Source organism: Leptinotarsa decemlineata, unplaced genomic scaffold (genome assembly GCF_025532065.1).
Source record: "Leptinotarsa decemlineata unplaced genomic scaffold, Ldec_3_MD MMD2_tig00078346_RagTag_RagTag, whole genome shotgun sequence".
NCBI lineage: Eukaryota > Metazoa > Arthropoda > Insecta > Coleoptera > Chrysomelidae > Leptinotarsa > Leptinotarsa decemlineata.
Window position 1 is genome coordinate 5,789,868 of NW_027412724.1, and position 68,280 is coordinate 5,858,147.

Sequence of the window (68,280 nt, forward strand, 5' to 3'; positions counted from 1 at the left end):
AAACATTTTGTGTGTAAATTTTTTCACAATTATTCATTATGATACCCAAGACGTCTAATTCCCTAAGGTTGAACAACAATTATTAGGAAGCAGCATTTCCCATTATCCACCATACTATGTCAAATTCTTGGATGTATCAAAAATCACTACCATATATTCCTCATATTTTTTGATAAAACCAATCATTTGTATGGCATTAGCTAGAAGATCTTCTGCTTCATCGTTAAATTTTACAGTTTCATCGTACAATTTTTCATTTATTTGCTTTTTGTTTTTCAGTCGTTTTGTAGCCAACGCCAAGATCATTGTCTCGAGGCATAAGTTTTTGAACAACTTTTTCCAAATCAAATGTATGAGAAGACTTTCTGAAATCATTTATCTCCCAATATAGTGTTGAATAACTATCAGTACCAAATTTGAGTGTCGTCACAAATAATTTAAAATAGTTATTCATTACTATCAATACTAATATGAAATCGTTGCATATGTGGATGCCTTAACGATTGAGCTATTCGTGATGGGCTTGATATGACTCACTAAATACGATGATATTGAAATGGACTATGTTTCTATATGCAGTTTTGATTGTAAAATGAATTTTACATTCAATATAGGTATAATTGGAAAAGCTATTCAATATAAATGGTTAAAACTAGTTCGAATCAAAGAAAATGAAAAATATTAATAGACATTTTAAAATATATTTGAATTATTCAGTTCACAATTGATAATAAAAACATGTAAATTGAGAAATTAAACTTTCTTTTCGAACGTAAACAATATTCGTTTGAAAATGTCCATACAGGACGATACTGCAGTAATGTTAGTTACAAATTCAAGTGGTATAAAACATAAGAAGTTTTATTTCTCAATTTTCATGATGATCTCCTACAACTTAGTAACGGCTACATCAATCAACTTGATAATGAAAACCTTTATCGATATCTGTTTTTTTGTTATTCAGCTATTGCTCCATTCCAAACTACAACCCTCAGAAGTCGAAACTTACGAGAGTCTACAAAAAATTACAGAAATATCACTTCAGAAGATCAGCGTGTACTTACATATGTTATTGGTATATATTCCTAGATACTTCCATCCTTCTTCATAACATATCGTCGGAAACACCTCGATCATATAATCTCCTTGCAGATTTATCACATATTCCACAGATACTGAACCAGCCTCTCTGGTGGCAGTATAACAAAAACAGTATGGCAGGGATGGCTATTAAGACACCTAAAAAATACGTTATTATCGACGTCGAATTAATTGAGTTTTTAGAAATTTTATTGGAAAACCAGTATAAGGTTATTTCTGTTTTTAGACATTCCATTGATTTTCAATTTCATTCCGCATTTAATGATTTATTACAGCCTCCAATCAAATATACACAAATTGTATAAGTGTATGTAATCATGTATGTTTATTTATGTATATATATTATATATTGTATATATGTATGTATGTATATATATATATATATATATATATATATATATATATATATATATATATATATTCACACAAATTTCTCCTGAAGTATAAGTAGGATTGCGACCATAATCAATAAAAAAAAACAGTTTCAACAAAGAAAAATCAATAAACGCTCATAACGAAATCTTCAAATATTCACAACAATATTATCACTACCTATAACAAAAACATTCCAAAAATTGTGGAAAACTTCCAAAAACGAATCTCTCTTAAAAAAACCCCTTACAATTCAAACAAGATTCCTATGGTTTTATTATATCAAATGAGCGCATGAATATATTTACGTACTGTCAGGTTTTCTAACACGTACTCAGTAGATTTTTCTCATCCGTAAAATAAAGTCGTAAGTCGTAATGCTATGAACGAAATGAGTACTTCATATAAATGAAATTTTATATCGTAACTCTTTTATATACTGTATTTGTGTAGCGTTCCTATCTGACTCAATTCCGTAACACATGTTTGGAGTTTGAACTGAATGGAAAAAAGTGATTTTCGTATAACTCAATGTTGAAGCATCTCACAATTTTTTTAATGAAGATGGAAAAAAGGATTCTGAAATTTTTTTATCCAAAAACTAATCTCTCTTGAAAATACCCCTTTCATTTTTTTTATTTACATTAACACATACACACAAATGGATCCACGTTACGACTTCAAAAGTCGTGTCCAATACTTAGAAAGAGTAGGTATCTACTTTTCTACATCAAATATATTTGAATCAGATATATCGATGCTAATGGCACCGCTCATAAATGAATTGTGAGTCCTCAATTTCTTTCAAAAACGATATAAAAATAAAATTAATAAATTGTGTGGGAAAATATGGAAACATCTTGACAATGGTTTTCTGGTGAAATCAAGTCTATTTATGGGGATCTCGTAAACAGTGACAATTAGAGAGACACTGGGTAGTTTCAACTATATAATTTGCCTTGCAGCGATAGAATATGCATATGAAACTATTATTTATTAAATCTGTTCATAAATCTGTTTTTCCGTTAACCAGTTGTCGCATCCCTACGAATGAGAACCCTCAGAAGTCGAAATTTGTGCGAGCTAAGGACTGCAAGTGTGCCCGTTCCAAAATTGAAGGTCGACTTTTTCAGTTGTATTGCCCATTGCATATGCAGGAAATTTTCTGTGGAGATTCCTGCACTGACGCCTGTCGGATATAATCCAACGCCCTTCGTGGTATTAGCCAAAGGAGTAGTTGTTTTCTGATAGGCGTCATTCCATTCAACCTATGTGACTGGTAAAAACGTTCATTTCTTTACATTTGTTTACTTGTTTACAGTCTTCAAGCATAACCCACTGACTAATAAGATGAGAAAGATAAATACATTTACAGCTTTGGGGCAACGTTAACTATTTTTTCTCAAAATTTGGTTTTTCAATTATTATCCAATAATACCCGAAGGAAACAACTTTGCTACAATTACACCTACCCCCTATTCCTTATCGCTTACGATATCCCCATTCATTGATTCGAATTTGAATAGCCCATTTGCTTTCCGTTTTGTTTTTCAAAAGTGCTGTAAGTAAAGATATGAAATGAATTGCCTTAAGTTTTATACAACTAAATCAAATATATGATATTATTAGTATCTGATTTCAGTGTCGATAAAAATAATTTCAAATAGTCAACGATTATTATTAGTATAAATTTGAGTGTCAGAAAAAATTAATTTACTTATTCAGTAGTTCGTTTATTATAGATTGGAAATGACACTCAAATTGTAGATCTTCGCTTAGATTTTATTGAAATGAAGTATAATAAAATATGTATGTGGTTTCGATTGTACAATCAATTTGAATTAAGTTTAATTTCACACTTGATCTATGTGTTATTCAAGAAGCCATCTATAATGAATGATTGAAACTACAGGTTGATAAATTCAGATCGAGAAAAATAAAAAAAAATTACAACAAAAATTTTAAATATATATTAAAATTATTTAGCTTACAAAAAATAATATAAATATTATTTCAAACGATTAGTGTATACCTAATGGGTATAAACACCTAAGTAACTAGTCTTTCCTCATTTACAACTTATCATCGGAAGCACCTTGTTCATAAAATCTCCTCGAATACGCAGCAGGCGAGTTATCACATATTCCACAGATACTGAACCAACGTTTGTGATAGGCATAAAATACAAACAATATGGCAGGAATAGCTATTAATACACCTAAAATAAATACATTATTATTCAGTTCGATTATTTTTGTCAATACTCAATTGAGAGTTTAATAGAGATTATATTGAAAAAACACTGTAGAAGTATTTTTGATTCGATTTAATTTTTGTATTGTTTTTTGTTGATAACCTGCATGTGTGTGTATGCGTGAATATTTTGTGAATGTGTGTGTGTGTGTGTCATTAGTTTAAGTTTCAAATGCGTTGGTTAATAGTAGAAGTCACATAAAATTTCAATACAATTTGGGATAAACAGTGATTGTACTTATTTGAAATAATCTTCAACTGGCGATCAGAGGATATTCTAAAGCACAACACAAGATTCAAGGAAGCTAACCTATACTAGAAGATCTCAGATTTGTATTTATAATGACGGAAGCTATTCTAATGATCATTCAATATCTCTGAAGATTCACCGGTGAGATTTCTTTTTTGCAATATAATGTTTTGTTCTTTTTTTGCTAAATTTGTAATGTTGCAGGAGGTATACTCAGCCTGTATGAAAAGTTAAATAAACCGTAGAAACCCGGTGTTGCTTCTAGGCTAGGGACAACATTTCGAGTTCAGTAAGAGCTCATATTTTTTCACTAAATTATTTTTGAGCCAAAGACTTCAGTGTGCTTATAATAATAAAATCTCGAATACATTGCATAGTGTCACAAGATCTTATTTTCTACACTTGCTGCCCGAATGAAAGTTTGTATTATTTTTCAAGGAAATGAGGAGATTTGTCATCTCTTCCTCTCCAAGGTTATTCTTGTCAGAAGGGTTCAGATGATCAATTCATGACCCGACCAGCGCTCTGTGGTTTAGAATCGTTAATGCTACTCTTTTAGGATGTGGAATCATCCCATAATACAAACCAGGTACCTACCTGCCAATATTCCAACAAGCATAGGACCGTCTCTTTCTGGCCTGGCACCATATAAATCTAAACACCTCAAATGACTTTTTTTCTCATACAAATTATAGAAACTGAAGGATTTCATTTCAATTGGTGCAGCACACCTAGAAAAAAGAGCATATAATATCATTAAACTACATTCCAAAAGGGTTGAAGTTGAAAAATGTTTAACAACAACAGCATTTTCAGTTATTTATGTTGATTCCCTACAAAATATATAGCATATTGAAATATTATGACTTTTTTATTATGGATATCCACGTAACTAGTATATCTACTTTGAATCACAACTTATTCATTATCTGAACGTGCTCGACAATATTTTTTATCAATTAATGGAGGTTCTCACTCCATTGTCAAAAAGGAGCGGGGAAACAGACAACGGTACACTACACTGGAAAAGCGGGAAATTTGGAAAAAGATTGGGAAAAGCACGTCCAGTTGATTCGCAAATAACTCTTGAGGTAACAGCACTGAGCCAGTCAACACCCGACAATTTTTGTTAACAACAATTGAAATGTCGTGCAGTAGCTTGGTTTGATGTTTTTGTAGTTTTTTCTCATTTTCAGTATCAATTCACTTCATTCCTTGACATTTTCCTAATATTGACTTTTTGCTTATGTCATTTTTTTTCTTATGACTTCATTCATTTCAGATCACAAAAATTTGTTTATTTTCACCAATTAGTGTTCTTATTCTTTTCCATTGCATATTCATTGTCTGTCTATTTTCTTATATTTCTTTATTGTCAGATTTTCAATAACCAGTTTTACTAACACGTGTTTCGCTATACTTTACGAGTAAAGACACGTGTGAAGAAGCTAATATATAGCGGAATGCGTGTTGCGTTTTTGTAAAACTATGTAGTGAAAATCTCACAATGAAGTCTTCCTTGAATACAATTAATACTTTTATTTCAAATTTTTCAAATAGCTTTTGTAGGCAAGAGAAGTTAGAACTCTAAAAAACTCGCTGAGACGAGATTCATTCAGCAATGTCTAATGTGTATTCAGCGGTGAATTTACTCGTTGGTTCATATGAACCATAATTGATTATAAAAGGTCATCAAACTTTGCTGAGTAAATTCGAGTATCGAAAAATACTACAAGGTTTAGGTTAATGGAAATGGAAAATGTTGAAATTGGAAAGATAAAAAGCAGTTTCGTTGGAAGTAGGAAAGTATCAGAAATGCTTGGGATTTGGACATAAACAAGCATCAGAGGACCTCTTGTCCCAGAGTCACCAGACCGAATGAAGTAATGAGTAGTCAAAAGCTAGTTTGGAATTGGAACCCTTTCATAGATTTCATAGATTTTTCAGGACATAGAACAAATTTCACAGAATACTTTATGTCTCGCCATGAGGAAGAATGTTCATTCAGAGTCAGAGGAGAAGCTATAGATACTTCGAGAAACCAACGGAGGTGGTCATTTTCTTCCAAATTAAATTCACAATCAGAGTAATACAGTCCTGCTTGAATAAATCAATATAGTCACTCAAGACGTGGAACACAAAGTTGCCACGAGGAAAGGAAAAAACTATAGTTTTTAGGGAAATACATAGAAGCAATGAATGAATAGCAGATAATAGAGACGGTATTCCTCTCTTCTTCAGCACTTCTTCAGCAATTAATACAGTACAAGTGTCTGCAAAATGAAGAGAGATTGAGTAAGTTGAGGTCGACTACTTTGTTGAAAAGCTACAAGAGTGGCCATAGTTGTAGTCGGCTTCAATAATACAGCGTTGTCGTCAGATTTATACATTCTATATAATCTGAATAATGACTTCTAGTAGGTCTACAAAATTAGTCGAATAACCCTACAGGACTATCTGTATTTATAGTTGGAACTGTTTGCCGAACACGAAGACTTTATATGAGCTGAGCAACAATAGAAGAGGGGAGAAATAATGAAGATGGCTCTTTACGAATAATAGATACAGGGTAATGTGATTCTGGATATCAGAGACGGATAGAGTAGTAACGGACTGAGAAAACGTGACAACTTTAGTTAGGATATACTAGATTTTTCTCTAGCGGCCATCTTTTCATATTCCATAAATACTATTCCAATGCTGTAAGGAGAGGAAAACAGTACATTGATAAGAAGATCTCAAAATAGTTATCAAGGAAGAAGTAGGTCACCTCGAGTTTCGGCAGAAACTCAGTAAAGCGCTCAAATTATCAAAAGAGCAGGAAAATAAAGGATTGAAGTCAGTACATGATTATGGTAGAACAGAACTGAGGCGTCAAGAGACGGAGAGGTAATGTGAGGAACGCTAGACGAGGAGCATATCAAAAAGAAGAAATTGAACAACTGAAATATAAGGTTAACAATGAAGAGAAAAGCTGAAAAGGATGTGAAACTCAAAAACAGTAAAGCGACATTTTCTAGGATCACGAATGAAATAATAGATACAAAATTGTCAAAAAGCAGCTAACAAATATGAGTCTACCATTCACTATCACATCCGAAAAAGAGAGGGAAAGAAATCGTTAAGCATTTCTCTTCCCAAAGACAAGAACTTCAGCCATTTGGAACCATAGATAGGGTTATTCCCCCTCTAAAGAAGAGCTGAAATTTGCGACGGATATTTCCCAGCGACTCCCCAGGACAGAGTAACGGTGGTGGAAGTCATCCCAAAAATCTTTATCACTATCATGAATGCGTTATTTTATAAATATAAAATTTTCTGAGACATATACGCCAATTTGCCTGCTATTCGTGAATTGTATGAAATAATGGTCAGCAAAAGAATCTTAACGCAGTGGTAAAATGAATCGAGAAAAAAATTACGTTTCCCCGTCACTCTGGATATTGAAAACTCCAGTCCTAACTTGGTGATTTAATCAGAATAATATCTAGTGATCTGAACAATGGGAGACTAATTTTTGAAAATAGGGTACATAGGATATCACAGGAACTCATCTAGAATTGGTCATTGGACCACTCACTAATGGAGGAAAGTGATGGTAATGAAAGGAATTAAATAACAATAGTAGTGGTTCAGAAAGGAAACAGAAAAAGAATGTAACGATATTTCTATTATCAGAGAGTTGTAATAAAGCCAAACCATCAAACTATATAGAAGTAGTGACAGGCAGCCATTAAAAACAGAAACCAAACAGAAATTTAAGTCAAGGATAACTATGACGCGACATTCACCTAATTTTGCTGAATGCGGTGTAATGTTTGAAAGGGTAAAAAGAAAATTGGATTTTGAGCGGCCGGTGCATGTAGTACAACATCAACAAACGAATTCAATGTAATCGCTCGAGTATATATCGAAGTCTTATTCAAAGAGAGAAGATGGTAACATAGTTGATGAAAAAAAGATCCTGCCGGGTGTGGCAAGACATGTGGGATGCAGCAGTATCTATAGCTCGTCCCATCCTGAGACCCTGAGTAGTTTGTGAACATGAAAATCTTGATTAATTGTCCATTTGAAAACATTTTCGGTATTGGCATATATGATCTTCAAATAACAACCTCTTTCATTCTTCTTATAGTTTGGTTAGCGTTTGGTATGTTTCGAAAAATTCAAGAAGTTCATTTCTTGAGTTCGAACATTCCCTGATATGGATAAACATCATAAGATGCACTTGTGATGCAATGTTTGGAACCTTTGGTGTAGTATTGAATAATACTGGAGTTTTTTCCTAACACCAAACCGTTATTTTAACATTTCGGCACATGTTTCGATCACCTAGTGATCATCTTCAAGAGAAAGATTGAACTAAATTTACTTACAATGTTATCCTTAAGTATACCATAGATACCTCTTCTAGGTACATGCGTCTCGAGTGTCTTGAGTTAATTTCACAATATTGCCTTATCTACTAGTCTTAAATTAATTTTACTATGTGTCCTTATGTTCTAGTCAGGTGAATCTAATTATTGAAATATTATTTTAACAAGCTATGTAGTATAGGTACTATCATAGGTATTGGTGCATCGTTATTCATAATATTTTCATGTTTACTCTTTTCTAAACTCTCATAGGCATCTAGATGCCTGTTGCTGTTAACTTGTCTAACTAATCTTAATGAACTAAAGTCTATGGAATGGTTTTGTTGCAAAATATGATGGGCGACTGCTGATTTTCCTGGTCTTCCATATTTTAGGTGTACTAAGTGTTACTTATATCTTATTTTAATATATCTTCTTGTCTATCCATAATATTTTGCATCGCAGTCCTTATTTAATTTCATAAATTGCAGACTTTTCCGAATTCTCGACTTTGTCTTTTGGATTTCCTAAAAGGCTCCGTAGTGTATGACTTCTTTTAAAAACTTCGTGTATTGGTGGTATGGAACTGAGATATATTTATCTTGTTTTTCGCCGTTTTTAAAAATCGAGATTTCGTTCATTCTTAACCTAAACTTTTTCTTCCTTATTATGTCATCTACAAAACTCCTCGAGAAACCGTTACTGGCTGCTATTTCCTGTATTGTTCGTTTTTCTTTTTGTAAATATCTCGTATGTGAGGGGAAAAGTCAAAAGACAATGCATAAACGTGCTGGCCTGAATTTTCTATTGCTTCGTCTTTTAACTTTTCCTCTCACACATAAAAGGTTCACAAAAGAAAAACGTACAATACAGGAAATAGCCGCCAGTAACAAAAGTATCCATAAGATATGAGGAACACTTAGCACACCTATAATATGGAAGACCAGAAAAAGCAGCAGTCGCCCATCATATTTTGCAACAAAACCATTCCATAGACTTTCATTCATTAATAATAATAATATTAGACAAAACAACAATAGGCATCTAGATGTCTATGAGAGTGTAGAAATAAGTAAACATTATAATATCATGAGTAACGATGGTGGACCAATACCTATAATATAATACTAATACTATATGTATAGCTTTACCTGACTATTATACAAGTACACTTTGTAAAATTAATTTAAGAATAGTCGATGAGGCAATATTGTGAAATTATTTTGAGACACTTAAGACGCAGGTACCTAAAAGAGATATCTATGGTATAAATAAGGATAACATTGTAAGGATATTTAGTTCAACCTTCTTATTGAAGATGATCTCTTAGTGATCGAAACATGTGTCGAGGTGTCGAAATAATGGTTTGCTGTTGGGAAAAAACTCCAGTAATAATGATGAGATGCAATTTTTCCACAAATTTAGTACTAGATTGGGACTTCTGTTTTATATCTGACTCAACACATTAATTTTCCGTCATTTGTAAACCAAATAATGGAATTATTTCACAACATTATGACCTGTGAAATCATTCTCATATCTTTAGTTCAATATATACTCACATAACTTTCTTTGCTCCTTCCTCATCAATTTTCAAATAATATTCTAACAGGTCCTCTATCAACCATCTATTTTCGCATTCACATGTCCACGGATTTTCTCTTATATCTAGACCACTCAAAGTATCCCATCTGGATAATATATCGCTATCTAAATAGGCAATTTTGTTGTACTCAATATAGAACTGAAAATAACTTTCAAAAATCAGTCTAAATAATTTCAATGCTAACTTTCATGTGTGAAGGAACCAAAATACTCTAGTAACATTTCAATTTGACTGACCAAACTCCATATGTGCAATTGAATGAACCATTATCAATTGAAAAATTAGTGCAGGATATGTCATGAAATTGGCCGATACTTTATCTAAATCTATAAAGTATTCAAATAACACTTCATTATGACAATTTCACTGGACAGTTCACAAAACCGAGTATGAAAACACTTGAAGCTAGCTATATATCGATGGTGAAACACGTGATGCGGGTTGAGGTTTTGTGAACTCTTGTGAAAATCTCACAATAAAGTAATATAATACTTGAATTTGAAGAAAACGCAATGTATTGATTAGTATTTCAAAAAAAATCATTGAGGCGAAGAGCGGAGTTCTCAGTTAGTAAAATGAATCTAAACTAAAATAGTTATTGGTTGGTCTGATATCTAAACTCAACATTGAAAATTTAAATTATAACCCTAGTTTCGAAAAGGTTAAAATTTACGCTTTTCGTTAACAGGACTTTCAGATTTCATTCTGGCTATGCCTATCTATTATATTAATATATGTTGATAGTGATGTTTATTCGTGAAATCGATTTATCAAAGTGTTTCTCAAGAGGTGTTTCCAGAGTCCGGAGCATTCCTAGAAGGTAGTAGATTATATAGATGAAAAATCAATATTTCAATTTCTATACGACATTGAAACATATATCATTCATTGAATAACTCGACACAAGATTACATAAAAGAGCATCGATATCAATACCCCATTCACATTACTCTAGTTCAATTAAACTAAATTCATGATTTCATGTGAAAACTAATGAAATCCGAACTATCAAGATGATTATGTCGAGAAGAATTAAAAACATCAAAAAATCTAATTTTTTTAATGAAATTCAGAGATAATCTTCATCAGCTAACATACACAATGTGATTGAGTGAATCCCCGTCATAAAATAACTACTTTCCTAGCCGATAAACATTGGAGTAAAGTACTTCTTAGAGACCATCATTGTTGATGGTTCTCGTCGTCTCAATGGTTCTCGTCTCGTCTCAATTAGTAGATTAACTAAGTCAAATCATGAATCTATGAAAATGTTATTTATAGAAAATTACAGGCTGATTCCTATATTACATGCTCCTGTTAAATAATATAAGAAGATAATAGTAACGCGCGGAAAAATGAAAAAACTGTCAACATCCAAACAAATCAACTCCTCCAAAACTATTCTCAGGTCGATAACATGAATCATAATGTTTTGTTGAAATAGCGTTCATAATCTAGTTCTAGTAGAGGGACTGAAAAATGAACTTGAATGGTGACACTACAAACAACTCAGATTAGTAGCAGTTGAAATCGGGACTAAATGTAGTTCCTTATTTTCATCGAAGGCTTTCCTTCAGAAACTATATATTCTATAAATAAATCATATTGAAGATTGCAGCAGTATGGGAAAACTGAGAGAAATCATTATTTTGAATTTTATTTGAAAAGTTAATTTTATAACTGATGAACATTTGATTTTTACATACCTCATCAGCAGTTTTATGAATATTTTGAACTACTACTTGGAAATGATATGTGGAAAATATTTGACAGACAATATTCAGAAATCTTGTAAAGTAATGTCTCCTGTCACAAAGTCACAAGATAGGTTTATGAAGAAGAATGCATTTTTCATAATTGATTATTTTGTATACAACTCGAATTTTTCACTTCATAGTATGATAAAAGTTCCTTATGGTTTCTTATATGAATATACTATAAAATTATCGAACTCCAAAATGGAGTGGAAGGTTTCATACATTCAAAAGGTGACAGAGTTCATTGTTAAACTCGGTTCTATGAGAGAATTATGGAGTTTGATATTCGACTGAAAATATATTCTTTCAGTCTTCCGATCCAAATAACCTATATTTTCACTGGCCTAACTATCGAAAATTATGAACAAAAATTCATTCCTTAAAAATGTTCATTATTGCTTAGCTTTCAATATGGAAAAGAATGTTATTAAGCGTTTTCCCACACATTTTGACGGATTCATCAAGTACAAAGGTTGCTTGCATATCTTCAGTATATATAGGGCAGAAATTCAGATCCAGCATATAGATAAGAGAAGAAACGTTTTCTTTACCGAACCATTTAATGACTGGACTATAAGCGTTTCGAAGAGAATGTTTCACATATTTCGCTTCATAGGTTTGAGAAATATTATTTCTTTTTCAACTTGCGTTGGAGAATAGACACATAATAAATAAGAAATGCTGGGAAATTTCGAGATAGCAACAAAGAGAGGTCCCTTCCAAACAGCTATCTTGTACTCTCTTTCATAATAATAATATAAGTAGCAACTAGGCAAATAGAAGTTATCATAATGACATGTCATCAACATGAGGATCAAATCAGCACATTAATAAGTAGTAAGAATAATTTCATGAGCCTCATTACTAAAATCAAAATCATCCAAATGAACAAAAAATACAGTACGGTAGTTTCAATTATCTGATCATGCTAACTTGCTCAGCAAAACTCGTGTGGTGGGATATGAAATATTTCAATAGATACACTTAACACCAGACAATCCAATTTTACTTATCAAAATACAAGTTTTTACCATGAAAAATGATTATTGAACAAACCTACCTTTTTGATTGGTGGCCATACTGCGCCACCATTAAGTGATCTGGCTAACGCCTTTGGATGGATACTGCTCAAATCAATGTTGTAACTGAGACGCAATTCTTCCAAACCAGTCAACTTGCTCAAGGAGTGTTGGCCTATAACACTCAAATGTTGATTACGGCACAAGTGCAGAGTTTTCAGAGATGGAATTTCTGGAAATCCGCTGAAAATTGTGCCCAACATTAAGTTACATAGTATTAGTAACAGTTGCATACATTATCAAAGTACACTAGATTTCATGATTTTTATCATATTTATCATCGTTTGAGAATCCTTATTCGAATATATTACATAACTATCATAGCATATCATGAAACGAAGTCTGTCTGACGGTCTGTCTGTCTGAACGCGAAAAACTCAAAACCTATCAAACGGATTTTCATTTGTTTTTCAGTGTACGGACGGAGTGATTCAAGAGGGAGATTAAGGTTCATATGCAATATATTTTGTGTGAATTGATTTGTAACGATGCTACTCGTGCGAAGCAGAGGCGGATGGCCAGTAAATGATGAAAATGCTCTTGACTATAACACGACCCTGTTAAGATTGAAAATCAAAATTATACTCTCGAAAAACTTACAATTCAGCATATTCCCACATACTATACTAGAGCTATAAAAATTAAACAGGAACAGTGTTGAAACACGCCAGAATGTCTCTGTGACATAATCTTTGAAATTGTTGTAACCATTGCAATTTTCAAGAAACCACACTAAACTTTGTTTTTTTTAATGGCACTCCCAGAAATTCCACTTTGAGTCTAAATGTGACTGTAAATACATATACCGGGTGTTTCAGAATTTAGTGAACATGTGATTTTTTGGTATGAGAAGAGTTACAGAAATGGAGCAGTCTGCTTGTAGAGATATTTGAATGGCCTTAAGAGACCATATTCGACATCATGCTAATCATATTTCAAGAAACTGTCCCCTAATTTAGTTTTTGAAATAGCATCCTATATAATGAGCCCGCAAATCCTGCGGGTTTCCTCTGCAAACGTCTTGATGACTCCTTGTTTTTGACTGAAAAGATTATTGAAAAGAGCTGTTTCCAATGAAAGTAGTTCTGAAGAAGATACTGATATAAACAGTGACAGATATCCAGAGAGAGTATTTTTTTACAATATCAATTCAAAAACTAAATTGAGGTATGATTTTTTTGAATTATGGTTACAGTTACAAACATTATTAGCCCCAATCAACACGGTTTCATGAAAGAACGTTCAACCGTCACCAATCTTGTAACAGTCACTCAATTTATTGCAGTGAGTATATTTGTTGAATAAATAGTTATTATAAAATATTGAGGTTTTTTCAAAATATTTCGAGGTTATGGTCATTAATTTTAATATTTAATCAACTAGTAGTAATAAGTTTCATCTAGTTCATATTTCAAAATATATTTTTATAAAACTATTATATAGAATTCAAAAATTCAAAAACTAATGTTGGCGCAGTTCGTGATAACGGAAATTGTTATGGTTTCGTTGTCATGTTTATTGCGTATGGTACGTATTCTACACATCAAATCATTTAATACTCACTTATCCTCAGTTAAATTAACAAAACCAGTATTATTCAAATAAAATTTTTCCAAACTACGTGCTTGAATTAAGGTGTTTGGAATTTTATCTATTCGTGTGTTTCCAGATAAATCTAGAATCCTGAGATATTTGGGGGTGTGCAGCATATTTTCTGGCAACGTGTTGATTTCAGTATATTGCAGATATAACTCCTATAAAACAAATTCGATATTTTTGAAATAGATATGGAAAAACAAAAATATTTGTAAATTCAATTAAACTATCGTATGCAAAGAAAATATTGTGAAGTATCATTACATTATTTTTATTAGTAAAATGTCAGCAATATTCCACGACGTTTATAAACCTCAAAATATAAATAAAATACGTTTGCTTTTCATTTTGTGAGTATTTTCCAAATGAATGAATATACAGATTGTCAAAAATCTGAAATTTTAAAGAAAAACATCCGAAATGCCAATACATTTCAGATATGTCAACAATTTTGAGAATTGTACAAGGTATTTCCATGCAATCATGACAATCTACATCAATATATAATGCATTATTACCGTAATGCTTAATGTATATAATTTTCAAATAAAGTACATATAGAAATTTTGCAGAATAAAATCTGTTTCAATTGGAAAACTTTGAGAATTCAATATCCTGTATTTTCCATCAAAGTTCAGTTTTAAATATCGTGAGCAATCTTCATTCAATTGGTGACACAGTAACAAACACTCCGTATATCATATACTGTAACATGAATATTTGGTTATAAAATAGTATGAAGTAACTGTACTTGGGTACAAATGGGTATAAATGTGCAAGACCATTATCATTAGACCAAAGAACAGTTCAAGACTCATAAATATAGCAACATATGTATTCTGCATCTACACTTTTCGATGAATTTATCCAAATTCGAATCAGTTTTTTAAAATGATGACTTACTAAAAACGAATAGGACGTGAAACGCTACTTATAAATGAATAAAAGAATATACAATATCTTACTTTCCCCAAATCAAAATGAACGTATGTCACTTACTCTCAAGTTGGGCAAACTGTCTATGGCTAATAAGGTGTGATGATCGATGGTTTCGATTGGATTATGACTAAGATCCAATATTTCAATGTCGGTGCAATGTTCAAACAGATCCTGATTCAAAGTATGAAGTTTATTGTGATCCAATCGAATTTCTTTTAGACTTCGGAGAGGCATCAGCATCCCTTCCATATAAACTCCCTGAAAATGAACGAAATTACAGTTCATTTTTATTAACACAAGGTATTCGATAACTTTTTGAATCTATCCCAAAATTATCTTAAAACATGAACATGAAAAGAATTTTATCACTTCGGACTTCCATTGTCTAATATGATTCAAGTTTAATTCGAAATCTATGAAAGAACACATAAAATGAGAATGAATAGCTAAAATATCAATTACATCAAGCAATAAAACGTGAAATTAAAATACAATAAAACGAATATAATAATCAAGATGCAAAATGAAAATTACTACAAAGTGAAAAAAATAAAAAAGACTAAAAATAAAAATAAGCAGGAAATTAATAATAATAATACCGAGTTCATCAGCTGTTTTCGACTATGAACGAGGTGATCACAACTCTGTCACCGAGTTGGAACCCATTCAGCAAAAAGCTCAGATAAAAGCCGCAAAAATCACCTTACTTCTGCGGAGACACAAGAATAAGCCAATGTATGGGGTGTTATTCAATAACATTGGAGACCTTGGTTTATCAAAGCGCCTAACGTTCGCTTTTCTCAGGCCGAGTGGGCTGAAGTCGGAAACTGAAGGGTTCATCATGGCTTGCCAGGATGGTGTCTTCAACACCTTAGTCTACCGCAGTCGCGTGATGGGTTTAGAGGTTACTGACACAAGGTGCAGAGCCTGCCGCGAGGCGTCCGAGACCCTAATGCACTTGCTATCAGCATGTCCAGCATATGCGGTCTCGGCTTATATTCATCGACATAACGCGGCCCTAAGAGTGCTATATTACCATATACGGCACTCTTACGGTATTGACGAGACACCGGTGTTACCCTACGCTTCGGGGCATATTGAATCCGTTGTGGGGAACGAGAAGTGCCGAATTTATTGGAACTTTTCGTTTCCCACCCTCAGGCTTATACAAGCTAATACGTCTGATGTGGTCCTTCTCGACCACTAGAGCAAAACGATATTTGTCCTGGAGTTTTCAGTTCCTGGCGAGACGAATATCGTCAGAAAAGAGGAGGAAAAACGGATAAAATATCGAGATTTTCTCTTCGAACTCCGCAGACTCTATCCAGATCACTCTGTCAAGATGGTTGTTCTGATTATTGGAGTTCTTGATGGAATGATGTCCTCTCTACTCTCGAATCTTAAAATCATAACGGCTTGCCGCACTAAGGCAGAAATTTTAGCCGGACAGATGCAGAAGGCTGTCATTCTTGGCTCACTTGGCTCACTTGGGCACATGATTCTAGACTCAATTCAGATATCGACTAGTTAAGAACTTTATTAGTAGTATAAAATCTAATAAGAAGTATATTCAGAGCATTCATTACATCCAAATTACATCTTGGACTGAAACAACGTATTCAAATCATTGTTGGAAAAACTACTGTGTTAGCGAAACATGTCGTGATATATTTCTTAAATTATGTTTGTGGAGATCAAATCGCAATTACTATGGATCTTTATCGAGTAACGGCCGAATCAATCAGAAAAAAAACAACTGATTTTGATTTTTTTCACTTTTTTCTAAAGATTAGACCCACTATAACACAACTTAACCTTTGACTAGTCTGACAATAAATATTGAGCAACTTAAAAGAAAAAGAATACCTGTCAATATGCAATACTAAGTAGGTACATATTTACCTTACCTTAAAAGCATCAGGATGAATCATTTCCAAACCATTGTAACTCAGTATCAAGGTGATCATCTTTTGTAGATTTTGAAAAACACCATCACTTATTCGATAGATGGCATTATTAGATAAATCTAAATAGGTCAGATTTGATTTGGGAAAAACGTAAGACAAATTCAAAAACTGATTATTCTGAAAATTCAAAGCATTGTAGGCGTACGATTCATTAGTGCTCTGATTAAACCAGAAGCTATTTTCAAAGATATAATTTCTTTGATCCGTAGTACAAGTAACATTAGCAGATACGTCGTCATCCGTTTCACATTTGCATAATTTACAAAATGGAAATTTGGTATTGTTCGACTGTCCAACTGCTAGACAAACAAAGGCTGCCAAAATTACTACACGTAACATCCTAAAATGACAAAAATATGATTAGTATACAAGGCATTGAGTATGAGAACTGAGGCATAAAAAAGAAAGAACAGTGCATCATAAATAAAAAAGAAGTCAATTTTTTTGTCAAAAAGCCATTTCTTACATTATACAATGTGCAAATTTGTTATTCAATTTCATCTTTTTCCCTAGAGTTTTTAAATTTTTCTCTTATAGGATTCTGTGAGTTTTACTAGTTCGGGTTCCATTGTCTGTTATAATATAATATGATTTGAAGTCTCTAGAAGAACCAATAAATTGAAAATTAAAATGGATAGCTAAAAGTAACAATTATATTAAGCAATAAAACGTGAAATGAAGTTATGAAAAAATGAAAATAAGCGAAAAAATTCGAAATTGAAATGTGTCCAAATGAACAACAAAAACAGGACAACCACGATGCCGCCAACGTCATCAACAGAGGTTGTTACGGAAAAGTCTCAACTTTGCCGTTGCACCAACATCTGTGCTCACTTTGCAGTGAAATCCACTAGTTTTCTTATTGGTCAGACCGAGGCGGAAGAATTTAGATGGAAAATTAGAGAACAGCTGGTTTGAGAACCAGTTTCAACATCTAATATCAGCGATGGATAACAAAGAGTTCTGAACGGCTTACGGAGAGATAACACCATCAAAGTCCTATCTGCAGATAAAGAAAACGCTACTGTTGTGATAGATACCAATCTTTACGAGCAGAAGATCTAAGATGTTTTTCAGAAGAGACAATACACGAAGATTGTACGGGACCCTACTGCATCGATTGACAGGAAGTTGTACCAGCCTTTGAAGAAACATCAAGTCTATCCCTCACCCGTATGGACTACCCAAAATCCACAAGAAGGGTATTTCACTCAGACTGATCATTAGTTCCAGAAATTCAGCTACTCAAACAGATTTTTACTTTCAACTATACAATCGCTACAAGGAAAAACTTCATCTTTCGCGAAGAGTTCGATGAATTTTTTCGAATTACTAGAGGCAATTGAAGTCACGGATCAAGATTAATTGATTGATTTCGACGTAAAAAACCTTTACACCAACATTCCTGCAGAAGAAGTGGAATGCTTCTTCTTCATACAGAGGAAACTAACCGAAGACGAGGACTTGGAAGAAAGAACGAACTCACCTATAGAAGCAATCATAGACTTACTAGGATGGTGTGTACGGAACTGAAGAACGAATTCTTTACGCGAGATGAGGGACTGCCAATGAGATCGTCACTATCACCAGTTATGGCAACATATATATGGAGTGGTTTGAAACTGTATACATTGAAGCCCCAAATCTGATTGAGATACGTTGATGACACCTTCATAGTATGAAACCATGGAAAACATTACTAGACACCTTTCTGAAGCACATCAACAGCGTAAAACTCTTCTTCACCTTCACAATAAAGAAGAAAATCCACAACGAATTGCCATTCTTGGACGTATTGGTGAAGAGAGCCAACATTAAATGGGAAATATCGTACACCGAATATCCACTCACACGACAGTATCTAAATCACGAATCACCATCAATCCACCAAAAGAGGATTCATCAAGACTCTATTGGATCGTGCCTTCGGGCTCTGTGATAGGTTTCGAGGTTCAACTCAGTACACTTCAAACTTCACTATCCAAAAACTCTTTCATTTAGAGAATGTTCTTTCAGCGATTCAAATCCAACATTAATCGCTACTTTTACACAGGCACCGCTCTTGAAGCGTCTTGAGAAAGGAAGGTCTCAAGAAGAAACTAGGGATCATCAAAAAATATCTTCAACGGAATGGTTACTCCAAAGTGATGTAGAAGACAGCAAGAGCCTCACAAGGAAGAGAAGCCATCACAACCAGTGCTTGCTCTTCCCTACATCGGAGCAGCCTCTCAAAATCCTGTGAGTGAGCAAATCCTATATCGATGAAACTAAGGGGACATTGAAAGTCCGCATTGCACAAGAGAAACACACAGCGCGGAGAAACTAGCAAATCGGGAATATCAGAGCATGATTGGACTTATTAACATACCATCAAGTGGTCTCAAGATGTGATCATCCACAGGGACGTGAACCGGTTTGAGAGGAAGTTCAATAAAACTGCGTATATGTTGTCCAACGACGCATTCAGCCAAGCTACCGTGGGGATACGCAACATATGGAAACCTTTAATCAAGCGAAAAAACGTTCATCTCCCGCTGAACCAGTAAAGCGGAGAGGAGAAAGAGGGGATAGGAGAGAGCCTTCGAATGGCCTATGAATAGTCATCTCTTGGAGGAATAGTCCAGTTACCACCCGAAGACAATTGTCGATACTAACATTTTTAATTGTTCAATTTTCAATTATTTCATTTTCATTTCACGCTTTATTGCTTGATATAATTGTTAATTTTAGCTTTTCATTTTAATTTTCAATTTATTTGTTCTTTCAGAGAGTTCAAATCATATTAGACATGGAGGTAGTATTATGTGTGATTGTTGACATGTTTATTTTATGGTAATTCATGATCACTCTAATGAAATGAATAAAAACACTTTCGTCTAATTACCACTGGTAGATTTTATTTATACGACCGGTTTCATATTTGACCCAATGATAAGGTATAAAACTGATAATGGGGTCAAACCCGAAACCGGTCGTATAAATAAAATCTACCAGTGGTAATTAGACGAAGGTTTTTTTATTCATTTCATTAAAGTGATGGAGGTAGTAACTAGTAAAATTCACCATGAAACATTATCAACCACTTTCAAACAAACATTGTGCGAGTTGTTTACATTGAAATAAAGAAAATCAGGAATTCAGTTGAATCATATGAACGAAAAAACCAGCAAAAGTTCTCATTATAAAGGTACCTTTACCCAATGAATTTGCTTCCGAATATTGAATATCAAATTATATTGATCAAAAACATACTAATCAACCAAATTAGTCAAATAAGAATGAATCACAGAAAATGGATACTTCCATTGTCAAAAATTATCCGAAAATCTGGTAGATGCAGTGCAAACGATTACAATAAGTGCAATAACTGCCATAAATATGAAGAGAAAATTATATTAACCATAAAAAAAACAACTCATCTGAGCATTAAAATAGTCATAAAGAAATAAGTAATGCAAATTTCACAGATAAGAGGGATAAAATGGGGTTTTTCATTTTAAATGAAATCAAAACTTCAATTGAAAAGAATTGAATTAGGAAAAGAGGTTATAAACATCTACAACCGATGTACGAACCATTTTTCCACAGCATTAAATTTTCTGAGAGGAATTGGATAAACGAGTTTTTTATTTTTGATTATTTCTATTACAAAAATTCTTGGATTTAACAATGTTTGGTGAAAACCTTTTCGTGTTCTGAATATGATCTAGTTTTTCAATATAAAATATTCGATATAAAATTTTAGTTCAACATTGAACTTGAAAAATTCCTCGTTTTCAGCCCTGAATATCTGTGCAAAAAGAAGTTATTCTTACTTTTTGATTGAAATATCTACTTTTAGATGGTGTGGAATAAACTAACATTGATATCGAGAAATTCGTCAGAAAATGCGAATTAGTAACTGAAAGCTTGATACAGGTGTTGAGAGAGCAAACTTCTAGTTTACCCCGATAAGGTACTGCAATATATTGTCCTCAAAGAAAAATGTACTCTTCATCAGTCACTAATGGTATTCAATAATACTCTCCTCATAAAAAAAATGTGAATTTTAAAGGGGACTTATTTTGTCATTTTGGATACCTGAATTTGGCTCCATCTTCAGAATTGAAATCAACTATTTTGAATTTTTCGTCTCGAAAGTGGCTACATTATTCACATTTGAAAAATGAACAGAATAGGTGATTTTACATTCTGAAGACACAGGCAGATTTAGGTCTCTGAAAAGTCAAGATAAGTACCTAGTACCTACCCTATAAAAGTATCAGCTCTTTTTGTTGATAAACAAAATTACTGAATAAAACAACATTTTTCTTTTAGAAAAATATATTGATTTTACGTTTGATGTCGGTTTCCTTTTCTAAAGATGTTTTTTATATGTAAGTACTCTGCATTAGACGATTCTTTATATAATGAAAGTTGAATATAGAAAGAGATAAAATTTTCTGAATATAGAAATATGCTAAACTGATATTTTATTTGAATATTCGAAAGTAAATTAAAAATACAAACAATCACTATCGAAGTTTCATTTTGTTTGCTCGGCGAAACACTCCCTTGTCACCGATCGAAACAGTGTGTTTGTTTGAAATATGTGTCACAATTGGCAATTCCTCTGAATATAGCTCAAGCATAATATATTTTATTAGCTGCGAGTAAATCTACCTCCATCATATATGTCTTTTTGAATATAAGCAGAGAAACAAGCGAATATATTAGTACACACCTTATTTTTTCCAAACAACTCAGAACATTACTTTCTTTTCTCCAACAATTTCAACACAAATGGGTTGTCTATTCTCTCTATTATGACGAACTATGTTTAGTCTTTACTGACTAATGTTTTATCTTATCTCGTACAAATATTGGGAAAGATAATCCGAGGAACATCGAATCTGATAAAAAGTAACGTAAAATAAATAAAGTAGAAACTTTTACTGAAATAAAGTTAACATTTCTACTTGAATATTTTCTTATTAATATATTTCCGCCCATCAGTGTGCTCCTAGATCTGTTTTAACAAAATCAGCATAAAATATATTTACAATCTGTTCCAGAGTTTTCACACTGATTCGAATTTAAGTATCAGTCGAAATAGTGAAAGTTGGGTAGGCCGAGGATAAAAGTACCAGGGGTAAAAAGTGCAAGTAGCTACTATTTTTTTAAACTGAAATTCACTGGATGTCGTTTTAGGTCATAAACGTCTCCACTTGAAATCAATTGAGATATTGTAGATGTAGAGTAAAGATGACCATTTTGATATTTTGACAGCCACAAAGTAGTTGTGAACAGAAGCAGAAACACAAAACATTTATGATTCAACACAAGAGAGCACTGTTTAGACCCGCCATAGGTCTCGCTAATGGTGCTAGGCTGTACCACGAATTCATTGCTGGACGACTCATCTGTCCTTAGATGACAAGCCTAAGTTAGTCAAAAGCGATGATAGTTTCCCTTACGAAGACGCCATCCATGGGTTCAACAGGGGACTCAATCCTCGAATAAAGGACAGTTAAGTACAGCAATGCATGTGTGGTTCGTGAGACCATCACCGACTTATTGAAACTGCGCTGTATGGTGTTGAATTATGTATACATTTGTTGTGTTTGAGCTCTAATTTATAACTAGTTTGCCTTGCAGTAAAAGCTGCATCGAAAAACAGAGAGCAAATATCGTCAGTTGCCGATGTCGAAGCTTGGCTTTGCAACTGACCACCTTACGCTAGTTGCACACACTCCGATTTTGGACGGCCGACTTTGTACTGGTCGTCCAAATTCCAATAGTGAACCACATGTGGGAACGGAACCTTGCACACACGCCGACCGGTGATCGTCGCCGGTAAACTACCATTCCAGTCTCGAATGCTCGGTGAAATTGTAGTTACTACGCATTAACTTCATTTTGGTAGTGGGTGCTAATTACGACAACAAAGCAACTGATTGTTTGACCGCGTAACGCTAGTTGCACACACACAGATTTTGGACGGCCAGTATAAAATCGGCCGATATTTTATTGGTAGCGGGTGCTTGCACACTCACCAGATTTTTATCGGTCAAACAATCAGTTGCTTTGTTGTTGAAATTAGCACGCACTACCAAAACGAAGTTTATCCGTAGTAACTACAATTTCACCGAGCATTCGAGACTGGAATGGTCGGTAAAAAACCGGTGAGTATGCAAGAGTGTATTTAGTCATGTACGCCACTACTTCCCGTTACTGCGGTACTGCGATACAGTGGCAGTGGACGGCTGCTCACCGGTATTTTACCGGCGACGATCACCGGTAGGCATGTGTGCAAGGTCCCGTTCCCACATGTGGTTCACTATTGGAATTTGGACGACCGGTACAAAGTCGGCCGTCCAAAATCGGTGTGTGTGCAATTAGCGTTACGGAGCCTCGTTTTTATTTTCTCTGTCGATCCAATATATTGCATCTGCGTAAAAGGAGATGTCATCACCCTCACTTAGCTACAAAGTAGCTAAGTAGCATTACTCCTTTACAAGAGTCAGGTATTCCAATTATGACGAATTTAGATCAAAAGCCTGTGGGGTTAAAACTGATAAATACTAAGGGGGATAGTGCTGATTGTATTTTTCACTGCACATTCAGATTTTCAACAGAGAAGTATACTGATTTTATTTATAAACGAAAAGAGGGAAAACGCCAATAGAAATAATGAAGCGAGCTGCAGTAGCTGTTATTCCAGAAGGTGGATCAATTAAGAGAGGCTATATGGGATATTTTTCATTTTCAGTCTGCATATCCAGATTTGAGAGGTTGTCAACGGAAGTACTTTTTGAAGTTGACAATTGATTTTTGTACATTTTTATTTATCCTGATTGTTATTTTTGCAACATTAAAAATTTACAAACGATTTTGGAAACCGTGTTCGAGTTGAGACCGAAGAATTTTTGATTTGTAGGTGAGCGGGTAGCTTATTATATAGTGTGCTTTTCTTTAATGTCCCCCTCTATTATTTTTCGAACGGGTCAACACAAAAAATTGAAATTTGGAATAATGAAATGAATGCATGAATACTTTATTTTGAAGTGAAGTTGACAGATGAAACTTTCAAGATGGCGACTGGGCGCCATCTAGGACAAAGATTAAACGGAAAGGGGGGTACTGTGACACATCTTTTTAAAGCTCCTGACAAATGCTTTACAACCCTACAATAAAATGTCAATATCTTCAACTACTACAAAATTTCGGCACTTTAAATAATTGCCTGAATACATTGACATTTAACTACATAATATGAGGTAATAAGCTTAAGGTCAGTTCAGAAGATGCTAGAATAGCACAGAAACGTCAATATCTCTACAAATATTTATTATTGCCGTATATCCAATATTAAAACAGGTTCAGTTTCGTACATCTTTTGCTTCAAATAACCCCATAAAAAAGTTCAAATGTGTCAAATCTGGCGAGCGGGCTGGCCATTCTGTAGGTCCTCGACGGCCAATCCAACGACTGGGAAAAGTAGTTTCGAAATAGTTTCTTACTTGTCTGGAGTAATGTAGTGGTGCTCCATCTTGTTGGAATACAATGTCCATATCGAATTCATTAGGATTTTCTTCGATGATTTCAGTGACGAGAGGGTCAACAGTAGTTTCCAGCATATTCAAATTCAGTTCCCCTTTTGACTTTCAATCAATAAATAGAGGTCCTACACTATGGTTTCCCAATATTCCTGCCCAAACGTTAATTTTTTCTGGATATTGGCTATGTGTTTACTGGGAAACGTGAGGGTTGGTGTCACTTCAATAACGGCAATTTTGTCATTCGTCACTGAAACAAATATTGTGAAGATAGGTAGGATGCCTTGCAATGGTTTCCGTCATGATTTCGCAGAATTATGTTCTTCGATCTGGGTCATTTTCAATTAATTGGTGTACCATTTTAATTTTGTATGGATGATACCTATTCCTCTTCAAAAGTCTCCACACAGTAGAAGGAGACACCTCACAAACATTCGCGATGGAATAAGTAGACTGTTCAGGATTTACTACCATTTCACCAATTATTTGCACTTGATGTTCTTCCGGAATGGACGGATGACCTGGAAGCTTTTTGTTATGTACGCTACCGGTAGTTTTGAATTTGGATACAATTTACCTCAAATATTTTCTGCAGATAGGACGATTCGGAAAACGTCCATTTCGGTCTCGTGAATGTTACGCGTCGCATCGTAAATAAAAAACGCTTCAAGTTTTTCTTCCAATGGACGAGAATTGACAATTTTAGAGATTGTTGACGTGGTACCTTTCTACTACGTGGTACTACCGAAAACTAAATGGGAATATTCTAACTGAACAATGATGTTCATTGGCGTACTGATATTTTTTGTCTTTTTTATAAACAAAAAATAACTTAACAAACCTTATCGGGTCGTTGGAATTACCATATGGCAGATAAAACGGAATATTTTTAGAAATATCAATATTAATGTGTTTTTCTTCAGGAAATTATTAAATGTTCCGCCATTTTGTAGTAGGGATGCCTTGAAGGAAGAACTAGAATCAGAGATGGATTCATGTGACATATGCGAAAAGATTCAAGGTATTGATATATGAATATGAACAATCCGAAGAAGCAATCAACGTCGGAGACGACGGAGCTTCAGCAGTAAGTAGAATATCCAGTAGGCAGTCCGGAATAACAGGTATGAGAAAATTTGGATCATCTATTATACAATTTGGGAAATTCAATGGCAATATAAGAGATTGGCTTTCTTCTGGGGGAAATTTAAGAAAATACATGATGATTCTGAGATAGATGCCGTTGATAAATTTTAATACTTGTTTCAAACCACAGTTCCAAATAGTAGGGCTAGAGAATTAGTGGAAAGTTTTCCTCCCAATTATCAAATGGTTATTGATAGTTTGAAATCTCGTTTCAGCAGGAAGGATCTTCAGAAGTGTATTTTAGTAAATTAATGAATTAACTGTCTTGAATAAATTTACTTCCATCAATATTTCAATAATCACAAACTAATTTATTAACAACACTAACGCTCAATTCATTTCCACTATTTGAATTTCTTGTTTAGCCGCTCGATTCACTTTATGAACTGCCCTCTTGGGTCGGGAAGACGGGCTTATATCGGTAAAGGTCATTTCGAGAATTTTACCGGCGGTTGCATTCTTTCGCGGTGAGTTCATGTGTTTGTTCGATGAGTCGGCTGGCGTATCGGTCAGGGTCGGCTTCAGATTCGTTACAATAGGTACGAGAACTTCTAAAACTTGTTTTGAATAATGCAATGTTAATGAAAAAACTAGGTCTCACTAATCTATATCATAAAATCGAGACAGGAAGACTGAAAAAATTGTCTCCGGTCTGGATTCCTAGCCATACTGACCTGAATGACAATAAGGCTGCCGACTCCTCTGCAAAAGAGGGCGCTGCAAGCAGCTTTATTGGATCAAAACCTACCTGTCATTGGGATCGCTTCAAGCTTTGCCAAACAAACATCGAATACCTGGATGGTAAGAAGATGTATCGACTTCTGGCAAACTCTTCCAGTATTAGCTCACTCTAAGGCGTTCATCATTCACCCTTCGAAGCTTGAATCCAAACAGTGATTGGACTACAGTAGAGATGTAACATGCCTTCTCAGAGGTCACTGTCGTCTGAATCATCATATGAAGAGACTTGGACTGTCGGAAGACAGTGTGTATCGCCTCTGTTTGGGAAATGATGAAACAGCAGAGCACATACTTTATGCCTGCCCCATGTGGGGCTGAATCAGGTATCACAGTTTGGCAGAGCTGCACTCTTGCTAAACTAATCGGCTTCGGTAAGAAACTGGGTTTATTTGGTCGAGTGTGAATAGGAGTAAGCCACAATCTGTTTGAAAATGTGTTTAAAATCTGTCGTAAATCTGTTTTTCCGTTAATCAGCTGTCGCCCCATACGAACGACAACTCACAGAAGTTGAGAAACTTGTGCGAGCTAAAGACTAACGAGGTCTTACCTTTTACCTTGTGATTCCTAACACAATAAAGCCTCATATGATTTATGAATAGTCTGCAAGACGATACGTCAAAAGGCAGTGATCAACTTCTATCCGAAGAAGGGATTGTTCTTTCACTTATCCCGAATATTACAAACAATACTAATTATATTGTTACGTAATTTATCAGCTTTGAACTGTACAAAAAAAACAACTATACCAAATGGTTACGTAAACAAGGTGAAGTAAAGGGTTATGCTCACAGCTAGCCTGAACAGGGAGAGAGGGGTGAGTTCCTGAAATACTAGGTGTCACTTTAACGGGCGCCAATAGATTCATATATTTAACCCCGACTCAAAATAAAGAAATTAGAGAAATTGAATCTATAAGATCTACTCTAAAAAGTAACCAATTGATAATGAACTGAATAGAAATATATTATATACTGGCTTATCTATAAATATATAATGAATGAAACAAGATTTAAAATGGTTGGGGGGGTTTCGTGCACTTAGAAAACTCTCATGAGAGGGAGGAAGAGGAGTGGATGAGATCTGTATTGTACCTAGTCTTCGTCCAGTCCCCTAAAGACATTACGCAAAACTTACATAACTAATACTTATGACAGAAAACATTTAAACAATATTCGCTGAGAGTAGTTCCCAGTTGATGAATACTAAATGTAGTTACGGAAAGCAAAATAAATGATCAAAAACAAATTCCGCTATGCGGTACTTAGCCAGATTTCTGGATTGTACGGAGTACTGCACTTCCTGGAACGGGTGTTCACTTCCTTAATTATATCCTTACGAGGCGACCATGAATATAACGGTATTGCGACCAGCGAATATATTCTCTTTCGAGTAATTTTTATTCCCTCGAGATGATTTCAATATATGGGATTAAACGCCTAGAAAATCATATTTATGATTGTAGTGATTTTATTATAGAAATTTGAGCTGTATGAAATATAGGAAACCTATTCAACTTAGTGAAATTATAAGAACTCACCTCCGGTTACCGATTCCCTAATAATCGCGAGACGTTGACTTCCTTTTCCACCAAAAATAGGACGGATATCTAAAATCCTCCGTAGAGTCAAATCGACAGTTGATAATCTAATCCGACGAATTATTAAACCAAATATCACTGTCGAAAGGAACACTGATCAATCAAAACCGCCTAAAGCGTAAAATATGCAATCGACAAATTCACCGTTCAAGACATTCGAGCCATTTTCTGAATAAAAAAAACTCTCCAATCCCTTTTTTGTACCCGATTGCTCCTATCGCTACAAACAAAAGGTTTCCTCGTTTCATCGATGGTGGCAGCAGCACTCGTATGTGATATGAAAGATAATTGAAATGTATTCCTGGTTGACTACCTTTTAGGAGTTTTTCTAAAATTTTACGGATAACGTAACAACATCAACTGTATTCACAGTAAATTTTTGGAATATTATCCATATAACTCCTACATTTAATTATAATTTCACTAATTTCATTGTATCAATCTGTTCAACTTTCCATTTCGAGTATATGTCATTCAAAATATGCAACATTGAAAAAACTTCTATTCAAAATAAAAGTACAACATATATTCCAGTCTTTTATCACCACACGTAAATAACTGCATCACAAAATAAACGAGAGGCAAACTCATATATATTCTTTTGAGTTCATGCTTGGTATCGATTTTTCTAGATTATTAACTTAGCAGTTTTTAAAGAGAGTGTACGAGCGAGCTGGAAAACCCATATTGAACGAAAATTGGACGTTATTGGAAAAATTACATCAGAATAGCATTCGTTACGAGCAATTTGCGGCGTACACTCCGTAAGGCAAGGAGAATTGACGTGAAAGCCTCAACGATAGGATACCGACGAGGACGTTTAGCTTTTTGCGAAGGGATTATTTCAATTATACTTTGGCTTCTTCCAGTATTACTGTGAAATGCTGCTTGATTTTTTTGTTTTCAAAATGTATTCGTCACGAAATGAATGCTCTATATATTGTAATTGAAAAGAGCTGTGTAAAAATGTCACCCGGTTGAACATCTACCACAAATTTCTTCCATCACCAAAATAATATTATTCAATCCCTTACGGATGTATATCAGACAGATATTGTTCAAACAGATTTCTGTAGCACGATAAATTCAACCACGAACTCTAGAATAAAAAGTTCAATAAGGTAGATCAAACTTATTCTGTGACAAAAAAAATCGTAATTTATGAATGGATCGTGTGTTTTTTTCTTATAAAATTATCCAGATTGGTACTGAAGAGCCCTAAGGCAAGTGTCTTATGGCAAAACATCGATGTCTACCAGTAAGGATGACAGTGTTCCATGTAAGCGAAATTTTACAATTCATTTAGTATATCATGTTGAAATCCTGTGAACTATATCTGATATAATTCCATAACGAATGTTTGGAATACAAACTGAGTGGAAAAAAGTGTTTTTTGTATTATTCAGCGTTCATATGAAAGTATTTGTTTTGAAAGAAATTTTCTTTCGTGTAATTCAATGTTTATATGGAAGTAGCTGTTTCAGGGGGGGGCTTTTTCTTCAATTTAGTGTCTGAAAGTTACTTCTTTGCATAATCTACACATATATGTATAGAGTTACTATTTGAAAAAATTGATTGCTTCATTCTTTTCTTTGGAAGATTCCCACATTTTTTGTATCAAGATGGATTTTTTGGCTTTCTACTTCTTCCTTTCTACTTGGAAGATTCCCACATTTTTTGTATCAAGATGGATTTTTTGGCTTTCTACTTCTTCATCTTCATACAAAAAAAATGTGGGAAACTGGTAAAGGAAGGAAAAAAATAATTAATTCCAAAACAAAGATACAAAGATATGTAGATCAAGCATAGAAGTTACTTTCAGCCAGCAAGTTATTTGACGAACAGATTCTAAATTGTAAAAATCGAAAACTTTCTTCTGAAACAAATTTTGTTAACATCCGGAGGGCTACTACCTGGGCCTTCTGTTATTCAACATTCTCATGAACGATATTGCGGATAAGTTCTCATATTCTACCTATTTATTATTTACGGATGATTTGAAAATTTATTAAATGCCAGTGACTGCCATTGACTTTGAGCGAGAACTTTCCCCTTTATACTCAACTCAGTAAGTAAGTAGAGTCTCACAAATACGTGATCTTGAAATTATTGTCGATGATCAGCTTTCATTTGTTCCATATATGAGATTTATTGTTAATAAAGCTTGCAGTGACTTGGTTTTGTCACACGAAACTCCAAAGATTTGTCTCTACTATCACTGAAATCATATCAATCATTTGTTGGTGTCTCGTTGACTTCATTCAAATACTCTCTCAAAAAATGTATACACAAATATTTTCCTGCCAAGAATACACTTCTTGAAGTTTTGGTAACATAATGCTCCGTTTGTGTATTTATTTACCTGATATACTCATCTTTTGAACAGTCAACATTTATATTTTCATCCAAAGAGTCGCTGTCTGCATTATTAATAATTTTATCGTATCATAAAATAATTTTTGTCATGTCTGTGGCGATATACATACTTTCATGTATTCTCATTAAAAGGGGTTACCCGTGTGTCGATTTAATAAAAAAATGAATGAATGAAAAAAAGATTCAAAAAAAAAGATTAGTTTTTGAAAAGAAACGTATTGTTTTATATTTTTCCTTCATTATATAGAAAGTGAAGAACTTTCGAAGAAAGTAAAGAAAAACATGTGTAGATCATGCACAATAATTTTCTTCAGCTACAAACTGTACCAAAAATTCATCCGAAACAACCACGAATACTTTCAAATATGACCAATTCATTGCAGAAAGAAATCACTTTAAATCCATTCAAAATCCGTTTTTCTGTTAACCAGAATGAGTATGAATATTAATAAAAAATTACTCACAAGAAAAACTTTCAATCTCCAGGTATACACCTGGAACTTCCAGAAAAAAACACTAGTCTTCAATATTTCATCATTTTTGTCTCGATTCGATCACTGGAAAAGACTGATATACTACTGTCTCATTGACGGTTTGTTGAAAGGACTATTCAAATTAAAGTCTTCCTACAGAATGAACACAACATCATCTCAATTTTCACGAACACCGATTAATTTTTTCATAATATTCAATTGTTTCGAAGTGACTATTTTCTGTTTGACACCCACGAATCATGCTTAGCCTATACGAGTAGTCACTGAACCCCATGATCCGTGATTCTTACCTGAAATCGGGGCAAGACTAAAGTTTTTTCAAACTTCTGGTTTTGTTAAACGTGAAAAAATATCAATGGAATAGGACGGTTCGAATATCAACATATTTTAGGTATTCGGTGCTTTTGTATTTGAGTAGTGAAATGTTGATGACTTTTTTTAAAACCAGCTATAGTACTTGAAGAAACATATTGTTTCCATTCGAACGATTATAGGAGCGTTTTAATAAAATGATAATAATTTATCTGACTTATCACTTATTACAGTATATGAATATTTGTTGATAAAAAATAAATACAACATCCTGTATGAAAGTTATATTAAGATAAAAATTGATTGAAAGTTTCTGTGACAATGATCGAAACATATTATCAATATCTGAATAAAAAGAGAACATACACCCAAAATAGAATTTTGAATTTTTCAGTTTTTTTCCCATATCTTCGGAACCAAATAAACTATTTATGATTTTTTGGTATTATTCAAAAGTACCACTAAGCAGACAACCTTGTCACAATTCAACCTACTCTCCATCTCCTACCCTTCAACATATCTCCATGCATACACTCCAATTTGAATAGTCCTGAAGTAATAAGGTTAGGCTATAAAAGATATCTGATTTCCATTTGTGTTTGATTCATGCCGCGTTTTTAGAATTGAATGTGTTTTTCATTTTTCTCTAAAGAAGTAGTTTTGGTAGTTACTTCAAGTAACTAACACAACTAAAAATCATCTCTTGTAATATTATCAACTATTTAACTTCCGAAAAATGAACAAAGCTAAATCAATACTGAAACTGCTAAAGTGAAAAGAGACGAACTTATCAGTTTGTCATGTAGTTCACTTCAACATATTCTCTACCGATTTAGATTTGTTTATTTTTCAGAGTGCAGAAGGTTGTATACCAAAATTAACAGCGGGTGAAATTGATTACCCCATCAAAAATGTATTTCAAAGAATATCAACACAAAAACAGTTGAAGACATTATGAGCCCTAGCCAGGCGTGACTCTGAGAAATTGGTCTTTGTTGTTGCAAAGTTCATCTAGTTTTTTATTGTTAATGTTAAACTGATACTGATTTTCAATGTATGGACGTTAATATGCCAGTAATCAAATAAACGAATTTTGCTTCATTCTTATTACACTCGAATAATACCCTTTTTAGCAGATTTGTATCCCATTAGCCGCAGATGTGTTCGAAATATTTTGATGCAGTTTGCAACCAACAGTGTGAGTGTTGGATGTAAAATGTTAGATGTAGTTATCAAGTAAATAATAACGCTTCTTGAGTTAATTTCATAAATCTTATTTTCTTTATTTTCACCATTGGATGTGTAAATAATATCAAACCACAATAACTATAACCAAATTCACCACAAAACATCATAACATTCATTGATTCATCTCAATGATCTTATAAAGAACTCGAATTCATTATTCAGTATGCCGTCCTTCCCGTTCTATACAAATTATAATTCTTTCATTCAAAGACTTTGTGGCATTTTTGATAAATAGGGGATTTATGTCAGCACAACACTCCCGAATGGCATTTTCTAAATGTTCTTTGTTTGCAAATGGTCTGTTTATTAGAAAGGTGCATAAACATGAGCAGTCAGCAGTAAATAAACATGTGACAAAACCACTATAGGCGGGGCCTGTGCGTGGATGAAATGGGGTTACATATACATATATATATATATATATATATATATATATATATATATATATATATATATATATATATATATATATATATATATATATATATATATATATATATATATATATATATATATATATTCACAACGTTTCGGCAAAGTCTCATTTGCCATCTTCTGGTGATGTCTGGTGATGAACATTGCATCAAAAACACTTACTTCATCTATAACGACCAACGATACAGACAAATTGAAGGGGCACCAATGGGCTCACCACTATCACCCGTTGTTGCCAATCTTTTCATGGAAGAAATCGAAACCGAAGCAATAGCAACGTCACACTTGAAACCTAAAATCTGGCTGAGGTATGTCGATGACATCTTCGTGATTTGGTCTCATGGACACCAGGAACTTTCCAGGTTTTTTAATCACTTGAATGAAATCCATCCACGAATTAAATTTATGAAAGAAGTTGAAGAAGGCAACCAGCTCGCATTTCTCGATGTACTGATTATAAAAAAGCCGGACGGTACATTAGGTCAAACGGTATATCGAAAGCCAACACACACAAATAGGTACCTAAACGCAAATTCACACCACCACCCAAAACAAATTCACGCGGTGGCAAAAACACTCATCACACGTTCGAGGAGGCTGGCAGACAACGATCACAGACAACAAGAGTTAAACACCATCGAAACAACTCTACAAATGAATAACTACTCAGAAAGAAGTATAAAAGCGGCTGCCAAGACCACACAGAAACAACAGAAAACTCGAGATACACCGGTCATAACAACCACACTACCATATATTGCAGGAACAACAGATAAAATCAGAAGAATTCTTCGCCGACACAACATATCAAATTCGTTCGTACCAGAACGGACAATAAGGTCCATGCTTCGTAATCCCAAGGATCAGATACCACTGGAGTCACAAGGAGTGTATGAAGTACCATGCCATGATTGTGACAGGACTTACATCGGCCAGACCAACAGACGAATCAACATACGCAAAGATGAACACAAACTAGCAGTGAAGGGAAAAGTTACCTCGTCTTCTCTCTTCCAACACGTACTGCAGACAGGACATAACATCAATTTCGATAACACAAAAATACTAGCAAGCAACGAAAACTTTTACTCGCGAACAATCAGAGAGGCTATCGAAATTGAAAAACGACCTAATAATATGAACAAGAGGGATGATGCGCAAAGATTACCATCAACATGGAGATCCATTTTATCCCTTCGCACAAGCAATCAGACCGCTCAACCCCAGAAGCAAAACTCGGCACATGACAATACAGGTACAATAACAGAGGCAGGAAAGGCAGCTCAGGTAATAAGACCAAAACAGGTAGTCGAGCAAACACAGGTAGTGGCAGCAACGCAGGTAAAGGAAAACATCCATCCCTATGAATTGAGACACAGAGTTCGAACTAATCAGTCTGGTTGAAAAAACCAGACATCACCAGAAGATAGCAAATGAGACTTTGCCGAAACGTTGTGAAAATAATCCTTATGGGATAAAATACACAGAACACGGAGCGAAACCCGAGAAGACAGCTCAATATATATATATATATATATATATATATATATATATATATATATATATATATATATATATATATATACAAGTACACAAGTTCTGCTATACTTGCTATTCGACGTTTTATGAGAAGAAGAGGTCAGCCAAAGGAGATAATAACAGATAACGGGACCAATTTTGTCAGAGCAGAACGTAAACTCAAGGAATGGTTCCGAAGCTTAGACCTCCCCGAGCTGCACACATGGGTGGAATCTGTGAAAAGAAGATAAGATCTATCAATTCAAGACCCTTGACACACATTAAGGTCGATTACAATTAGCCAGAAGCTATCACTCCGAATAATTTTCTGCTAATGCGACCAGGTGATGTTAGATCATTCGGCAATGTGGAGCTTTCTAGCAGAAAGCAATGAAGAATTGCCCAAGCATTAGCAGATACGTACTGGAAACGATGGCTAATTGAATATAGACCAACACTTCTTCAGAGACAAAAATGGCGTAACAAAACTAATCCTATTAGAATTGGCGACATAGTTTTGATGGTGGACGACAAGGCACCTAGGAATCAGTGGATCATAGGAAAAATAGAAGAAACGTTTCCCGGAAAAGACGGAGTCATCAGAGTTGTTCGAATCAGGAATAAACATGGAACATATATGAGATCTGTTACCAAACTGTGTATTATTCCAGTCAGAAGTTGATATACTCACCTTGCAAAGTCTACTTGTGGATGGAGAATGTTACTTATTCTATTTGTATTTGTTTATATCAATTAAATGTTCATCACTGTGTATAAGTAATTTTAATTCTGTGATTTGATTTTCATATAAAAATAACATATAATTCATTAGAACATTAAAATTAACAGTACAAAAATAACATTTCAAAACGCTGAAATGTGCGAACTTGCTTCCCCCTTTTCATAAAAGAGGATGTGTGCATCTCTACTCACAAGCGATTTTGGTGAAATTGGGGACACGTGTGAATCATTGTATTTGTGCCACGTGCCTGTATAAGGATGTCTGCAGAATCCTGTATAATGTCTGCTGTAGGTAGATCCACTGTGATTCGAAAGTGCATATAGATCATAACGACAAGGAGACACATTTTCTGCTGCACAATTGTTCATATCTAATCCATCTAGAGGAAATTCGATGGCAAAATTTAAATTGCCTCTAAATCTTTCTGTTTGAGGAAATCTTTCAAAATGAATTACTAAAATACGGGGAAACTTATGGATCGATAGAGACTTTGTGCATTTTCTTCTTTCCATGCAATTTGAACACATCGGTTTTTCATGTCCATCCTAAGTTTCCTCTCTTGTGAAGAAATACAAGCACTGTAATAAACTCAATTAGCCAGTTCTTTATGGTATGGGGAGTGACAAATCCCAGAAAGGATCGAAGGTCACAGATGAGTGTCCACAATGTGTGCACTTCATCGTGGATTTTAATTGATCAATAAAATTGGATTACACTGTTCATGAACAGGTGTTGCCAATGATGCAATGATTCTTCTCATCATTGGACCAACGGAATGAGGAATTTGAAGTTGTTCAATAAATATCATAGGTTGTTAGAATTACACAGAAGATGAGAAAATAATAACTATCAATCCAATTCAAGATTAAATTCGAAATTGTTTGAATTCGTCTTTAATTTGCTTAAGTATTTTACAGTGAGAAAAAACTCTTTCTTAATGTTGGGAAGTGTAAAATTATGACTTATGCTCGTATATTGAATCCATACCAGTTCAATTATACAGTTGATAATATCGACTTACCAAGAGTTAATGATACTCTTGACTTAGGAATCTCATTCGACAATAAACTAACATTTAATGCTCACATTGAAAATATTGTTCAGAGTATTGTAGTTCTGTCTGGAATCCTAATCAAACAAAATACATTGATGCTTTAAAAGAAGTTCAGAAGAAATTCGTCAAATTATGAATACACTTGCCTTCTGACTGAATTTAAATTTGTAACATTGAAAAAAAAAAACGAGAAATTGCAGATCTCATTTTCATCTATAAACTGATCAATGGTTTGTATAGATTACTTCTAGATGAATATCAAAATGTTTACTTATACTGTTACCTGCTCTATTATTGTATGCTCCTTTTATTGGGCCTTCGCTTGTTGGATGTAAATAAATAAATAAATAAATAATTAATGCGCACTCAATACATGTGTGTTGTTGTATATAGTCACTTCAAAAGAACTGATCACTATTATATCAATTGTATAATTAAAAATGCCGCTTTATGTTATGAATAACGAGCTTTTAAAAACGGTAATATTTATTAGGTTCGTAGTAGATTTGAATGATATTTAAAAAATTGTTCATAAAAAAAATTGAAATTGCTGTTAGCTGAATGTTTGTGAGTATAAAGATCGTCAGTTCATTTGCCATACTTGAAGCATAATATTTTTACAAATTTCACATTTCGTCCCCTTCAGCTTCGCCGACACTGGAGTAGCAGACGTTTTTCATAGTTCACAATTAGGGGAAAAACTATCATTGGTATGATTTTAGTTCGTATACAATAACTTATTCAAATCTACGCTACCTCCCGGACTATTGTTGTTTTGATCCTGGATGCACTACTGCTGAAATAATTTTCTCATCTAATATACAATGTCACACATAAAGTGCGCTACATATGAAAGTTTTCTCATTAACGGATATAATGAAAATTTGACTTCGTAGTTAGTTTGTGCTTGAAAAAAGAGTGAAAAAACAGCATCTTTCCTTTTGTCATGTGCTACTCTAAACCTGTCAAATTAGACATTTTTTTGAAAATCCTCAAAAATCAGGTTTTTTTGAAATATCGAAAAATGCCAACGAAAAAGTTGCTCAGTTTCCAATTTTTTACCCTTGTTCGAAATTTAGATCTACTCTCACATCGACTTTTGTCCATTTTTTTTAATTTTCCGAATCTTTCGCTCAATCGATTCAAACTGAACATGATCCTACCACAAAAAAAATGAACACACCTCTAGAAATTCGTCTTTGTTTTTGCAAAGTTGATCTAATTTTTCATTTCATTGTTAAACTGATTGGGATTTTCAATGTATGGACGTTAATATGTCAATAATCGAATGAATGTATTTCTATTCATTCTTATCATACTCGTATTCCTTTCTTTATTATTTTGATTATTTTTCAGACCAATAATTCAGTTATAAACTAACCCGAAATACCTATCATACTTTTTTGTAAACTAAACATTGATCTACAGTTTCATAACTATTCAAAATACTTTCGTTCTAGCGATTTATACTAAACATAATATTAAATTTTGTGATTTTAAATATGACAAGACTAATGCAACTTGTTGGGAAGAAAAATACTCGTACTGGTACTGATCGAATCAAAATAAAATTTTCCCTTAGTAGTTTTGGTTTTGGTTGATGTCACATTATTGAGTTTAATCAATCTAGTTGTTTTGTGTGCAGATTTTCGTACATCTATAATTCACAAATAAGTTTCATGTACAATGTTATCCACACAAGATAAAGTGGAAATCAATCTTTCATGTGGTGAGAATGTGCCATTTCGAGATGTTGCTTGTATTTTCAATCCAATAAAGGATAATGAAGAAGAACAGCTCAATGTTTGTTTGAGCGTTGTTGGACGCGGAAAAACTAATATTAGGAGTATTAGTGAAGATAGAGGTGTTGGCAGACATACTCTTGAAGAAAGAGATTTTGATATTTGAGAATGATTTTTATTTTGGTTCCAAGGAGAGAGAGAAAATGATATCGCATTTCTCTACAGGATGTTATGGACAGAAGAGGCAACTTTAACGTCGAAGGGAACAGTTAGTTTCCAAAACTGTTGCTGGTGGTCCAACAATAATCTAAATTTTGTAATAGAATGCCGTGACCGATTTACATTCAAGACAATTATGTTGTGTGGGTTATTTTATAACCTAATAATTGGACCATATTTTTTCAGAGAAAATTTGAACGCATACATGTACAGAAATTTCATTATGAAGATAATCAGCTTCTAAGTGTTGGACGAAATTTGTGGTATCAGCTTGGCATCGATCCACCAAACGGTAGAAGTGAAACAGTATGATAGGACGAGATTGAGAAGATTATTGGCCACCAAGATCACTGATCTTATCTCCGATGTCCCTTTTTTATGGGGTTATCTGAAACAAAAAGTGTATAAGCACAGTATTCGAAAGTTATCTTTCCAATAGATTTCAATGTGTTGAACTGAAGATGGTAAGGAGCAATTTTCAGAGAATAGAATATGGTGTACCTCAAGGAACTGTTTTGGGACCACTTCTGTTCAATATATATATATATATATATATATATATATATATATATATATATATATATATATATATATTTGAATGATCTATTCAGAATAAACACAAGTGGTCAAATTATTACTCATGCGGATGATACTGCAATTTTCTACAGTCATGAAGACTGGCTATCACTTAAAATTCAAGCAGAAACCGATATCCGTAATATTCAAGCCTTTTTCAACTATAGACTTTTAACAATTAACTTTAAAAAATAATTTTTTCTACCCATACATATTGATAGGAGAAGTACTCCTTCTTATGATAGCCTGCAAATCACTGAAGACATCTCAATATGCAGCTGTAATAAGATCAAATACCTTGGTGTTATGATAGACAATAACCTGGAATGGAATAAACAAATCGAATACATCACTAAGAAAATACAGTTTTTAATTTATAAAATCTAAAATGTTATTCTAGATTTCAAAGCAATGAGAACGATATATCAGGCGTTAGTGGAAACACATATTGTGTATGGAATATTAGCATGGGGAGGTTAAAGTAATTCCCACCTGGAAAAAATAATCATTGTTCAAAAACGCCTACTTAAAATTATTTTCAATAAAGATATAAAATATCCATCTGATAGACCATTCAATGAAACTAATATTATGGATCCAAGGCAACTATTCTTTTTACGTAGCAACATCAAACAGCATAATTCTAAGCACGAATTGAAGAACCCGGAATATCAATACAATACAAGAAACAGACAACTCACATACTTGATTCTTTTTATGAGAAAATCAAAAGGACAAAAAAGTCTGACATATTTGAGTCCCAAACTATACCAATGTCTTCCAGCTGAAATTAAAAATATTTCAAGGTCTTGAAATACAGTGAACACAGTCTCTTTAAAAAGTCAGATTCAGAGTTTTGCCCCTCGATTCATGGGTCATGCGCATCAAGACGCCCATGAGTTCCTTCGTTATCTTTTAGAAGGTTTACATAATGACGTTAATAGAATTATTGAGAAACCTAAACCGACCTTAACGGAGATTAACGAAAAATTGAGCGACAGCGGAAAAGCGCAAGAGTCATGGCTGATTTATTTGAGTAAATATAACTCTAAGATTGTAGATAATTTCGTTGATCAATTAAAATCCACGATGAAGTGCACACATTGTGGACATTCATCTGTAACCTTCGATCCTTTCTGGGATTTGTCACTCCCCATACCACAAAAAACTGGCCAATTGAGTTTATTACAGTGCTTGTATTTCTTCACAAGAGAGGAAACTTTGGATGGACATGAAAAATCGACGTGTTCAAATTGCATGGAAAGAAGAAAATGCACAAAGTCTCTATCGATCCATAAGTTTCCCCGTATTTTAGTAATTCATTTTAAAAGATTTCCTCAAACAGAAAGATTTAGAGGCAAGTTAAATTTTGCCATCGAATTTCCTCTAGATGGATTAGATATGAACAATTATGCAGCAGAAAATGTGACTCCTTGTCGTTATAATCTATATGCACTTTTGAATCACAGTGGATCTACCTACAGCAGACATTATACAGCATTCTGCAGATATCCTTATACTGGCACGTGGCACGAATACAATGATTCACACGTGTCTCCAATTTCTCCAAAATCGCTTGTGAGTAGAGATGCATACATCCTCTTTTATGAAAAGGGGGAAACAAGTTCGCACCTTTCAGCGTTTTGAAATGTTATTTTTGTACTGTTAATTTTAATATTCTAATGGATTATATGTTATTTTTATATGAAAATCAAATCACAGAATTAAAAATACTTATACACAGTGATGAACATTTAATTGATATAAACATCACCTGGTCGCATTAGCAGAAAATGATTCGGAGTGATAGCTTCTGGCTCATTGGGATTGACCGATATGTGTGTCAAGGGTCTTGAATTGATAGATCTTATCTTCTATTCACAGATTCCACTTATGTGTGCAGCTCCGGGAGGTCCAAGCTTTGGAACCATTCCTTGAGTTTGCGTTCTGCTCCGACAAAATTGGTCCGGTTATTATTATCTCTTTTGGCTGACCTCTTCTACACATAAAACGTCGAATAGCAAGTATAGCAGAACTTTTGTACAAAGATGCCGCGAGTTCAATATAGATTTCACGAATGGTGAGACAAGAAAAGAGTACGCCATATCGTTTTTCTACTCTTCTTCCTTTTACAACAGTCATGGGACCAAAAAAGTCAATTCCAACGTATGAAAAGGGGAATAAAATGATCCTAACCGCTCGGGAGGCAACAAACCCATTTCTGGAAGGAGAAGTTTGCAATTTCGATTTTTACATCCTTGGCAATTTTTGAAGCTCTTCTTTACAGCTACTCGTATATTTATAATCTAACATTTGGAACGAAGATTGTTGACCACTGTCTCCAAACCTATGTGTTTAGATTCTTGATGATAATTATCTATGAGAAGCTCTGTGAATTTGTGCTTTAGATCTAACAGAATAGGGTTTCGCGATTCAAATGATATATCCAATTCTTTCGTATCTGGAATCCTACCGCCCAGGCGTAATATAAAATAATCGTCCCAGAAGGCAGATAATTTATATAAGCGACTCGACTTTGGGAGAAATACCTTTTTTTTCAAAATGGAAATTTATTCTCCAAACGTTTCTTCCTGACACTTTCTGGTCCATAACTTCATGGAATCTTCGATTTCATCTGCACTTAGAATTAAGTCGGTCGGCCTAGAGTGTTTTGTAATCTTGACAACCTTTTTGAAATGTATAATCCAAGCAGTAGATCGAATGAGTCGATAAAATTTCGAGAATCTGGATATATTGGGGAAGTCCATCGGAAGAATTACACTATCATTGATATCTAAGAGAAGTATCAGATTATCTTCATTGGAGCAATGTGGTTCTTTCGGCCAATCAGTTTTAGTCAATTTTTGAAAATGTGGTCCAGAAAACCACTCACCTCCTGGCAACAAATCGATATTTCTCCTTTCTTTCGTCGCCCGATCTGCAACATTCAATTCAGATGGTAACCAATGCCATTGCGACAAATCAGAGTCTACGTGACTTTCTCCAAGTCGACAAGCTACGAAAATCGGGAATCTTCTTGATTGAATAAAAACCATTGAGTCAGTCCAGAAGTAAACTTTATCAATTTCATATTTCAGCAAGCACTGCTCCTTGTAACTCTAATTTCGGGATGGTTTGTTGATTCATTGGAGCAACTTTGGATTTTGCTGCTAGAAATGAAATGTGGACTTCGTCATTTTCAACCATCCTGAAAAAGGCGACTGCTGCAGGTGCCTTATCACTTGCATCGAAAAATAAGCAAATCAACTTTGTTGATTAACGTAGAATTAGGAAAGTAATATCTATTGATAATGACAGGAGTATAATGTTTCAATTGGGTCAACGATTTCAGCCAGGTGTAGAAAAGTTCTTCTGTTATAGCTTGATACCAATCAATATGACTTTTCCATAATTTTGAATCAGAATTCTAGGATATATCATGAGAAGAGCAAGAAAACTAAGCGGGTCAAATACTGATATAACGCAGTACTTCCCTTTTAGTTGGTACTTCCTCTCCATCGCAGATTTCATCAGGGATTTTTTTCAGGTTCAATATAAATACAAAATCGTCAGTCGTAGGAGACCAGGATATGCCCAGAACTCTTTCTAACATTTTTGAGTCCAGTTTCACATCTGCTTGAGAATTAGCACGCAAGTTCTCTGGAATCGACGGCATTACTTCATTTGAATTACTTATCTACTTCACCATATCAAAATTAGCCTCTTTATGAACAACAATAACATTTCGAATTCTATCGATAGCTTCATCTATCGTATGGCAAGAGTCCAAGTAGTCGTCGACGTAATATGTTGTTTCTCCATTGAACGGACAATCCCTGGATGTTTATCTTCAAACGACGCTGCATTTTTGTTTTTTACAAACTGTGCTGCTGTTGTGTTTCCATTGTTCAAAAAAGGCGACCCCCTTATGATAGATAATTACAGACAAATTTCCTTACTGCCCACATTCTCAAAAATTTTGGAGAGAGCTGCTTATAACATATTATTAGATTTTTTGGAGAAGTATAAGATAATTACTTCTTCTCAGCATGGCTTTAGAAAAAATAAATCTGTGAAAACAGCTACAAATCAACTCCTGAATTTTGTGTATTCAGAACTTGACCAGAATAAATATGTCGTCTCAGTTATGTTCGATCTGTCCAAAGCCTTCGACAGTATTGATTTAACAATTGTCAGGGATAAACTTTTTTACCTAGGTATCAGAAGAAGCATGTTGGATTGGATAGAATCTTACTTGCAAAATCGACCTCTTATTGTAAAGATGGGCACATATCTGTCTAGTAGATCAAATACTCCGTTGGGAGTTCCGCAGGGATCTGTTATAGGCCCGCAAATTTTTTTTATTATACATTAACGATTTGCCGTGTCATATTAGTAGTGGTAAAGTAGTTATTTTTGCTGATGACACCACCGTCACTATATCAGGCCAGACCACAGAGGAACTTCTGGAAAAAGTGCACTCCACATTAGAATAGATGGACATCTAGTGCAAAAAAATCATCTTGTCTTCAATACTAAAAAAACTGAGTACATAAATTTTTATTCTAGATCTATGCCACAAAACCTGGTTATACCAAATGTCCCGTTTGCAAAATGTGTGAGGCTTCTTGGAACCCATCTAGATTGTGACCTAAAATTTAGTTCACATATAGATCATGTATGTTCTCAAATAAATGAGGCTTTTTATATGATCTTGCAGATGAAGTATGTGCTAAATAGAGAGGGATATGTATTACGCTTTCGTCTACAGTCACTTAGCTTATAATACGGCATCGTGGGGAGGGGCATGCGACTGGAACAGAGTTTTCTGTGCTCAAAAGCGTAAAGTGCGGTTGATCTTCCACTTAGATTATCGGGAAAGTTGTAGAAATTGTTTCACTGAAAATAAAATTTTGACTTTTCCGTGCATTTACATTTTGAAATGTGTCACTTTGATCCAAAGTGTTCAAGAGGAGTTTCAACAAACAATTAGTAACAGAAACAATAATATGATTGTACCAATACATCGTACATCATTTTATGAAAAATCACCGCACTATGCGGCAGTTACTCTGTTCAATTCACTACCAAAACCATTACAAATGTTGTAATGTACCTCCTAACTGGCGTTAGGAGGTACTTGGTGTCGGAAGGATTTTATAGTGTGAAAGAATTCTTAAACAGGTAATTTTGTCCAATTATATTTTTAAATTGTTAAATTATATTTTTAAATTGTTGGTAATGAAATACTTCTGTGTTATTTTTTCGACAAATCATAATTATGTTTTTTGTATATACCTACATATTTATGTGTTCCTTTATGTAAGACGTGCCTATATACTTTGTACGACAAAGGATGAAAATAAATGACTATGACTATGACTATCACCTCCAAAAGCAATTCTTCCCTGTCTGAATCGCCACAAGGCAGATGTCAAAGATGAAACGTAGTCAGGACCTTGGCAAAGGAAATCGTTGTTTTTATTTTTCTGAACTTGATGTAACTTCCTGGCGTATCCTATCTGAAGATACTCAGTAATCTTTGCAATATACTCTTCAGCAAATTTGGCATCCACGTCCATTTTTCGTTCCATACAATACAGACGATTCAGGGCATTAGTTTTACTAGGCGGTAGAGTAAGGTTGTCACGTTTCCATAAGTGTCCTATTTCGTAACGATTACCGACTTTTTTCAGAGTTATTTCCATGATCTCCACAGCCCTTTTGTCTTCGATTGATATGATAACATTGCCTGGTATTTTTACACCAAAAGCTTCAAGACGAAAAGTATCTTTCACCATTTCTTGCAGTTTGTCATCATTCAAATGTCTGCAACAAAGAGTTACATAGGAAAGAAAGGTTTCAGTGTGAGTTTCACTGGTAGGACCATGCACTGTCCATCCTAATTTACATTGAGACATAATGGGCTGATGCAGTTGTGGTTGAATGACATTTCTTGGTACTATGAGGCCACAATTATTCTGACCGATCAACAGCTCCGGTTTGCCATTTCTTATGCCAATAAATCACGGTCTAAATAAGGATATTTTTCGTTCAAGTCATCAACATCTATTTGTTGATATGGAAGTCGCAAATTCTGCATGGTTCTCACTTCTTTCAGCGTGAAAAATTTTTGTGGGTTTCTAGAAGCAGCGATATCTAAAGAGACCATTCGTGAACGATCTTCGTGGTGAGTTATTTCATTAGTCCCTTGGAAACAGAGTGGAACAACTGATCCTGGAAGTCGTAATCTGTGAGGTAAGTCTTCCTCAAGCATAGTTGATTGTTGATTATTCACAATATTATTTAGGTTTTGCGGTTCATTTTGTAATTGTTCATTGCATGGAATATGAAGTAGAGAATGATGTCCACCTCTACAACCATCCTTACCACACCTCGATTTCAAAAAACATTCATTCGATATATGCCCAAATTTAAGCCAGAGGAGACATAATTTGAGGTTGAGAACATTGTTTCGTCTTTCTTTCACTGATAATTCAGAGAATTTCGTACATTTTGATAATACGTGGTCCAGCTTTTTACAAAATATGCACTCTTTAGTTTTATTCTCCGAAAAACTACCTCTTTTTGAAATCATGACATTTCTTCTTCTGATAGGATTCTTAGATAGACTACTTCTTCAAAAAGGATTACTAAAAGCGGCATCGAGTTGAGCTCTTCTTCAAACCATTCAGAGAAATCTTCTAATGATGTTTGTATTCCCTTCAAATTACGTTGATTCTTGAATTTTCCCCATGAAAACTTTTGCATAATGGGAAGTTTGATAATACGTGGTCCAGCTTTTTACAAAATATGCACTCTTCAGTTTTATTCTCCGAAAAACTATCTCTTTTTGAAATCATGACATTTTCTCTTCTGATAGGATTCTTAGATAGACTACTTTTTCGAAAAGGATTACTAAACGCGGCATCGAGTTGAGCTCTTCTTCAAACCATTCAGAGAAATCTTCTAATGATGTTTGTATTCCCTTCAAATCACGTTGATGCTTGAATTTTTCCCATGAAAACTTTTGCATAATAGGAAGTTTGTCTATCAAATTTGCTAATAGATCTGGATTGTAGAGATACAGATGAGAGTTGACGTTTTTCATTGGGGTTAACATTTTATTTACAACATTAGAAAAATGAATCCATGACTCCTACTTGTCATCTTTAATGTTACCAGCTTGTTTCGCCTTTTCTATCAGCGACAAAATTGTCCACACCGGTCTACCAAAATTCATTTCTAGCATCTTCATAATTTTGGAGACGTTTCTCGGGGAAATGAAAAGAGCTTTGACAGTTTCTCTTGCTTTGCTCTTCAATGCCCGGTTCAAACGGATCAAATTGTCTTCATCAGATAACCCAAGCTGATCTGTAGATCTTCTAAACTCATTGATGAAAATAGGCCAATCAGTCGAATCACCAGAGAATTCCGTCAGACTCTTTAATTTTTGTTGTAAAAGAACTTTATTTGTGACATTCGCATTTTGTGCATATTGTTTGACAATATCTAAAAGCACCTGGTTATTTTCTCCACTCCCAACAAAACTTGGAATATTGACATTAGGAGAAGACAAAATATTGAACGATTCTGGTTGATTGTGATCCTTGTGAATACACTGTCTTGGCTCTGTTACCTAATTATCGATAACATTTGGATTTACATAAAAATGTTCGGAAAAAGTTTTTCGTTCACCAAACTATTTGTTTCACTTCTATCGGCAATTTTTCTTCGTATTTCAACTTCTTTTCATAAAAACTGTCGTTCTAACTCTAAGGCTTTTAGCTTTTCCTTAGATTCTTCTTCAGTAAGTTCTTTCTCGCTTCTCATTAGCTCCATTTCCATATGTAGTCGATTCATACTTGAATTGTGAGAAGGAACGGAATTTTTCTAAATTTTTACAGAACTAACATTGTTAATCCCTGCTGGAGCAAAAATTGAGCTCTTGCGAAGTTCACATGTAGGAAATTTCCACTGGCGAGAATCTTTACTAGATGTGACTTTCTTGCAGAATTTGTGTAGCTACTTGGACCTGGTTGAATTTTACCCGTAACCACACTTGAATCAAATACTACATTTGACATATCTATAAATCTCGAAGGTGGAACTCCTTTGTTGGGCCTCTCACTCAGTCGGACATTTTTGACGTGTGATGATTCATCTGCTTCATTGTATTGTTCCATAGCGGTTCAATAATCCGGCTCGAAGGCCCAATGTAAAATACTTAAGCAAATTAAAGACGAATTCAATTTAATTTTGACGAATTTAATTTTGACTTGGCTTGGCAGTTATCATTTTTTCATCTTCTGTCTAATTCTAACAACCTATGATATTTATTAAACAACTTATACATAGTGATGAATATTTAACTGATATAAACACATACATATAGAATAACTAACACTCACAGCATCACTTTTGGAGTGAATTTAAATCCCTCTGAAGCAACATACAATCAGACGAATCCCGTATTTCTCTGAAAAGCTTTAAATCATCAGCAAAGATTAGCTCTGTTGATACAGATGCGAAAAATACATCCGATTTTTCACCTTCATACTCGACATTTAGACTACGATGATTCAAATACGATCTTAGTAGATTTTGTATTTTTGAGGAAATACCATATGCATCCAACTTCAATATTAATTGTTATATATTATTATATTATTATTATATTTATAGTTCAAATACGTGACTGTAAAAACGTTTTGAAAATTCATTTTGGCACATATATAAATAATTGCAGCATACTTTTTAAAAATATCACTTACTGCCACTTTTAGCTCCACCTGTAACACTGGTGCGTCGACTAATGCTCATTTTACCGTTCATTGAACGGTAAACTACTAAAAATTAACATCATTTGGTATGACTACAAATTCATCTTCTCCTGAGACATTGAAACCCTTTTGCCAAAATTACATTCGACCATTACGTAAGAGCCGCCAACTAAAATTCATAATGAGACCAAACTATTAGAACTCAATCGAGTCGATTATTCCGCGAAGGGTGAGTCAGGGTATCAGTTTACTCGCTACTCGAACAAAAGCACGTTAATATTAAACTTAAAGGTTAATCGTTCGATGGCCACCGCAGGATACTGCCTGAAATGTCAACAAATGTCAGGTCTGAAAGGGCTGGAAGTTGCCGCTTCACGCTACCGTTATGCTCGAACCTCAAATTCGCTCTTTACGTTAACGTTACTCGATCAAATTCAATACATTTCAATACATTTTAAATCGGGTGGCTAATAATATTACCGTTTCAGTGAATTGTATAACAAGAAATAACCTAAAACTGGCATTCAAATATAATTTTCATTTTTTTATTATATTTAATTGGAAATAGTGTGAACCTTGAGTGGATTGTGAAGAATAGGAGAATTGACTCACAAGCCCAGTTCTAGTAACTGTATCTGTTAACAATAAAAAGCATAACCGTTCAGGAGTTGTCAACGATGAAGCTATTGGTACTGCAGTTTTAGGGCACTTTGGACTAATGAAAAATTCGCAGTCTCTTACTAAGTTATCGCGAGAATCAGGACTCAGTCATACTCGTACAAATGTTTTCAGGGTCCTTCATAAGTACAAATTTCATACATATAAGATTAGACTAGTTCATGAATTGAACGAAGATGGTTTCGAAAGACGTATCGAGTTTTGTGAAAGTCTCACTGAACGGATCAACTTGCATAAGAATGTCTTGTATACAATTTATTTTTCGGATGAATGTACATTTAGTTTGAATGGAGAGGTGATTCGGAAAAATTGTCGATACTGGAGTGATACGAATTCTCATTTATACCGTCAAGTTCATACTCAATGACCTCAAGAATGTTTGGACAAGAATTTCAGGTAACCACATCATAGGACCTTTTTTATCGATAATGATAAATACTTGGATATGTTGGAGAATAGAATAATACCATGCATCAATAGGACAATTGAGGAGGATATAAATGTATTAGAAAACGAACTAGTTTTTCAGCAGAATTGTGCATCTCCTCATTATGCAGCTCCAGTGCGACAATTTTTGTATGATCATTTTCCTGGTCGCTGGATTGGCAGAAGAAGTCCTACAGAATGGCCACCAAGGTCTCCGGATCTCACTCCTGTAGATTTCTTTCTATGGGGTCATTTGAACTCTAAAGTGTATGAGATAGAATCAAGAACATTGGAAGATTTGAAAGAGAATATTGCAATTCTCAACCATGTGAGGTCGGCAATGGAGGCTCGTTTGAACCATTGTATGGAAGTTGGTGGAAACATTTTTGAACATTTACCATAGAATTTTTTTTCTTCTCATTGTCCAATCAGATTTTGATTCAAGAATCATTAAAAAAACTCTCTTTCTGATTTTTAATTTCTTGACAGTTGGAGGGCCGTCTTGAGTAGGAGCCCAGTATTCTTGGAGAATCAAAATAACTCATTTGGTTACAGAATATCCTCACAATGAAATCACTTTGCAGTTTTTTGTGAACAACCAACAAACAGTATGGTAGTTTACTATTTTGAAAACGCTGCTGCAATCTGTGATATTATTGAGCAGATTCAAATCAAGTAGATATCTTCTCAATAATATTTGCTTGAATATATAATTCGGTTAGAGTTTCTTCTGTTGTATCTATACGATTCAGTAATGACAATGGCAATGAGGATTATGCAATTTTTTCATATTTTTAAAAATATTGGGGAAACAGTAGCCGGTTGGGTTGAGGTGGATGTTTCGTTCTACTCATTCAATTGACCAGTGGAACGGTGACTCAAACCCTATAGACGGACGATCGATTATCACAGCGTATCATCTGGCCTGTACTAGGAATCGTACGTTTGAAGGCGATGCCTCTTCAATCCTTAGCTCGCACAGCAAGTTTCGACTTTTGAGGGTAATCGTTCGTAGGAGAACGATAGTGAACTAGAAGGAAGAGGACTAACATACCTGTTTTAGAATAAGCGAAATGGCATATTCTTTGAAAGACATATTTTGTGAAGGACTCAATACTTCTATATTTGAATTGATTTACGTATATTGATAAAACTTCCTTAATGAATATATAAGGTTTTTTTCATGTTCATTAATTGATATTGCTTTGACAAATGGATAACTTGCAGAATAATGAATATAGTGTCTCAAATACAGGAATATATGTAATACAACACAACTTTCAACGGTTTTTTAGGTATATAACCTTCCACAATCTGAAAAATAAACAAAACTCAATCAATAGAGGATCTGCTGAAGTGTAATGAAGGGTAAACTGAAAAGTTCACCACGAAAAATTACTGCGTAATATAAACCACTGAAGAGTCCAATTGGTCGTAACTTGTATTCATAAATTTTGTTGACAAATTCAATTGAAAATAATTGAATATTTATACTTAGCTTTCTTTAATAGTCTACATATCAAAAAACAATTTTTTCCGTTTTCAAAACCTGAAATTCGCTTTAAAACTTCCACCTCAAATTGTGAATCGCTCTAATTTTTTTGACGTAAGTCAAAACAATGAAATTTCAGATGTCATTTGCGATAATTCGAATGTACTGGATGTTTTTTGAAAATCAGTTAAGTTTTATATTTCCGTTTTCAACCTCTCTTCTTAGTAATGGCAACAAGGTACGATCCATTTCCACAGAGCTATTCGAAATATCCTTGTTACCTGCCAAAATAATTTATGCGGATTCTTTGATTTTTTTTAAATCTTTTCATGACTTTTTTTGGTGATAATTTTTGTTTGACTTCATTCTATACCGTGATCACCAATTGATTTAGGAATATGCTCCACTATCCCCGATCCTGGATTCTTCAGTGGTTATATATAACGCATTAACTTTTTGAGGTGAACTTTTCAGTTTGCCATTCATTACACTTCAGCAGATTCTCAATTGATTCAGCTTTTTCCATTTTTCATTTTTCAAAAACACGGTGAAACGAAATGGCATGTTTCATTAACGGAAAATTTCTTAAATTATTAAAACTGAACTACCTTACAACACCTTTTTTTGAACAAAGCCTTGAAACAACTTCTAAGATGATTTCGAAATATTATTTGCATGATGACCTCGTGAGAAAAAAGTAATCTGATAAAATGAACTGATGCCGCAAAGCATGGCTTATCTCCATTTCAAACTTCTTTATCAGCCAGAAGTACGTGTTGAAGTTGCAAATATTACGAAATCGGATCAATAAGCTTCTCATTAGCGAGATTATTCATGTCGATGAAGAGGTTATGAGGGTGAACGCGCTTGTGAAAGATAATATTGTATGCCTCTTCGGGGTGGAAAATGTTCATAGAAAACCATACAGTGAAAGATGAAATTTCTCATTCCATTCGATTTTGTAAAGCGTTTACACCAAATACACTATCTAATTGAAATCAAATCATAATGACTCATCATTATTTCGTTAATATTTGGCTACAGTCTAACAAAACTATCTACAGGCTGGTTTTTTAAGAAGGCAACTATTCGGATCTTGAAACCCTTATAAGTTACAAGGTTGGTTGAATTACAGAAAAATTGTCTATTTCAAAAGTTAAGTACCTAAACGGTCTACTGAAATCGAAAAAAGCATTTGGTGTTTCCAAAATATTTGAAAAAATCAAAATAGACGAGTTTTGTTTTCTTGATTCAGCTTTAACTTTTTTTCAAATACGGACTTGTTATTTTCATGTGAAATTTCATAATCATTCATGTACTGAATTCTACCAATATTCATCATTGATGTAGTATCAATCGTTTTGGTCCATGATGACCATCATCATGGTTCGATCAAGAAAGACAAAAATCAATTACGGAACTCATTTTGACTTTCACGATTTGAAAGCACATATCTCTCATCATGGAACTGAGCTTAAGGTAAAATCATAGCAAGTTTTTGCTACAGCCATTGAATGAATAGATTCAATTTTTATTCCAGTCATCTTAGTAAGTTCGCGTCGGAATTTGAGATACCCTGCTATAAATTCTTATGAACTTGTATTTTGACAACCTTAAAATTGTCTCAAAACCTACATGTGATAGGGTGTACATGACTATTAAAATCATAGGTCAAAGGTCACAAAAATCAATTTTTTGCAAAGGTTTGGCAAATATCTCACTTTCTATGGGTTTTTCGCTATTTGTATTAATCATCAATATATTGTGAAGGATTAAATTCCATACACTTGTTTCAGAAATTTTTCATGTGAAACATCTCTAGCCGCACGTAAAACCGATTGCTGGTGTGGCGACGGGTCGCCATGCGCAAGAGACTTTACGATTATCTTCCCACTGCTTTGGCGTTACGCTATGAAACAAATTTCATATTTTTGGAGAAAAAAAATTTTGGTTTTCTACTACTATACAAAAGAATATGGGAATCTTCCAAAGAAAGGAAGGAAGCAATCAATTTGAAAAAATGAACTCTTTTCAAAGATGTATCATGCAAAGAAGTAACTTTCAGACACAAACTGGATGTAAAAGCTCTCTCGTAACACCTATTTTTATATAAACATTGAATTACTCGAAAGAAAAATATTTTCGAAACAAATACTTTTATATAAACGCTGAATTACACGAAAAACACTTTTCTCTATTCCGTTTGTACTCCAAACATTCGTGAAGAATCGAATCAGATATCATTCGCAAGATTTCTACACAATATAATTAATGAAAGAAGTAACATTTCACTTACATGGAACACTGTCATCCTCACTACTAGACATCCGTCGTTTCGCCGTAGGACACTTGCCTCATTGAGTTCATCAAATTACGAGATTTTGTCACGGAATGGATCGAATCCAGCCATGTTATCGATGACAGCACGTAAATAACACTTCAATCGCTTATTTGATTAAATCCCAGCCAACGGAATCATGTTTAAATTAAAAGGGTTCTATTTTAAGGAGTGGTTATTTTCTGGGAAAAAGTTTTTGGGTTGCTACTACTGCATTTTGATACAAAATAAAATGTGAGAATCTTCCTAAGAAAGGAAAAAGCAACCAATTTCAAAAAATTAACTCTTTACGAAAATGTGTAGATCATGCAAAGAAGTAATTTTCAGACACAAACTGGTAGAAAAAGCCCTCTCGAATTGAGTGTTTTTTTATAATGTTATCCGTATTTGCTATTGAAGAGCCGATGAGGCAAGTTTCTTACGACGAAACATCGGATGTCTAGCAGTGAGGATGACACTGTTCTATGTATGTGAAATTTTATTTCTTTCATTAGTTATGTTGTCTAGAAATCCTGTGAATGATATCTGATTCGATTCTATACGAATGTTTGGAATACAAACTGAATAGAGAAGAGTAACTTTTGAATAATTCAGCGATCATATAAAAGTATTTGTTTCGAAAGTATTTTTCTTTCCTGTAATTCAATGTTTATATGAAAGTAGCTATTTCAAGAGGGTTTTTTTCAAATTTGTGTCTGAAAGATACTTCTTTGTAAAGAATTATTTTTTTTTAAATTGGAAGATTCACTCCTAAAAATATAACCCTTTCAATTTAAACTTCTGTTCTTGAAATTTCAGCAGTTCTTCTCAGCTGCTCCATTGCTTTTATGTTTTTCCTGTAGTCTGAATATCCATCAAATACAACAATACTTTTTGAACTGTAACTCTTTGTAAATACTTTATATATGTATACAATAATAAAAAAAGTATCTTCTCATACTCCATACCAAGGCGATGCAGAAGAAATCCGCCATCAATTATAAACGTCACATTATTTACATTGAGAACAAAATCGATTGTCATACAATGACGATTTTGTGGTTTTCCTCATGTCCATCATTGTCAAATAGTGCTGTTGGACACGGGCTCAATTCATATTATTGAAGATTTTCTGATTGATTCGATCGTTATTTGATGAAGATCCATAGTAATTTCAAAAACTACACCTCAAGATTTGATCGCCACAAACTTTATTAAACTTATAAATCACTTGAAAAAGCTACTGTGCTAGCGAAACATGTTGTGATATATTTTTTTTAATAAAGTTTGTAGAGATCAAATCGTGAGGTGTACTTTTGAAAAAACATATTGAAGATATTCTTAGAGATTACTTTCAAATTGTTTGTTAACAGTAATTCTTTGGAAGGGTAATAATGGATCTACTGAAATGTTACCATCATAATTCATTACAGATTCGATTATTGCAATAATGAATGAACTTTTGGACCGAGACTATACCGCTTGACCTTAAATGATGTTCTAGACGCACGCTCTCCGTTCTCGATCTCGAAAACGATCTAACGTATGAAAAATGTTTTGAAACAAAAATTGTAAGGAATGTAATACTTCACAATATTGATAATAGATACAAATAGCAAAAAACCCACAGGAAATGAGATATTTGCAAAAAATGTGACCGTCGACCTTAGATTTTATTAGTAGCATATACCCTACCACATATAGGTTTTGAAACAACTTTAAGGATGTCACGCGACATCTGTCAGCGGGAACACGATATAGAAAAGAATATCTACTTGTAAATGCGAAAGTCACTCACTTTAACACTCATTCATCTCTGTTTCTTCGTAATGATGAGTCCGAGGAAGCTAAAATTTGGTATATAGGTGCTTCTTAGGTCTTAGATGCGCAATACGAGTTCAAATATTCCAACTGAGGCGCTCCCTGTGGGAAGTAAAAGGGACGCATTCCGTGTTAGCAATCACACGTGAAAAGGTAAGACCTCGTTAGTCCTTAGCTTGCACAATTTTCTCAACTTCTGAGAGTTGTCGTTCGTATGGGGGTGACAGCTAATTAACGGAAAAACAGATTTTAAACAGAAACAGATTTTAAAAATATGAAAATCAGATTTCCATCACTGTTTCTCCATACCGCTAGATTTTTGGAGGCTGTAATTTTATAAGTAGGTTCGTTTTATGTTGCAGATGTGCCATAACAAGGAGTTTTGAATATTCCAACTGGGGCACCCCCACTGGGGATAAAAGGGGAACGTTTACATATGAAAGTTACCCTTTTCATCACTGTTTCTCCATGCCGGTATATTTTCGGAGGCTGAAATTTTATATGTGGGTTCGTTTTATGTTGTAGATGTGCGATAACAAAGATTTTTCAATATTCCAACTGGGGCGCCTCCACTGGAGATAAAAGGGGAGCGTCTACATATGAAGGTACCTTATTCACCACTGTTTCTCCGTACCGCTATATTTTCGGAGGCTGAAATTTTTAGGTTCGTTTTATATTGCAGATGTGCAATAACAAAGATTTTTTAATATTCCAACGGTGGTGCCTCCACTGGGGATAAAAGGGGAGCGTTTTCATCACTGTTTTTCCAAACCAGTATATTTTTGGAGACTGAAATTGTGTATGTAGGTTCGTTTTATGTTATAGATGTGCAACAAGAAAGTATTTTCAAATATTCCAACTGAGACCCCAGCTGCGGGGGAGAAAGGTGAATTCATAAAACAAAATTATCTTTTTTATCTTTTCATCACTATCTCTCTATGCCCTCAAATTTCCGGTGGGTGAATTTATATTTAGTATCATTTAAGAGGGTTTGATCCATTTCATAATCCGTATACACGGTGGCTGATTGTTAAAAAAATATCGCTGATGTTCTTGGATATGTCAGTTATGAAAATAACATTTAGGTAATGTCGGAACGTACTGTACGTAGAATTCTTAAACAAACAAGTACCGTCCATACAAAATTCTAATGGTGGATAGTTCAGAACCCGTTGACTATATTCATAGAATTAGGTTCTGAAGAAAGCAGTGATAATGGGATTGGTTTCAAAATTATGGGGACAGATGAAAGTAGGTTCACAAGTATTGACATGTTCAATCGCAATGTTCACTTTTATTAGAGTGATGAACCTGTGATACAAATTTACAAAAACTTGTTGGTATCAATGTTTAGATTGTTATATTGGATGGTATTCTTTGCAACACATTCTCCCCAGACTTCGTAGAAAATATTCCTCTGAACATTCACGGAATTTTCTGTACCTATTATCAACATAATGGTGCACTTGAAACTGCTATCGATTATGAAAGAATTTCGAGAAAAGATGGAAATAGTAACAAGATGGCAGATGATGAACTGTCGATTTTAGATAGCTCTGATAGAAATTCAAAAATCTAGTTTCAATGTTGTGAAAATAAAACAGTTTTTACATATTATGTGTTCATAAAATGTGCCGATGTGTTCCACTAATGTTGTCTTGGACGAAAAAAACCAGGTTAATTTATACAAGGTTTCAAAATCGTCTACAAGGAATGCCACAACACAGAATATGAATCCGAGCTACAGTACAATCATAACTCAAACGAGCCGTACTCCAGCTTAATAGGTAAATTACAAACAGATAACTTGGAAAAATCGCGATACATTGACAAAATCAAAAAGGAGCACAATACGTTTTTGGAAAAATCTCTGAAAATGGAAAGTAATCTCCTCAATACAATAACTCAACAAGAACAAACCATATCGGAACTTCGAAGCTTCATAAAAAAACTAAAAGATAAGAAGTGTATAAATGTGTCTTTTTGCGAGAAAAGTCATACCTCCGAAAAAAACCTGGGCACCTATAGAGAGAAAGTTGATGTTTACACGCAAACAAATATGTCGGAAGAGGCGCCGTTGCCAAACTTAGAAAATGATGATTATATTGAAGAAATCATCAGATATGAAATAAACAAGGAGAATAGGGAAGCGACCAGTGACGGAAATACCTCCAAACAGAAGGTTATACCCAAATAGGAAAATAAACATATGACCCTAAATAAACAATAAAGAAAAACTAGAAAAACTAAAAGTCGAGAAGAAAAACCAATGTGGAAAGTGGAAAATTCAATGGAAAAAAGTTAAAGTTACCTTCACATAAATGTTCACAATATGGAGAAGGAAATGGAAATTGAGATGACTAAAAGACATATGACAGAAGCTAGTGAGAAGACCTCAGATATTGTATATGACGATCAAAAAACAGAAGGAAACAGGTGCATAGCAAGTTGATTGTCTCCTCCAGCTCACCAAAGAGGCAAGGATTTCTACAAGTAACTAGTCCTTCGGAAAAATACTGATCCTTGGAGATGAATATTCAAACAAATTTTCTGGTGCGCCCAGGCATTTTCTGGGAAATACAAATTTTTATATTGAAGAAAATATAAAGCCCAAAGTTGAATTTGCTTATTTAACTAATAATTTTTTTACTGACGATATATGTTTTGGATCATATTACTATATTGTTCAATACAAATAATGTCAGTAACAATAGATTACTAAATCTAGCTCTAAAACAGATCATGCCCTTCAGCAAACTTATAAATATTATTTTGATTGCTCAGATAAACAACATTGCGAACCAAAAAATAATAAATTAAATGAATTCCGAATTACGTAGATTTAGACAATGCGATATGAATTCTTCCATTGAGCTTTTTACGGACTCCAGACAAAAAAGTGAAAAAATGTAATTATTGGATGATATAAGATCCTGTTTAGAAAAAAAAACATGTCAGTTAATATTCCAGTGATATTAGTGATCTGAAGGAACCTGAATTAATTCTACTAACTGAACATTGACTTCATTCTGATGGGCCATGCTACCTTCCAAACTATAAGATTATACCAAAAAATGGCCGTAATGACAGGTACTACAGAAATAGAGTAGATAAATTTAAAAATGAAATTAAAGGGAGCTGGACAATAGTCAGGTCTTTGAGAGGGAAAAGTAGATCTTTTCCTCACCAACCCAATGCGTTAAACAACTATTATTACACCATCGCAGCTTCATTGACTTCAAATACAAAAGAGTTAAATTTAATGTGTTACATGAAAGACATACTTGTGACTAAAATTGAAATATCTTGATACAGGCCCAATTTTTATACTTGAGACTCTATGTTTGGAGCATAAGCACAAGTACAACGTCTCCGATACTGAGCGCACTCGAACAAGTCATAGTACTCACCAAATAACGAGAAAAACTTACCTCTCTCCACTCCTCACTTAGAATTATCGAAAAAATCAATAATGTATGAGAGCAAAAAGATATATAACAATTTGCCACCCTGTTTGAGAGAAATCCTATTATACCCTACAGGAGTTTTACGATGATGCTCACTTTCTTGTATTGTTATAAATTTTTGCCTTTGTCAACTAATTTTATGTACTAGATTACTATTTACAAATTTAATAAGGCATATATTCATTTTATTAGCTATGTAAATGAAAATATTTTTACAATGATGTTCACTTTTTGTGTTGTGAAAATTTTTGTATTTGTCCACCTGTACAATATATGTATATTGTCAAATTTAATTATGTACTGACTTTAGATTATGGAAAGCTTTATCAATAAGAATATATTTTCTTGAACAATGAAGAATATTGATTAATTGAGTTGTTGATAGTTAATAATTCATTTGAGGCCATATTCCATTCTTTCTTACTAGGAAAACCAAGTTTATTTTGATATGTATAATTTGAAACCCCTGACGAAAAATGAATTCATTGAAAACACACTTGAAAAAATACTTAAACGTGATTTACAGAACACATCTCTGTAAAATGTTCATTTTAAGCTTGATTGCTTTATTATTCCCTTTGGAAATTTCTCAACCTTTTTTCGTGAAGAAAGAGAAGGAGAATGGCAAGTCGAAACTGTAAATTACATTACAGTAGTAATATTTGCGAAAGAAAGGTTTTTGCTTCTTCTTCTCCATATTTTGTACAAAAAAGTAGGTTTTTTTCAAAAAAAGAATAAAATCATATCAATTTCAAAACAAACTATACTAAGAGTGTACTACATGCAAAAAAGTAACTTTCGGCACAGTTTGTGTCTGAAAGTGTGTTTTTGCCAAAAAATAATCTCTTCTGAAAATATACCCCTCTCAATGTGAGTAGTAATGTTATTTGTGATATTCCTTTCATTTGAAATATTACGGCAAAATCCGCCTGGAAACCTCAATGTACTAAAAGCGCATGTAGGAAACAACCGAATAGCGCAATTATTTCTCATTAAGCTGTCTATTACAGTGAAGCAAATTAGACATTGGTCTCGTTTGCCATGATCCAGTAGAAGTTGACGGAAATTTGGGTATATGTACAATATTTCAATATTGGTTTCTTGAGCAATGAAGATTGATGTTTTGAATTAACGATTCGTTTAGTCAAATTAAAAGCTATTGTGTCGGTGAGCTACCGTGTTTCTGGCATAACAAAAGGAAGTTCTCTGAAACGAATAGGTAATATACAGGTAGATATTGACATGAGATTGGTTTTTGGGAAAGAAGCCTTCTGGCTTTCCCCATCTTCATGCAAAAAATTATGAGAAACTTTCGAAAAAAGAGGAAAGCAATTAAGAGCAAAATAAAGTATTTACAAAGATGTGTTATCGTTCATAGAAGTTACTTTCAGATATGAACTGATAAGAAAAACCCCTTCCGAAACACATGCTCTGATATGAACAATGAATTATATAAAAATCACTTTTTTCAATTCAGTTTGTACATTCATTATAGAACTGAATCAGATACCATCCATAGGAACCCTACACATTTTTATTTTATTAATGAATATTTTGAGTATACTTCCAAATAATTGTGATCAATGTACTGTAATCTCTATGTTATTTATGAACTCCGTTTTATACATCTACATGTTTTTTTTACTCTACGTTTCTATATCATTGTTAAATGATCATTTCAAAGGAATAAAAACATTATTATTATTATTACCGAAGTATGTGCTGGCTAGGCATTATCATTCCCCGAAGCCCCGATACATTCGGGAGGGCGCGTCAGCATTATCAACCCTACTCCCCACACCGTTGGGTAAGTGATCATTGGGTCCAAGAATCATGTGCCCTGAGCAAGCGCGGTTAGCCAAGAATGACAGCCTTCTGTATCTGTCCGGATAAGATGTCTGCCTTAGTGCGGCAGGCCAGTATGATTTTAAGATTCGAGAGTAGAGAGGGCATCATTCCACCAAGGACTCCAATAATCAGAACAACCATCTTAACAGACTGGTCTGGATAGAGTCTGCGGAGTTCGAAGAGAAAATCTCGATATTTTATCCGTTTTTCCGCTTTTTTTCGGACGACATTCGTCTCGTCAGGAACTGAAAACTCCACGACAAATATCGTCTGCTCTGGTGGTCGAGAAGTACTACATCAGGCTTATTAGCTTGTATGAGCCTGAGGGTGGGGAACGAATAGTTCCAATAAATTCGGCACTTCTCGATCCAAAAAACGGATTCAATATCCCCCGGAGCGTAGGGCAACACCAGTCTCGTCAATACGGTAAGAGTGCCGTAGATGGTAATATAGCTCTTAGGGTCGCGTTATGTCGATGGATATAGGTCGAGACCGCATATGCTGGACATGCTGATAGCAAGTGCACTAGGGTCTCGGGCGCCTCGCAGCAGGCCCTGCACCTTGTGTCAGGAACCTCTATACACATCATGCGACTGGGGAAGACTGAGGTGTTAAAGACCATCCTGGCAAGCCATGATGAACCCCTCAATTTCCGACTTCAGCCCACTCGAGCTGAGGAAAGCGAAATCACATAAAATGATTTGACAGACTTCCATGGTCGATAGATGTTGCTGGAAATGAAGCTCTCGTAACAGAGTCCTCCAATAAATGGTGGGATTGGAATATTGAAAAACCTTGAGGGAAATCAATATCACAAATGAAGCTCAATAATAAGAGATAATTTCATGAAAATGTTTATGAAAATGTTCATGTTCAACCTAACGTAGCCAGTCAAAAAACCAGTCATCATTCACAACAATAACACAATAACAATAGCAAAGATTTCATTTTCGTAACTACGACTATATCAGAACTGTATATCCTTATTGAGGATGACGTATGGAGACAAAAATATATTGAAACTTTCTAACAAGTTGGTGAGAAATGCTACATATTGTAGCTCAACAATTCAAAACGAACTACTCCTGAGATGTGGTTAAATAGAAAAAAATATTGTCCGAAGAATAAATGAAATCAAGTTTTTTTACGTTCTTGTTAATGAAACAACAGACATGACATGACAATGTTATACTTAACACTGCAGTTCTTAGATATAGATTGTGATTATATGATAAAAGGTTCTTTCAAGAGAGTTCAAGCATTTATCCGAAAGTGATTTCTTGAAACTTTACATGTTCACTGCGGCTCTCATCATCTGAATTTAGTCATAGCACTATTCAACAAATTATAAACTATGTGAGCATTTTCCAGTCAGTGAGCAATTTCCTGAATAATTCTGTCAAAGGAATTAAGGTACTGGAAGACAGTATTGAATCAAATTTATCCGAGACAAGGTGGTAGAACTGGGTCCCCATGTGTGTCACAAGACGGGTGAAAATCGTAATGGATTATTGAGATTCATGGAGTTTCATGAAGCAGTCGTGGTACCATTAGATCATTAAGTGATAATCCAGACTTAGATACTTCTGAAGAAGCAACATATTTTTTACAGTTGATCACCTTCACCCAATCTGTTATAAGTTTGTGTTGCTCACCTTTTATTTTCACACATTATAAGCTTATGTAAAATCACCCAATCGCTTTTTAATGATCTGTCATCAGCTTCACACTATGTTGATTTGTTTCTGTCAAGGAAATTAGGAATGAAATATAATTCTGTGTTTCAAGCCAGCAAAATATTAACTTGAATCCATTAACGAATACGTTAGAATTCATCGAATAGCATTCGAACAAGAACACTGAATAAGTGATTATTTGAAGAGTCCAGAAACATATTTTCATACTGCAATATATGATGATACTTCCGTTTTCTACGAAACATTTCTGGACTTAGACACATATGAATCGGAGATCAATTTCTGGAGGATCAAATGGAAAAATGAAGAGGAAAGTAATATATCAAATGTGCAGTTATGTATCTTAGTGAATGCATTGTAATTTCTTTACTCAAATTCTTTATTTTTCAAATCTTGAAAGTCATTGAAAACTCATTGAAAAACTCAACTGGAGTTGAGCCATCAAAAGCCATCCAAACCAATTTTAGAGAACATTATATGTCACTGTATTAAATGAATAAGTGATGCCCCATCAAACTCTTCTCGCTTATTTGAAATATTATCAATCATCCATCAATATAATGACAAAAATCATTTTACTGGAGGAAACTCTGCAACATTCCATTTTCAAACACTTCGTATTCATAACACCCTTAACTTTATGAATTCATTGCTTCGTATGGTTATGTGTATGGTTATATAATAGAGGAGGCTTCATTCATAAACAGTATATGATAAATTAAGTTTCATCCTGATTTCTGCTATTTTATGAACTTCAAATCTTCAATACCTTACATTGAAATTTCTTCTTTACAAAATATCCATGATTCAACATTAAGTTTGATAGATGGACATTTTTTTATCAGTTACAACTCATTTGGCCACAGATCATATAGTTAAGATACAAGAAATTTTACAAAACGCTGTGTCGAGACTGGTGATAGGCGAATTATTATATAGACGAACACAGCGTTTATCAATAATAAAATTTATTAACAACAAGACACAATGACAAACAAAACACGAAAAATAATATTACAGGGTAACCTCGAGGAACTAACGCTAAGTGTTTTCTCGATCAGCAAGAAGACTCTAGAGCCAGTTTAATTCTCAGCGGAACCCGGCCGAAATCCCAGAACAGAATGAATTGCCTCGGCTAAGAAATGTGTTCGAAGTAACTCTTGAAAAATCATCACTGACAATGGTCGGGGCCATGAATATAGTCAAGAAGGGTCAACCACTTGGGGTCGTATTCCTTGTTTTAATCCATAAGAGTGTTAACGATGAGTACCGACTCTAAACATACCAAGTGGTGTTGTTCTAAACATTCATCTGTTTTTCGGCAATAAACTTTCGTTTCGAGAAAAGAGAGCATTTCAATGATATAGGTACGATCGGAAGATACGAAAATGATAAGTAGAAATTAAAATAAAAATATTAACATAAAAACCCAAGCAGATCGATATTTTGGACGACTGCTCGATAATGGAGTTATGAAAAATTAATTTCCTAACAAAAATTTATAATACAAAATAAAAATCAATAAAGAAATAAAATGTTTCTAAACTAAGTAGTTGTACTAAAATCCCTGAAGTTGATTTTTTTCACTAATTAGTACATCTGTATAATGCTTTTTCATATGTGAATCATAAATGTGTTCAACGGGATGAATCTGTATCTTATTTATCTAATTTCAGAAGACCCTATTTTTTGGGAAAGAGAGTTTTTGGTCTTCTACTTTTCCATCGTGATACAAAAAATGTGGGAATCTCCCAAAGAAAGGAAGAAAACAATCAATTTCAAAAAAAGTAACTCCATACAAGCATGTATAGATAATACAAAGAAATAACTTTCAGACACAAACTGGAAAAACCCTTTCGAAACAGCTATTTTCACATAAACATTGAATTACAGGAAAGAAAAATACTTTCGAAAGAAATACTTTTATATGAACGCTGAATTACACGAAAAACAGTTTTCTCTTTTCCGTTTGTATTCCAAACAAGTTTTATTGGGAATGAAATCCTCAATGTATCGCTCGGTGATTATTAAGAGTTTTGCATCCATCGCCATGATCAAAATTATCTTTGGTCGTCATTTTACGAAGTTTCGGGAATGTATATATGTCAACATCTTCCTCAATGGATTGGATGTGGGTTTTGTTCGAGTAACACTTTATCGTGAGATTTTCACTGGACAGTTTACAAAACCCCAAAACTTTTTTCGCTATATAATAGCTTCCTCAAGAGCTTCCATACTGACTAAATTCTACTTAATAATTCTATTATACCTGAGCTTAGTTTCCAGCCATCATAAAAAAAAATTTAGCAACTCATTAAATGATCATATACAATTTGTGATTTATTTAATAACAATTCGAATCATATGATCTGATAATTTTACCTGAGTTTAGGTAAAAAATGATTAAAAAGTTAAACATAAAAACAAAATTTTACCAACTCATTAATAAACAGATTTAGAAGAGAATGAGAATTCTATTCTATTCAGTCATTCAGTAAATTTTCAAAATTCTTAAATCTATTACTGCAAAATATTGAGTTTCAAATATTTCTCTCCCAAATATAATACTTCATAGTCGTGGTTGAACCCACGACCTTCTGTCAAGAGATGGTTTGCAAATATGGAATTTGTCTTCACATTCAAAAAAGTACCTACTTATATGTTCTTTTATTCTTCAATGAAAGGTTCTCCTTATTTGGCCAATATGAAGTTCTGGACAAGAACCACAGTTCAACTCATCTACTCCTGATCTATCTGACACTGAAGTATGGATTTTAGTTCAATGTATATTGACCATAGCGTTGATGACTTATATAATTATCACCAGCTTAACTATAAATATAGGCCAGAACATTTTCTGAGAGATTCTCGTCATTATGTTCTTGACGCCAGTTCTTGAATATATTGTATTGATTTTCAAATAAAACTCGTGATTTCTGAGGTATTTTCAGGTAGAGTATCTAGGTATCTGAAAAAGCCTTCAGATGGAGAACAGAGAAGATTGAATTTGGCTGGTCTTGTAAATGTGTAAATTCGATAGACTTGTGACCCCACAAGTCTATTCAACTTCCACAAACTCATTTTTTTCTGAAATGTCTAGGAAGTCAATACCAACGTGTATGTAGCCTATGAGTGGGTCCATATGAGTATGTTGAAATATGTTCATTATTGGCTTCAAGTACATACATATTTTTACATGAAATGAATCAGATTGGCATGGGGTCTAGTGTCTTGAATAACTTATCAGTTTTTTTTTTCATTTTTTTGAGTCACTGATGATAACTTACGTGAGATGCAAATTGTTGTGATATATTTTTTACTGCACCCCACTTTCATGGTCATTGTCAAATAACAATAATTTGTTTGAGATTCCAGATTATATTTTTACTGTTTTTGAGTATTTTCACTAATTTTTTTCCATAATAGTATCAAAATATTTCGATCTACAAATTTGTTTCTACTCCATTAATTTCTCCACTCTCAGGTGTCAATTCGGGTAATATTTTAGACAACGAATGTTTGAAGTTCATATATTGGATACCTCAATGAAACGATTTGTGTTAATGCTTTGCATTCGATGGAATCTAACAGTTTTTGACCAGACTATATCGGAAGTAGACTCTAAACTTGTTTCCGCTAATACACCGCATATTGTCGCTAAATGGCCAATTTGGCCTGAATATATGCCCCGATCAGTGTACAATGCAACTAAGGGTGGAGTTTGCATCCTGGGGTTAACAATTGTAGGGGTGAATCGATTCCATTGGTTGAAAATAGCACGCCCCACTCCGCGTATCCATGACGACGTAATCTCCAGGTTTAACGCACCTTGATGGGGATGATTCTGGTCCTAAGGGTGAGGTGATTTTGGAAGAAGAAGCGTGAGTGGTTTCCAGTTATGGGTATTTGCAGAAATCCAAAAAATTTCAGTTGGGATGTTAATATAAGTATAATATGATTTGTCAGTTAAAATAGATCTCAAGAGATTTTCCACATATATAATCATTCATTAATAACCGTTTATTCAAATCAGCAACCTAATATATACACATGATATAACTCTGTAACAAAAATGAAGTTTTGAGCTCCAGGTGTGACGAATATTGATTGAAAAGTGTAGGATAAAACGGATGAAATATCGAAATGTTTTTTTCGAACTCCAAATACTCTAGCCAGACCACTCTGTCAAGTCGGTTTCTCTGATTATTGAAATTGTTGGTAGAATGATACTTCTAAGTACATTGCGTCTGTTCAATGGACCCAGTGATCACCTACCTCACGGTAAGGTTCTTGGTTGATGATGTTGGCGCACTCTTCTAATATATCGTGGCCAGTAACAGAAAGTTCAGAGAATATATAAATATAAATAATATACAAATATAATAATTTGAAATTTAACATACATTACCTTACATTACGTTATATTTGAAAATATTGAGTTTGAGACAATTCGAAATATTCTCAGCTATTCTTGAAGTGTAGTACAATCATTCAAGTCGTTATTGAGCTTAAGTAGTTCAGATCATCTGTTCAGAATGCTGTACCAGAGATAAATCATTAATGAATATGAAAAACAGAATGGGCAAGCATTGGGGAATATCTAAAGCGTTTGAAAAATGGTTGGCAGTGTAGCCTCCATATTCAACATACTGTACTCTATTAAGTAAATACGATTCCATGAGTTCAACAAAAAATCTGATGATCTGATTACTTTGAGTTTGGCTAACCTGCTTTCTGAATGTGTACAGGGTGTTTCAAATTCGATCCTCACCATTGGAATCTCGGAAACTATGAGAGATACAAAGATGGTTAAATTGGAGCAAAGTTGAACATTTACCTGACTAACAATATGCCGTAGAGAAAGTTCTGAAATTCTGAGTATATCCGAAGATATCCGGAAAAAACCGATATTTTGGAAAATGGTTTTTATTTTTTTTCTGGTTTTATTTTTCGAAAAATTCGAAAATAAATTGCACTTCTACATCGCCACTTTTTCCCTGCTACATAATGGTGTTTTCAGATTTGCTATCTGACATCGAACCCCCAGTTCCCCAGGGATCGGTATTCGAACCCCTATTATTTCTTATTTTTATCAAAGATTTGCCGGAATATTCGTCAAATTGTCAAATCACAATGTATGCTGATGATACGACTATCATTGTATCAGGAAGAGATCTCAAAATATTGATAGAACAAATTAATTGTGTAATTGAAAAATTCGAAGAATGGTGTCAACTTAAACACTACCAAATCTGTTTCTATGAGATCTATAACAGAATGAGCAATATTCCAGATCACATATACGACCCACTTAATATTGATGTTGTAATTGTTGCTAAATGTTTGGGTACAATTGTGAATGAACAATTGACTTGATATTCACTTATTGATAGTGTATGTTGTAAATTAAACAAAACATATTTTGCAATAAAACAGATGAAGTAGTATATAAGCAGGTCAACTCTGTCGAGTGTCTATTATGCAATGGCGTATTCACACATTTCTCATAATATAATGTCTTGGGGAAGTGCAAAAAAACTTCACCAGGATCTTTGTATTACAGAAACGACCAATGAGACTGATATTTGACATAAACAACTTAGAGAGTTGTAGACCAGTATTCATTAGAGAAATGCTTCTGTCAGCTCCATATACATATAAAAATGTGTGACCTACGCCAGAAAAAAAGAGTCACTGCTTGAAAAAACCTCATCATATCATGAATATCTAACGCGTAATGGAAATTTATTAAAGGTGCCTAGATACAAAACCTCCAAATTTAAACAATCACCACTACATAATGCAATCAGCCTTGGCAATGCGCAGCCGTCAGCTATTACATAAATTAAAACAGACAAGTTATTCTATAGGAGCATTAAAAACCTCCTACTAGACAAATGTTACTACAGGTGCGAAAAATTTCTGAATGATTGTAACTGTTAAATGTCTCTATATTGTGAATTTGATACGTGTATGTCTGATACATAATTATTTCATCGTTAACTGTAAAGAATATTATGTATATGATATATTGTGGGTGTAATGTTTACTGTAAAAATTATGACTTGTCATATGTACAATTTGTACCCAACTCATCGAAAAAGGATTTGAATTTGTGAAAATTGAATAAATGTATAACTTACCTTTGTTCTGTCGAGTATAATTTTCCGTTGATTTCAATTTATTTGAGTTTCAAATTGTGGAAAATTAAAATCCTGAAGCAGAATTATTAGTTGAAATATACATGTATTCCGGAAAGGTATGATACTTGGGGTCAAAGGGACAGAATTTGAAAGATGTGCGCTTATAAAATAAATTTTATTGATATCTATAAAAGTAGAAATTAATAAATTATTTTATATTTTTTTCTAATGTTCAATTTAACAAAGGAAAAGTAATCCAGTAATAAATACGTGACTTTATTTTCAATGTTCGAACTGTAGTCCTTTCTGTATTTGACAGTAACCTAAACGTTGAATAAATTCTTGTTGAACCTTGTTTATGGTTTCTTGAGAAATATTGTTTATTTCTGTTCGAATTATCTCTTTCAATTCTTGAATATTTGCTGGTTTCGTTTTATAAACAACATTCTTCGGATGGCCCCACATGAAGTAATCCAACGGATTTAAGTCTGGAGGCGCACCATCCTGTTGAAACCATAAACTTTCATCAAAACTTCCAGGATTAATTCTACTGGGGAATAAATGGATTAAAGTAGGTACAAGATATCCCCTTAGA

At 34.0% G+C, this 68,280-nt stretch overlaps 1 protein-coding gene across 3 annotated transcripts; it reads right to left on the reverse strand.

Moving 5' to 3' along the window:
* Positions 1 to 681: 681 nt before the first annotated feature.
* Positions 682 to 31,417, reverse strand: LOC111507362 (CD180 antigen). 3 transcript variants are annotated; one of them, XM_074185848.1, is made up of 9 exons: positions 21,999 to 22,148; positions 17,216 to 17,615; positions 15,369 to 15,566; positions 14,337 to 14,527; positions 12,755 to 12,956; positions 9,894 to 10,075; positions 4,574 to 4,707; positions 1,065 to 1,239; positions 682 to 1,015 (listed from the first exon to the last, which is right to left on the reverse strand). In XM_074185848.1, exons 2-8 carry the CDS (start codon positions 17,612 to 17,614, stop codon positions 1,106 to 1,108), a joined length of 1,440 nt encoding a protein of 479 aa, XP_074041949.1. In that variant the 5' UTR covers position 17,615; positions 21,999 to 22,148; the 3' UTR covers positions 682 to 1,015; positions 1,065 to 1,105. The 3 variants fall into 3 exon arrangements, with proteins under 3 accessions (XP_074041949.1, XP_074041948.1, XP_074041947.1); XM_074185847.1 differs by lacking the exons at positions 682 to 1,015; positions 1,065 to 1,239; positions 21,999 to 22,148 and adding exons at positions 3,429 to 3,691; positions 31,138 to 31,417; XM_074185846.1 differs by lacking the exons at positions 682 to 1,015; positions 1,065 to 1,239 and adding an exon at positions 3,429 to 3,691.
* Positions 31,418 to 68,280: the final 36,863 nt, after the last annotated feature.

Coding starts and splice junctions, on each gene's coding strand:
- LOC111507362 (XM_074185847.1), bottom strand. CDS start 17,614: ATGTTACGTGTAGTAATTTTGGCAGCCTTTGTTTGTCTAGCAGTTGGA. Junction 14,528..15,368: donor ACAGTTTGCCCAACTTGAGA/GTAAGTGACATA, acceptor TTTGTTTTATAG/GAGTTATATCTGCAATATAC. Junction 3,692..4,573: donor GCTTGTTGGAATATTGGCAG/GTAGGTACCTGG, acceptor TATTTATTTTAG/GTGTATTAATAGCTATTCCT.